At 37.4% G+C, this 72,089-nt stretch overlaps 1 long non-coding RNA gene across 3 annotated transcripts; it reads right to left on the bottom strand.

The window, feature by feature from the left end:
- Positions 1 to 24,566: 24,566 nt before the first annotated feature.
- LOC139080016 (uncharacterized) lies at positions 24,567 to 56,367 on the bottom strand. Of its 3 annotated transcripts, none has more exons than XR_011534127.1 (5): positions 55,348 to 56,367; positions 46,162 to 46,985; positions 44,557 to 44,876; positions 44,068 to 44,295; positions 24,567 to 25,009 (listed from the first exon to the last, which is right to left on the bottom strand). It is a non-coding gene; the product is annotated as an uncharacterized lncRNA (long non-coding RNA). The 3 variants fall into 3 exon arrangements; XR_011534125.1 differs by having other exon boundaries at positions 24,567 to 28,001; positions 55,348 to 56,366; XR_011534126.1 differs by having other exon boundaries at positions 24,567 to 28,001; positions 44,656 to 44,876; positions 55,348 to 56,365.
- Positions 56,368 to 72,089: the final 15,722 nt, after the last annotated feature.

Raw genomic sequence — 72,089 nt, 5'->3', positions numbered from 1 at the left:
TTTGATGAGTTTGGACATGTGCACATACCTGTGATACCATCACCACAGTCAAGGTAATAGACGTATTCAACACCTCACAGAGCTTCTTCATGTTCTGTCTCTGGCTTTTCTTCAGGATACTTATCATGATATCTACCCTCCTCACACGCTGTGAAGTGCACAATGCTTCATTGTTAACTACAGGCACTGCATTGTGGAGCAGACATCTGTTTATTCATCTAACAAAACTGAAACTTTATACCCTTTGAATAACAACCCCTCATTTCCCTCCCCCTCAGCCCCTGGCAGCTACTAATGCAATCTCTGCTTCCATAACTGACTATTTTAGATACCTTACATAAAGGGAATCATGCAATCTTTGTCCTTCTATGACTGGCTTATTTCAATTAGAGTAATTTCCTCCATGTTGGGGCAGGTGGCAGAATTTTCTTCTTTTTTGAGGCTGAAGTACATTCCATTATAAGGGTATACCACATTTTCTTTATCCATTTATCTGTTGATGGATACTTGGCTTGTTTCCATATTTTGGCTATTGTGAACAGTGCTACAATGAACATGTGAGGGCAAATATCTCTTTGAGATTCTGATTTCTATAGTTTTGGACACATACCCATAATTGGGATTGCTGGATCATATTTTAATTCTATTTTCAGTTTTTTGAGGCCTCTCCATACTGTTTTTCATAGTGGCTGCACCATTTTACATTCCCACCAACAGTGCATAAGGGCTCCAATATCTCCACAGCCTTGCCAACACTTGTTGTCTTTTGTGTTTTCAATAATAGCTATCCTAACAGGTGTAAGGTGTTATCTCATTGTGATTTTGATTTGCATTTCCCTGATAATTAATGATATTGAGCATCTTTTCATATACATGTTGGCCATTTATATATCTTCTTTGGAGAGATATCTGTTCAAGTCCTTTGCCCATTTTTAATTGTGTTATTTGGTTTATTTTGTTTGCCATTAAGAAAATGCAAATTAAAATTATAAGAACACAGACAGACATTGACTAAAATGGCTTTAATGCAAAAGATTGCCAACACCAAGTGTTGACAAGCGTGTAAGAAAGCTGGAAACCTCTTATATCACTCAGGGAATAGAAATTAGTAAAGTCATTTTGTAAAACATTTTGGAAGATTCTAAATAATGAAACATTTACTTTCAATACGAGCCAGCATTTTAATCTTATGTATGTATCCAAGAAAAATGAAAAATGTATTTCCACAAGAAAACCATCACCAAAATGTTTTGAGAAGCTTTGTTCACAGAAAGCAAATAACTGGAAATACTTCAAGTACATATCAAGCCATGAAATGATAAATCGTGACACAGCAATACAATAGACTATTACTCAGCAATAAGATAAATGAGCACTACCATAGGTGACAACATAAATGAACCTTAAAAACATAATACTCAGTAAAAGACGGAAAGACTACATATTCTATGGTTCTATTTATCAGCTGTATCTAGAAAAGCAAAATGACAGAGACAGAAAACAGGTAGGCACATGTCTGGACCTTGGCATGGAATTGGGGTCGACTACAAAAGGGCATGAGGACATTTTTGGGGTGATGGAAATGTTCCTAAACTGTATTGCTGTTATGGTTGCATAAGTTACACATTTTCTAATAATCTTTGAACTGCAAACCCACACCGAGTGGATTTTATGGTATGTAAATTATGTATTAATAAAGTTATTTAAAAGCACAGAGGAAAATCAGAAAACTGTTTAGAGAAATCTGAACTTTCCAATTTCCAAAGTCAACAGATTTATTCTCTTTGGTGTTGGCCATGCAATTTACATCTCTATTTATCTTTTACTATCATATTTTCATAAAACATTTTCATACGATAAGGTCAAAGCTATGATAAAAATTTGGTGGGACTATTTATTTATATATGAATCAAAAATGAAAGTGGTAAAGATGCTCTAAAATGTTACACAACTATATCAATTACATTATTGACTGCTGAGATAGAAATTGATTATGTTCTGTCACTCATTAAACATTTTAGTAGCTTTCAAAGGTTATTAGTATAAATCTCAATGTTTGTTATTTCTTCATAAAATAAAGAAATGAAAGCACCAATGAGATTAACACAACAAGCATAAATAATTGAGAATATCTAACTCAGACTGGATAGCCTAGGTTATATTGCTATAACAAACAAGCCCCAAATCATAGCAGGATAAGCTAATAAAAATGTGTTTTCACTCACACAATACCGTGAATCCAGGCAGCTTTTCAGGTTAACGTCCCACTTTGTACTGGCTCAGTGTTCCAGACGGTTTCAATCGCATGACAACTCTGTTTCAATGTGTGCTTTTCAGATCAGCCCAAGAAAAGGAGCTGTTTGAGAGTCGAGCTCTAACAATTAAATGCTTCTACGGGGAAATGACAAATGTTGCTTCTATTTGCATCTCACTGGCTAAAACAACTCATATGGTCTTTCCTAACCTGGGAAGTTGGAAAAGTGCGATCTTCCCGGATGCCTGGAACAGAAGAAAACCTTGTACTGGTAAGCAGTCAAAGAGGTCTCACCCGTGGAAAGAAGTTTTACAAAATCAGTCCCTGTCTATACAGTATTTTCCATTCACTTCCTTTAATAAATTGTCCTCAGTGCTAGAAAAAAACACAAACACGTCAACCAAAACTCAGCCGTGTGGAATATCATTGAGACTGTGAGAAGGAATACAAGGATGGAGGTCTTATTCTCCCCACAACTACTGATGGCTGGGCAGCCTTATTCAGGCGATTTGAACTCTTCATAGATCATTTCCCTCCATCCCGCTAGGAGGGATGTGTTTAGTATTAAATTAGCATGAAAATGTGGATGTTCTAGGCATAGTGTGTCATATATTGTCAGCTAATTGAATCTGAATCATTCTCTCTGGATCTTTGTTTATCTGTTCCTGCTGCCAGAACGAAATCAGCATTTATAGTGCTGAAGGGTTTGTAAGCTGTTACATTTTAATTTACTGTGCTTTATAAAAATAAACTGCATTCTCCAAACAGTAACAAAATTTGATAATATACTAAGTAACTTAGTTATGAGTTCGCTTCCATCAGTTGAACAATCATCTTTCCAATGCTCAGTGTCGTGAACTCATAAGAAAATCTTAATGCTCTAATGAAATGAAAAGTCACCCAGAGTCTGTCGTCAGAATAGGACAGTGTCACAATGTGTTATTGTAATGCGTATTTCCAAGAGTTTAATTTTGGACTCCATTCAGGAGTTGCCCTTGAGTTTTTCCTTACTTCTTAACATTAATATTTCACATTTTTTTATTTCAGCATCTACACCAAAAACAGCTTTCTGATCACAACACATTAGTCCAATCTTTTCTTCTAGATAAGTAAATAAAAAGTGAAAACTTAATGGGGCTGACCTGGGGGTAGAGTGGTTAAGTTTGCGTGCTCTACTTCGATGGCCTGGGGTTCACAGGTTTGGATTCTGGGCGTGGATCTAACACTGCTCATCAAACCTTGCTGAGGTGGCATCCCATATACAAAATAGGGGAAGAATGTTAGTTCAGGACTACTCTTCCTCAGCAAAAAGAGGAAGATTGACAATGGATGTTAACTCAGGGCCAATCTTGCTCCCCAAAAGAAAAGTGAAAACTTAAAAACCCGATATAGGTACATCACTCTATGTGGACACAGCAGAGCCTGCTCAAAAGTCCAACGTGCTGTGATCCAGACAGAGTCACAATATGGATATAGCAATTCAGGAAGGTCTACCCAGCTGTGGGAGATCTTAGAGGGTATTTGACTAAACAGATTTTAGATATCTTGATGAAAAATTCTATGGCTGTACCATAGATGATCAACACAAACAAACCGTAAGCAGACATGCATGGTTTTGCTGTGGCAGATTATTTTAGGCCAAGATCCCTAGGAAATGAAGCCTTGGGGAAGTCTTATCAACTAATGCTTTCTGGGGGGAATTCCCAGGGCCCTGAGATTTTAGGAAAAAGAAAAGTGAGTCAGGAAAGAAATAAAGCAGGTCACAGCATTGTGGCTGTCCCTCTCGGGGTGTATAGTGAGAGTGTAGTTCCTCATAAGTATCCATTGGTGGAAGAAAGGAGGAGCGATTTTCCTGCCTGATGCTTTGCTGTTCTATATTTCAAAAGTCAAAATTCAATTCAAGGGGCAATAAACCCCATTGCCCTTCAGGGTGTGTTACCCCGATCCTCCAGGCCATACTGGGGAGGCAGATACCGCATGTACCATGCAACTGGGTGTGAATTCAGGCAGTTTTACAAGAGCCTTCGTAGGTCCCATATGACCGGGCTTGATCACCAGAATTAAAGGTTGGTTACTAGCAGACCAATGAAAGCTTGGCAGGGTCCTCACCCAGAGGAAATCCGGCAGTGTTCAGAGGTGACATTCTGGTGTCCATATCTGAGAATCTTCCGGGGAGCAAGCAGCTGAGGGCTCAGTAGGCAGGTGGAGTTGAGTATCTCTTCAAAAACATCCAATATTTAGGTTTAATATTTAGATATTAATATTTAGATATTGGACTTTGACCCAATAGGAAAAGGAGGCATTCTGGGATGTGACATTCAGGCTGAAGGAGGCCCAGTGTCTGTGATTTTGTCTATTATCTTGAGGTGTTCACTGTGACAGAGATATGTGTCAGTTTAGTTAGGAAATGACTTCAAATATAGCTTCAAGCTCAGTTATTCCTTTAAAATATGTGACACAAATATGTCAACCACACCTGCAGCCTCAGCTCATTAGACTGATAAAATTGTGGAGATCTCCGTATTGAGCAGGAAGGATTTTTTTCTTTTTTATTTCAGTGATTCGTAGTTTTTGTGCTTCTATACTTTACAATACATGCCTTTGTGGTGATCCTCCTTCAAATTTAAAGCTTTCTTTTGGTTTACAAGAAGGAGGAGTAGTCAAACGAGGGAATCTGGCTGCTCATGTGAATTCTTTCTGGTTAGCCACCACCTTGGATACTCACCTGAGCTATCAGTCATAGAGAATTAAGGCGTCGACCTTGAACTTCTGGATCGTTTTCCCTTTTAAGCAAGCACCCAAGGGATTTTCCAAAGCAGGCATCAGCACAGCAGCTTCAACTGTAAGGAACCTGGAATTAGTGGTCTAGGGTTCATTGATGGTCTTGCTCGCTCAGACATGGAGGAGAAGAATCATGTCACGTGTTACTAAACAAGACTCCTGCCAAGTAGTATTTAATGTCTAACTCTGGGAACCAAATAACTATTTGAAAATGAATTAATTATTTTCTCCTGAAACACAATTATGCTTAACTATAGAGATCTTTCGGTTTAAATGTTACCATAGAAAATCCAGCGTTGGAGCTTACCATTATTGTCCTTGCTCTAACCATGCACTCCCAGACTGTATTAAATGCCTAAAAAGCTAAGCACAGAGAATCACAGATGTAGTTTCATTTGTCCTAAAACAAACAAACAAACAAAAACTATCACATCGTATTGTTATTATTCACAGATGTGAGAATCATGGTGACGATTGTTCTAATTTGTTCTTTTTATTAGTTTCCCAGAGACATCTATGCTTATATTATGAAGTGTTCTAATGGTTAATATGGGTGTTTAATATGATGTGACAAATGTGTTAACCTTGAGGAAAAAAATTATGACTAAAGCGAACTGTATAATTTTCATCTTTATCACTAAAATGCTGTTTGGGGGAAATAATTGCCTAATAATTTCACCACAGGAGCAAATATGTGGTAACCCGAGGATTACTACTGCTATGTTTAATATGGAACTCAAAATACCTTTGCTGCATGTTGGCCTCACATTTCTCACTACAGCCAATTATTTTCAACAAGTAGGCACTGATAATTAGCTAGGACACTTAACGGAAGATGGGATAGAGAAGGCTGAAGAAGCATAAAAACTGGCAGAAGACGTAATTCCAGTTTAGCATCTAATCAATGAACAAATGCTGAGATAAATGTCAGAAAACTTAAGAGGAAATCATGTATGCCTTGGGCAAGGCAGGAGAGCAATTGAATCAATTCTCTTTTATCTCTATGTGTCCCAATCCTACTCCACATTTAAGGACAGAAAATAGTCATGTGTTGGTTTTAAATACATATGCAAATCCTTTGACATTTCTCCCATTAAGAGGTGGAGTCTACACGGCTTCTTTTTGAACCTGGGAGAGCCTTTCTAACTGCCTCAGAGAATGTTATATAATAGAAATGCCTCTGTGCGAGTCCAAAGCTTGTTGAGAAAAGTCCGTGTAGCATCTGTGCTCCCTCTTAGGACGTTTGCTATTAGAACCCAGTCACCATGGCGTGAGGAAGCCCAGACCACAAGGCGAGGCCATGTAGGTATTACAGGCAACAGGCAACAGTTCCAGTTGTGATCCCAGTTGACAGCCAGTGAGGACTTCAAGATGACTGCAGCCCAGCCACTTCTCATTACAACCACATGAGAAACTCGAAGTGAGAACCACCTCACCCAGCCCAGTCAGCCTGCAGAACCACATGAGATCGGGGAAACACAGGATTGGTTTTGTTTTATGCCACTAACTTTTGGGTGGGTTCTTATGCAGCTATAGATAATTGATACAAGTCATTTTCACTTGCTTTAGTTACAGGAACAAAAGGAGAGCTCTGGATGGCTGGGTTGCATGAATTTCACCCGAATATTTATTTTTGTACTTGGATGAATGGTTTGTTCACTTATTGTTTGGGAGAACTGGTGGAAAATATATGACTCTGTAGCTCTCCAGGGGCAATCAAGGAAAGTAGTTAGCAGACATATCTAGTCAAGGGGTGGAAAATGGAGCTTTAGTATTTCTTAGAGATCATCCAGTTCAGCTCACTCAGATCGGTTAGAAAAGATGGATTTCAGTTAGAAACCAATTTAGAATTCATAAAAAAGCAGACGTATTTGGCAATATGTCACTCATCCTAGGTCCTTCATAAATTTGTGATAGATGGGAAAGAAATGAATACAACCAAGTTGGCATATTTGCCAGCACACACATATTCATCTTCACGATGTGCTGTGATTTGGATGGGTTCACACATACAACAAAATCCATAACAGGAGCCTTAAAACCCTAGGACCACATCCTATGGTGAGAAAGCAAGACCTCTGACCTCAAGAGAAGGTTGTGATTGTTGACACAGACCAATGAGACAGACAGGCTTTCGGCTTGAAGGGTCATTCCTAGGATATAGCAGACTGTAATTTTCTTCCAATTAAACAGATGCATTTAAGGTAGAGTTTGGACTTTAAGCCAGTTTTGTATGCACAGCACAGACTGAGTCATATTCTTATTTTTGTCCATTTGTTTTGTTTTTTCATTCTTTCCATTTTCCAAAATGGCTCAACAATATAGGCTGTTAATACAATGAGAAAATTCTTTATCTATAGTCTCTACAGTGAATCTGATTCAATCAACTTGTTTTCCAGAAATATACTGGGATTTTCCAATATCAACATCATAGTAAGACTCTAAAAAATATCAATTTTAGATGATCAGTATAGAAAAGCTTAGCATCTCTAATAGCACTCTAATCTCTGACTTCTTCATTTTGAAATCATTATTGGACCTTTCAAAAAGGATCAACATTGTAAACTTAATTATTGAAGATGATAGAGGAGAAGAGAAAATGAAGTTCATCAGAGAAAACTATACAAGGGTGAACTCTCTTGAAAGGTGTGAAGGACCAGAAATCCAACAAAATTGAACTATGTTAAGAATCCCGAATCCCATGCTACAAACTCTGAGGAAATAGTTGATGGATGGATGTAGGATGTTGCACTACTGGTTCAGTCATTCCTGTATTTACATCACTCCCATGTAAGGTATCAAGGCCCTCTCAATGTCCTTGGTGGGATATATAAATCCTCACCTATAGGCTTAACCGTGTGACTTATTTTAGCCAATGAGATGTTAACAAATGTGACACAATCTGAGTCTTGCAAAGCACTCGTCACTTGGAATTGCCCACTCTTGCATCTCTGCTATTCTCATGAGAAAGACATGTTTGGGCTAGCTTGGTGATCACAAGAGGATGATGAGAGAATCCTGGAGCAAAGCCATCCACACCAAATCCAGCATATATCATTCAACACAGATCCGTGAATGAACCCAGCTGAGACGGGCAGAAACATCTACATTAGAAGCTGACTGTCATCCAACACAGAGATCCGCGAAATTCAATGACTATTGTTTCAAGCCACTGAGTTTAGGGTAATTTGTTTAGAAACAATATCGTGTACATAGTGAACAGAAAATGTTTATTAATAAGTGAGTGAATGGTCACTAAGAGGTTCAACTACCATGACTGCTGGCTTTTTCCTTTACAGTTAATCTGCGCAAATGCCAAGGGAAATACCAAGAAAACAGTGGAAAATCTTGAGGTAAAGGGATCAGTTTGGAATTGATGTGCCATGATGGAGGGCGACTGCGGCACTGGGAAGGAGGTGGCCGGGCACAGCTATGGGAGAATACTTGCAGGAAATGAGTTGTTAGAGATCTACTTTCGCTTCCTTTCAAAGTGCTTGTATTTGCAGCAACAGAGAATTGGACCTCGGGTGCAGAAAGCTCAAGTGAAATCAGATTAGCTTAGAAGCCCTGCACGAATGATGAGCTCAGAAAGGAGATGAAGTCAGATCGGTTTGAGAGAGTCTCTTCCTCGAAGCTTTGCTCCCAATCTCCCCAGCTGATTCACGAGAATCTCAGGTGTGTCTCATTCTAAAATTGCTTCTCCTTAGGCAGCTGGTTTGAATCCCTGATCAGAGTACTTTTCTGGTGCCTGATGCTCCGTCACGCATCTCGTTAAGCACAGAAGCTTACTGGTTTCCTTCACACACATTACCTCCCAGAACAGCTGAAGAATAACTGACCTCAGAGACCAAAATAAATGTTAAATTGTGGAGCAGAGGAATTTCAAAGCAACAACATACAGGACTCAGATTCCATCAGCAGCAAAAGTATCAGAATGAACAAAGATCTTAATGTCTTTAATAAACATGTTAACAGATACAATAAAATATAATAAAATCTGAATCAAAAATAAAGGTCCATGCATAAATATTTAGATTAAAAAATGTAACAGCAGTTGTAAAGTACACAATATGAGATAAATGTTAATTCAGCCATCATAGTCATACAAAAATATCTAGAACCCAAAAGGTAAAATTTATATTGTTTACCATCCAATCAAAGATGTCCAGTCGTGTGAAACAGCGAGAAAATATCATCTGCGATGAGAAGCAAAATCAATCCATCCAAATGGACCCAGAAATGATGCAGATTTTATAAACAGCAGAAAAGTACACTGAAACAGTTACCACAACCTTACCATATAGTTAAAAAAGTAAAATAGAGACAAGGAGACAAGGAATATGTAAAAAAAAAAACCCAAAAAGACAAAAAGCTTCTGAACTTCTACAAGTGAAAAATACAAAGTTCAAAATAAAAAATACCTCAGATGAGATTAGTGGTCATTTATACAGAGCAGAAGAAAAGTATTAGTGAACTTCAAGGCATAGCAATAACAGGTATCGAAAATAAAACACACAAAGAAAAAAATAATAATTAAATAAAAGATTGGAAACTCAGTGAGGTTTGGAACAACATCACACAACCAAATCTACACATAATTTGAATTCCTTTGGCAGACTGGGGGCAGAAAAATATTTGAAGAAGTGATTGCTGAAAAATTTCCAAATTGGGTGAAAACCATATGTCTACAGATCCAAGAAGCTCTACAAGTATTAAGTAACAAAAACATTCAAAAAAATACCAAAGCATCTCAATGAAATTGCTCAAAATTGATAATAAAGAGAAATTCTTAGAAGAAGTCAGAGAAAAAAAAGACACAGTCCATACAGAGCAACAAACAAAAGGATTGCAGAAGATTTCTCTACTGAAACAACGACACAGTGTGGTCAGAAGACATCACGGGAACATCTTTAAAGTCCTGAACGGATGGCTCTGTCAACCTAGAACTCTGGACTTAGCAATGAATCCTCATAAAACGAGGTGGAGGATTTTGTCATCGGCAAACCCACACTATTAGACATGTTAAAAGAAACCCTCCATATAGAAAGAAAATGATACTAGAGGACACAGAGGAATGAAAAACTGTGGAAATATAACCACATGGGTCAACATAAAATCCCCTTATTTTTTAATTTTATTTAAATTCATTTAATTTAAATTTATTTAATTTATTTAATTTTTTTTTTAAATTGTGAACAGGGTCTCTTGTTTATTGATTTTTTTTAGTTTTTTTAATTTAATTTTTTAATTTAAATTTACTTTAAAGATATTGTTCAAGCAAAATAACAATTAGTGTGAGATTTATAACATATTTAAAGTAAAATATATGAAGAAAGAGCGCAAAGACTGGAAGAGGCAAGATAGGAGTATGCTGGTGCAAGGTCCTTCACTCATGTGTAAAGTGATATAATACCACTTGAAGACAGACCGTGGTGAGTCAAAGATGTGTGGAATCAATTCTAAAGAAAGCACTAATACACTCAACGGTGTGTTAGAGCTAATAAGCCAAAAAGACATAAAATGTGTTTGTAAAATATATTGAAGAAATTTAATAGAATGCATGCAAAAGAGGATCAAAGAACAGATGTGACAAATATACTAAATAAAACAAGATGATAAATAAAATCTAAGTGTATCAGTAGTAGCACTAAATGTAAATAGGATACATTTCCCAATTAAAACAAAGAGATTGTCAAATGGACAATACGAATCCAGCTACCTGCTGCCTAAAACAAACCCATTTCAATAGAAAGACAAAAATAAGTTTTTAACTAAAAATAAAATAATTTTTTAGTTTTTAAAAGTATTTGGTTTAAAATACTACTTTTAACTAAAAGTGAAATAGTTTATCAATAATCAGTTCCTTTTTATTGTTGAGTAGTATTCCATGGTACAATGCACCACAGTTTGTTGAAACATTCACCCACAGAAAGACATCTGAGTTGTTTCCAGTTTGGGGCTATTGGAAATACAGCTTCTATAAACATTTGTGTACAGGTTTTCTGTGGGAACATAAGTTTTCACTGATAACACAACCACTTGGAGGAGTCTCTAAGGAATCACGCTGAGGGGAAAAAAATAGTCTCTTAAAGTTACATATTGCATGAATCTACTTATATAAAATTATTGAAAGGACAAAATTATAGGAATAGAGAACACATTAGTGGTTGCCAGGGGTAAGGGCCAGGGGCGGAGGTGAGAGAGGGAGGTAGGTGCGACTTGAAGAAGAAGTGGAAGAGATTCTTGTGATATAATAATCCCCAATAAATTTTAAATTACTTTTTCTGCATTCACCGATTAGAAAAAAATGCCAATGCTTAAAAAGTGACATATCTTGGCTCATTTTTTTTAATTAAAGAGAACACAAAATGGGCTAGTTGATAAAGACTATTTAGAAACTGCATTTGAGATTTCTCTTCTAAAGCGAGATATATTTACACGTGCCGCTCAGTTTTTGAAACATGCAAAAGAAACGATCATTCACTTCATACTGCTACTGTTTGATCTTTTCACCCAATTGTTCAATGACTTAGTTTCTAATTTCTGAACTGAAAATAATGCAGTTTTACCTAGGCCATCACAGACCATCATTTCTGTCTTTCAAGCCAATTTTCTATTTCCTTTATCCATAAATGCTAGTTCTAAGGAAAAGATAAAATATTCTCTCAATTTTTCCACTTTTTACCTTCTCATCTATTTTATTTGTGTGCCTTCGTTCTTGTGCACATTGCCCCGTCTTCATCTTAGCAAACTCTGCTTGTTTTTCCAGAAAGAGACTGAGAATAAACCTCCTGAGGGCTGTCCATTGATCTCAGTCAATAATGACTTCTGTGCATCACTGACACGGCTCTTACTGCTGTACACCTCAGCACAGTGCTGACTAGTGCACTTATTTATCTACAGCGACATCTCGGAATGTCATAATGCCTAGAGGCGTTCTGCATGCATTAAGAATTCAAAACGCACCTGTTAAGTGAAAGGCTAAATAAACTAGTGAAGCCAAAGTGTAAAAAGTTATAATAAACATAAAGTTTCTTTTCTGTGAAATCCATGACCTAAAAAATATATTGGGCTCAGTGGATTTGGAATAGAAACATTACAAAGGATGACAACTTTGAACTGAAGTTTCTGTATCATAAAAGTATTGAATTTTCAGAGCTGTTTATTCTAACAAGAAACTGAATGTACAAAAAAAAAGATCAAACATGGCTTTTTATCTGAGTTAAAAAGCAAACAACAATAGGAAAATTGTGACTCTGGGTTTAAACTTTCAATAATGAGAAACACTGTGCTCCCTAATAAGAACCGAGAATTAATATGTTCCTAACCTTAATAAGTCAAAGCTGTTTGCAAAACTCAGTTTTGATGTTGACGTTTCAAAACCATCGTACTTATGAGAAGCAAACATTTATTTTTTATGAAGCAATGCTATATTAAGTCGGAATGTATCAGTATCTCTTATAGCAAATATCATCATGAAACACATTACAATTACAAAAGCAAAAATTATTTACTGCTTTTCAAGAGACTGAGCTAAAACTGTAAGTTGATTTCAAACTTGTGAGATTAGGAGAATGAAATAAGCTTATTTAATAAACATTGTAAAAACATTTCAAACAGTTCTTAGTCTAGAATAATACAATCAACTTGATAACTTTGAGGAATGCCTCTGAAATATTTGCCTTAAAATCTCTCTCCAGTATGACGGACTCTTCTGATTCTGTGAGGGTCTGGAGATGCAAAAGAGAAGTGCCAATTTCTTTGTTGTTTCTGCTATCATTCATTAATATTTGTTATTTATTTAAAATATCATTTTTTCCATTAAAAAGTTTCCAAAAAGATCCTCATGCTTATTCTCTAGCACACCACAAAACTCTAGGGTACAGATATCTGGTTTAAGAAGCCTGGTCAATGGTTTGTGACTGAAGATGGGCCTCCTGGACGAAGAGTGGACTCATGCAGGCATTCGGAGGTTGAAAGCCACTGCGTCTTGTGAATAGAAGGATGCCTATTAGCATAACTCCAGGGACCAACCCTGATAGGTGTTCCAGAGGCTCAGAAGAGCCTATGAAATGATCCTATGCCAGCAAATGCACGTAAATACTTGGAGAATATGCGGATATTTCTTGTCAGAGTTCAGTGCTTTTGTTCTGGTAAATTATCTGAAATTTAATTAAAGAAAATAGATTTGTCTAGAATGATCTAAAAGAGCCAAATTTTATTTTTGCCCTTGGAAATAATAGTTCAGATACTTAAACTTCCTTCAAAGGCAGTGAGTACCATCATCGCATTTGTTGCTATTTTCTTAAAGATCTAAAAACTAACATATCTAGGCTGTAGGAGTGGATGATAAAAGATACGCCATATTTAAATCGCACTTGTGTGAAGAACAATTTATGCACATACTTATGTAATGTGTTTACATCCCTATAAAACGAGCATTTACAACCCCATAAAAAGTTCCCTTAGGGTGACCAGAAATACTTACATTGGGATTATGAATCATAATTTGGAAGATAGCAAATTTTTACTCATCCCTAAAGTTTTACTCTTTTTGAATGGCAATAGCATAACATTTTCTAAAACATATTTTTTTGTAGGAAAATATTTTTTTAAATATGTACTTTCACATGGGTTTAAACCTTTGGTAGCTGGAAATGAAACTAAGTAGTTTTATTAATTCTACTTTCAGAATTTTGACTATGAAAAATTCCAAAAGTATTCAATGAATTTCCAGCAAAAATCCATTAAGATTCAGAAGCAAACTCAGAAAGAACTGAAGAAAGTTATCAAGGAGGAAAACAGAGAGGAAGTGGTCCTGAGCAGCAGCCAGCACTGAAGGTTGCTGTCTGAGAGGCACAGGGTACCTGTAACCCAGAGTCTTCACGCACAGCAGAGTGGAGAGTGGGTTACAATCTTAGAACTCTGTAAGGTGGGAAATTGAAATGGCGATGCTTGGAAAGTTCCAGGAAAGCTTAGAGGCAAAATTATAAGTAAAATAATGTGCTAGAAAAAAAAAACCCTTTATATAAGAATGCTACAAACCCATATGAGACCAAGTCTTGGGTATGCTTGATAACGAGAAGTACAAGATTAAATCCTGTACTAGGAAGAAAAATTCTCCCCACAAGAAAAAGCACTCAATATGTAGGAAACTGAAGACACTCATAGATATGATCTCTGTCTCTGTTTGTCTCTCTCTCTCTCACACAAAGACACACACAATGAGAAAACAAATGATGCAAAAGTTGGCATGGGACAGAATCACCAGAAATAACACCCAGGAGACTTAATCCCCCAAAAACTTTATGTTGAAATTTTCAGATGTAGAAAGTAAAATAAGTATGTTTCAGATACGTACATAAATAAAAGGGCAATTTAAATGTGTGAACATTGAAAAAGAGTTTATTAACTGAACTGACATTAAAAGAGAATTTTGTGTGTGTGTGTATGTGAGGAAGATTGGCCCTGAGCTAGCATCTGTGCCAATCTTCCTCTACTTTGTGTTTGGGACACCGCCACAGCATGGCTTGATGAGTGGTGTGTAGGCCCGCTCCCAGGATCCAAACCTGTCAACCATGGGCTGCCGAAGTGGAGCATTGCAAAGTTAACCACTATGCCACCAGTCCAGCCCCCAAAAAGAAATTTTTAAAAATTAAAATAAAGACAAAAAAAGTTGAATAGAATATGCATTAGCTATAGCTAGAAAAAGAATTAATGAACTGAAAAAAATAGAACAGAAGATATTTCAAATATTCATAAACCTAAAATATGAAAGATTAAAATGCATAGTATAAAACAGAAGAAAATAAATCTAATATATATGCAATGTGAAATTAAAAATAACTTTTGGTTATTGCACTTACATACTTTAAATCAGTCTGAATTGCTATAAAAACTGAGAAGGATCAAAATTGCATTGTGAAAAAGTAAAACATTTAAAAAACTATTTAAGAAAAGAGAAGATAATATCTTTATGAGCTGTGAATACAGGAGAATTTATTAGACAGAAATATCCAATTAAAAAGGGAAACATTTGCTTATTTTGACTACATTAAAATGTGTAACAGAAAAATGCAAAAAATGAAGTTATAATAGAAAGAAAACATGAAGAGTTAATATGAAGAACATATTCTTTAAATTCTGCAAATTAAAAGATAAGATTAACTCACAGAAGAGATCAGCTTTAGGGCCAGTAATCATATGAAAATATGCACCATCGGATAATTAATTCAACAAACATATATCAGAATAGTACTTATCAGATTGACAAAACTAACAAGACTGATAAAGCCGAGTGTTTTTGATGCTGCAGAGAAAAACAGTCTTACATTCTGCTGGTGGTAAAATAAATTTATACAACATTTTTATGGGAAGAATTTTGGTAACATCCAATAAAATGGAAAGATCATATAAAATTTGACCAGAAATTTCGCTTCTAGATTTATATGTCCTGATCAGACACCTTTACATATTCATGCAAGGAAACATATAGAGGATTATTTGTCAAAAATTTTTTAAAATTCTGTACGTTCTTCAGTTAAGATTTGGATAATTAAATTAAGATACAGACACACAACTAAAATGATTAGCATAGATACATACATTTCAACAATTAAAAATCTGATATGCACGTCTGGGTGCCAAGAAGGTTCATTTTGTTACTATTCTTTAAAAATTTTCAAGAAGAAACTCTACATATTGTTGTGACTATCAAGAGACATGGTAAAATAATAAAATTTGAAAAAGAGATGCACATAACATCAAGATAGAGATACAATTTGACGGAAGTAGGAGAGAAGGGAATGCAATGGTAGACGGTGATGGGCTTAACTGCATCTGTAAAGTTTTATTTCTTTAATAAAGAAAAGAAAGAGTAGAGATTAAACAAATATTTAACAAATATTTATTAAATATGGTTTTACAGGCATAGGTTTCTTTCTTTCTTTCTTTTTTTTGAGGAAAACTGGCCCTGAGCTAACATCCATGCCCATCTTCCTCTATTTTATATGTGGGACGCCTGCCACAGCATGGCTTGATAAACAGTGCATAGGTCTGCACCTGGGGTCTGAGCTGGTGACACAGGTCACTGAAGAAGAGCTCATGAACTTAACTGCTACACCACCAGGCAGGCCTCCAGGCAGAGGTTTCTATTATATCACTTTTCACATTGTTTTGTATGCTTAAAATGCTTTGTTTATTCTTTAGTTGCAGTTTTATTGGCAGCATTAACAGAGCCCTTCCCTCAAATAGCTACGTCATCTCATAAAGCCTACACTTCAGTTGCATATTGTATTAGTTTCATAGGGCTGCCATAGCAAAGTACTATACACTGGGCAATTTAAAATAGCAAAAACTTATTGTCTCATAGTTCTAGAGGACACAAATTGAAATCAAGATGTCAGCAGGACCATGCAGCCTCTGAAACCTGTAAGGGAATCCTTTCTTGCCCCTTCCTAGCTTCTGATGGTTTGCTGGCAATCTCTGGCTTTCCTTGGCCAGCAGCTGCATAGCCCCATTCTCTGTCTTTAGTGTCACATGGCATTTTGTCTGTGTTTCTCTGTGCATACACATGGCCATCTTCTAAGGACACCAGTCATCTTGGATTAGGGGGCCCTCTACTCCAGTATGAATACCTCTTAACTAATTACATCTGCAATGACCCTATTTCCAAGTAAGATCATATTCCAATATATTGGGGATTAAGACTTCAATATATCTTTTGGGGGGAGACACAATTTAACCCATGCGTGTGTAACATGTCTAAAGACAATGGATCACTCACATCAGAGTACAACTTGGCAGTCACAGAAGAATTCTTGAATCTTCATGAAGTTGCCCAATCTATGGGAAAGATATATTTTGTTTCTTCAGAAAAGTCTATTTCTCTCTAAATTGCCTGAGCTTTACATGTAGAGATTTATCCATGCAAAGAAAAATCTTGTTCAGTATTTTACCTCTATTTTTTACAGTTTTGTGTTTCAAATTTAGGTCTGTGATACATTTTAGGTTAATTTTTGTGAAGAGTGTGAGATCTGCGTCTAGGTTCATTTTTTTGCACATGGATGTCCGGTTGTTTCTACACCTTTTGTTGAAGAGACTATCTTTGTTCCATTGTATTGCCTTTGCTCCTTTCTCAAAGATCAGTTGACTATGTTTATGTGGGTCTATTTCTGGGCTCTCTGTTTTGATCTATTAGTCTGTGGTTTCACTAATACCACACTGTCTTGATTACTACAGCTTTATAGTAAGTGTTGAAGTCAAGTAGTGTCACCCTTCAACTTTATTTTTCCTTTTCAGGATTGTGTTGACTATTCTGGGCCTTTTGCCTCTCTGTTTTAACTTCAGAATTGGTTTGTCAATATCCACAATATAATTGTGGATATTTTGACTGGAATTGCATTTAACCTATAGATCAATTTGGGAAGAACTGACATCTTGATTGATTCTTCCTATCCATGAACATGGAATATCTTTCCATTTATTTAATTCTTTGAATTTGTTCATCAGAGTTTTGCAGTTTCCTCATATAGATATCATATTTATTTTGTTAGATTTATGTCCAAGTATTTAATTTTTGGGGGGTGATAATGTAAGTAGTATTGTATTTTTAAAATAAAATTCCAGTTATTCATTGTTAGTCTATAGAAAAACTAGTTACTTTTGTATATTAACCTTGTATCTTGCAAACTTGCTATAACTGCTTATTAATTTCAGGAGATTTTTGGTTGATTCTTTAGATTTTCTACTTAGGTGGTCATATCATCTTCCAAAAAAGACAATTTTATGTCTTCTTTCCTAATCTGTATACCTTCTTTTTCCTTTTCTTGCCTCATTCCACTATCAAGGGCTTCCAGTAAGATGTTGAAAAGGAGTGTTGACAGGGAATATCCTCACCTTGTTTTGGATCTTAGTGGAAAAACTTTGAGTTTCTCACCATTATGTATGATATTAGCTGTAGTTTTTTGTAGATAGTCTTAATCAAGTTGAGAAATTTCTTCTCTTTAACTTGTCTTTTGAAAGTTTTTATCATGAATGGGTGTTGGATTTTGTCAAATGCTCTTTCCACATCTTTTGATATAATCATGTGATTTTTCTTCCTTAGTCTGTGATAAGGTGGATTACACTAATTAATTTTCAAATGTTGAACAAGCCTTGCATACTTGAGATAAATCTCACATAGTCATGGTGTATAACTTTTTAAAATACTTTTTTGGATTCAATTTGCTAACATTTTGTTGAGGATTTTTGCATCTATGTTCACAAGAGATATTGATCTGTAGTTTTCTTTTCTTGTAGTGTCTTTTTCTGGTTTTGGTAGTAGGGTAAGGCTGACCTCAGAGAATGAGTTAAGAAGTATTCCCTCTGCTTCTATCCTCTGAAAGACAGTGTACAGACTTGACCTAATTTCTTCCTTAAATATTTGGTAAAATTTCAGACAAACCAGTGAACCCATTTGGGCCTGGTGTTTTCTGTTTTAGAAAATTATTAGTATTCGTTTAATTTCTTTAATAGATATAGCTTGGCCTGTGCAGTGTTTGTGGGTGTCATTGGTTTGTTTCTACCTGTTCTTTGAGGTTTTCATGGAACACCGTGTCATCTAGTTGATTTGAAATATTGTCTGTGGATTTTTATTTTTGGTAGCTAGCTCTTAGCTCTGATTTTCTGGGAGATCAAGAGGATTACAAAATTACTACCTGGATGCCATTTTCAAGATTCTTCCTCTCTATCTTCAATTAATTGACTAGGTAGCATTTAATTAAATGAGTATCTCTTAAAATATTTGGTTAATACTACATTTCTAAAAACAAATGGAATTTCTTACTAGAATGTAAGGTTAATGAGGACAATCTATTTTTTCCACTACTTTTCCAACTAGGTATAAAATAGCACCTGGCATCTATTTTTGAATGAAAAAAATACAGACATAAATTCTTTCTCAACTTCATTACTGCATACTGTGATAAAATAATTTTTTGGTTTAAACTTAATTTTTTCCTTATGTTAAATGTTTCCTTATGTTAAACCCACAGAAGTAGAATTTTATCACAAGAAATGAAAAAATTTAAGGTCTTTCATATGAATTATTAAATTGTTTTGTACTAATAACTGGAGAAATGAGCTGAAAGTGACAGGAGGAAGCTGGCATATGCAAAAAGCTGTAAGGAAATCAGTCAAATTGGATCAGATGGTATTTTGTGCCTGGCAGATTTGGTCTATGTTGTATTAAGCCTTAAAATTAAAGCACATGCTCGTACTGGGAATAGAAGGAAAAATCAGAGACATCATGAGTAGGGTAACAAAATAATAATAATGGTATGGATTTTATGTTCATTTAATAATGTTGTGGGTTGAGACTATTCGTCAGTAAGTGAGCTCATTATCCAGGGATCCAGGAGACTATACTACGTTACATGGAAGAAAGCCTTCACTGAATTCGAAGCCGACGTGTAGCATTCTTCTTTTTGTTTAAATAAGACAAAAAAACTTACCTCACAGTAAGGACTTTAATAACCATTCTTTACATGCTCAGCAGTAGATCCCTTGTTCAAAGTTTACTTTAATTAATAATCTAATGATGTAAAATTAAATTTCCCCTTCTCCGTTGTTAAGAACATTTTTATGAAATTAATATAGCAACTTCAGCTTTCTTTTGATTAGTGTCAGCGTGGTATTTCTTTCTCCATTGCCTTATTTTTACTCTACTTGTGTCTTTATATCTAAAATGTGTCTCTGTATTACATGTAGACAGCATGCATCTTGTTTTTGGTCTACTCCAATAGTCTCTATCTTTCAATTAGTATATTTAGCCATTGACACAATGATTACTAATATGGCTGGATTAATATCTACCATATTTATTACTGGTTTCTAGTCACTGTCCTTGTTCTTTCTTTATTTTTCCTTTTCTTTTCTTCTACTTTTGTCTATCTTCTCTGGCTTTAATAAAGCATTTTGTATGATTCCATTTTTCCTCCTCTCTTACAATATTAATTTTTAGTGTTTTTGTTGGTTGCCCTTGAGTTTGCAATTTACATTTAGGGCTAATCCAAGTTTTCTTTCAAATAATACTATATCACTTCACAGGTAATGTGAGTACCTAATAAGAGTTTCCCAATTCCTGCCTCCCATTCCTTACAATATTGCTGTTATTCATTTCACTTACTTGTAAGCTATAATCACCAATACAATGTTGCTGTTTTCATGTTGAACATACTGTTATCTGTTAGATCAATTAGGAATAAGATTTTATTTAACTTTCTTTAACACTCTTTCTTTCCTATGTAGATCTGAGTTCCAGACCAATTTCATTTTCCTTCTTTCTAAAGAATGTCTTTTAACATTTCATGCTAAGCAGGTCTCCTGGTGACAAATTTCCTCAATGTTTGTCTGACAAAGTCTTCATTTCCCTTTCTGCTGTAAAGGAGAACGTTGCTTGATACAGACTTCTAGGTTTGTTTTTTTTTCTTTTAACGCTGTATCTATTTCATTCCACTTTCTTTTTGCTTGCATGGTTTGTGAGAAGTCCAATGTCACTTTTATTCTTGTTCCTCTATGGATAAATAATTTTTTTTCCTCTGGCTTCTTTAAAATGTTTCTCTTTGTCTTTGATTTTACGAAGTTTAAATATGATGTGCCTATATATGTGCGCATTTTGTAATTGTCCCATAGTCTTAAGTGTTCTGTTCATTTTCATCCTTTCTTTTCTCTTTGCATTTCAGTTTTAGACATTTCTATTGACCTAGGCTCAAGTTCACTGATTGTTTCCTCAGCTGTGTCCCATCTGCCTATGAGCCCATCAAGGGCATTCTCTATTTCTGTTGCCTTTTCTTTTTAATTTCTAGAATTTCCTTTAGATTCCTTAGAGTTTCCATCCTTATACTTATATTACACATCTGTTCTTGTATGTTATCTACTCTTTTCCTTACAGCCCTTAGCATATACTTATTTTACATTCCCAGTCTGATTAATTCCAACATCTCTGTCCTATAGGAATCTGGTCCTGACACTTGCTCTGTCTCTTTAAACTACATTTTCTTTCAGTATGCCTTACAACATTCTTGTTGAAAGTCAGACATGACATACTGGGTTAAAGGAGCTGAGTTAAATAGACCTTATCATGAGATTGTATGTTTATATGCCTGGGAGTTAGGCTGTGGTTACTGTTTGCTCTACCTATAGGTGTTGGAGGCTAAAATTTCCTCTGCTCTCCTTATTTTGTCTTCTGTTGTCTTTGGGTTTTCTTGGAGAATTTTTCCTAAAGAGGATCTGAGATATGAAATTCTTTCAATTGTATTCCTCTTGTTTTGGGATCCAGCAGAGGTTTCTGCTCCTGGGCTTCTGTTTCAGTGAGATGTAATTCTCTCTTTCTGCCTGTCTCTCCCATTGTGGGGCGGGGGGCAGTGGTTTGCCCCTTGACCTCAATTATCTAAAGGCTGTAAGGAGAGTTGTTGATTATCACTTTGTCCATCTTTTTTGTTGTTGTGAGGATGGGAAAGACAACTTCAAAGTCCCTTACATGCCAGGCTTGAGACTGGAAGTTCAAGAATCATTGTACGTGTCTTTCTGAGTAAGTTTAAGACCATGTTAAAACCAAGAACTACATAATCGTGTAGCAATTAAGAGCTCAGCCTCTTTGGAGTCGAGAGTTTTAGAGAAAAAGTTCCTTTCAGTTTATCTGACCTAATTTCTTCATTATAAAGATGATTAAGGCCCATTGCAGATTAACTGACTAGTTCAAATAAGACAGCATGTTTTCTGTGGCAGAACTGGGGTGTAAGTTAAGTTTCCCAACTCTTTACTCATGGCTTTTCAACTGAAATACCTCATTTCAGCATGGGTCTCTGAAAGGACTTCTTGTATCTGTAGGAAAAGTGTGACCATAGTGATTATACGGTCAGAAAGACAAAGGAGAAAAACAGGAGAAGTAACTAGAATGTGAAAGTGGGTAATCCCGAAATCTAAGTATCTTGAGTACGATTTGAGGAATTAGTTTATTTTTTCTTGTCATAAGCCTGACAAGGAGGTCTTTGAATTTAACTCTATCTCAATCCCCAAGTAACATGAAGTAATTAGATCTCAGGCTAAAAATCACTAGTATGAAGAGAAATAATCAGCAGAGTCAAATCCCTTGAAAACACACGGCTTTGACTGCAGTTTGACACACTGAGAAATGTTATATTCACAACGGTAATTGTATTAAATAAAAATAAATAAACCAGTTGTGTTCAATCAACTGCCAATCAGTAACTTTTCAGAGCATCAATTTTTATCAATGTGAAAATGTTCAAGCATTTACAATCATGATCAGATTGGCCAAGAATACCAGAAACTAATTGACTGATGGTCCCTAACATGGGTAAAAAAACACATCACTTGACCGGATCATAAGCAATTTTAAATTCCTCTGGTAACAAAGAGAACTCAAGTGCTGAGCTCTTCAATTGTAGCAGAAACTAGGTCAAACTTTGTTCTAAGAACTTTAGATATTTTTACAGCAGTGCTTTCTTCTCATAGCTCCTCCACGGCCTTAACTGTGCTTTCCTATTATCTACTCACTGAATTTGACTTACCAACTCTGTCCTTAATTCCCTAAGGGCAGGAGGAGGAATCTGTCTGCTTTGACTTTTTGTATCTTCTGTGCCTAGAACAGTGTCGGGCAAATAATGTCTGGTCAATAAAGTTTTAGCTATTATGACTAGTGTGAAAAATTTGTCTGTTGTGTTGGTTCTTTTTATGCAAGCATATCACTGACTCAGTTTGCAAACAAGTAGACTTATTATTTGCATAATCTCATTTAATTATCACAACTCTGAAAAGAACATGTTATTCCTAAAGTCCCAATGAAGCAATTTTGGCCTAAATAAATTGCTCAAGAGACAGCCTGAATGGACAGCAGTGTTTCCCAGCGCGTTCTGTGAAAATATCAGTGTTGCTTGTTGGCAATCTGTCCACTTCACATGAGAGCAAGGTCCCAATGTGGAAAACACCTGCATTATGTTTGGCTGGCTTCACTGCAATCTCTGTCTGAGTCTTTGGGATGCTAATGCATGCTATGGACCAGGAATGTAGAGGGTTCAAACCTAGGTTTTGGTACACCTGTCTGACATCTACCACCCTCCATTTTTTGGAATGCTTTTGGGAACTGTTGCTCCAAAGAACACACTTTGGAAAACACTCTTGTGGAGAAAAGAACATGGGCTTTTAAATCAACTTTGAATTCAAATCCAGCATCTAACAGTTACTAAGTAATGGAAGTAGAACAAATTATTTAACCCCTCCATATATTAGTCACTTCATCTGGAAAATGGGCACAATGCCATGTTTATTGAGTTGTGGTGAAGATTAATTATAATAAAGTATAAAAATGCAAATTACAGTGCCAGGCACATTTTACTTTATCAGAGAGATGATTGCAATGCTCCCAGCTTCATCCATGCCCCTAATATTATACCCACATTTAATGACAAAGTATTATTCAAACTCAAATCAATCTAATTCCAGTGTTGATGCTTTTTTTTCAGTTCTGTACATAAATGAGTTTTTAGACAAAATGAAAAATAAAGGAAAACAGTAAGCATTTATACTGATGAGGTTTACATACACCAATAAGTGATACAGTATGTATGTGTGTGTCCATAGTGTATATATATATATAAAGGTAGTGAAAGCAGACACTGGACCCAGAGACAAAAGTGGTGTGGGTCCACGCTCGCCCATCCCAGAACACATGATTTTCTTTGGTAAAATGTGGTGATAATATGAGTTTTGCCTCTTCACAGCTTCATTCAATAAGTTCTGTAAGGACTAATAACTGGTAAAAGTTAATTATTGTTTGGAAAATGTAGAGAGAAAAAATATCTTTTTCCTCTACCCTTCTAAGTTCTCGGCTGGGCCTCTTGGAACAAACAACAGACTGACAGGAGAAAAGCATACAAATTGACTGAATATAAATTTTACGTGACACAGGAGCCTTCACAAGGAAATGAGGACCAAAAGAAGTGGTTAAGCTTGAGCATTTTTACGCTAGGTTTGATGAAGGGTGCAGCCATGGAAAGACGTGACAGCACAAAGGTGAGCCAGTTAGTGAACTGGGGAACGACACAGCAAAGCCTGCTCCTCCAGATTCCTCTCTGCATCCCTTCTTCAGAAATAAGGATGCTCTGTGCCTCCAGGTCCGGGGGCCACACCTCTCACGTGAGGGTTTTATGATTTGCTTCATGGGAACAGCAGCAAATCCTTCCTGTACCTGCCGTTTCTCAAATTCTTTCAGCTTAAAATACCCAATATGGCAGGTGCCACATTTTGGGGTAGCATGTTCTAAATCCTGTCAAAAATAAACCTGGTACAAGATTATTTACAACCACGTGTTACGTCTAAACTAATTCTTGATGATATTGAGTCTAAGGCTAATATGCCACACTTATTTTAGCCCATATAGTTGTTACTTTTTTATTCATTCTTACAATATTTGACTGTAATTAGAGCATTTCAACTTATATTTTACATTTATTGTAATTACTGCTATATCTGGCTTTAAATCTTCCAACTTTTTATTTGTTTTCTATTTCATCACCTGTTCTATATTTTTATTTTTCTTTCCTCACTTTGGATTGTTATATTTTTATTTTATTCTGTCCATCCATTATCTTTGAAATTATACATTTTATTTGTTTATAATTCTTAGAGGTTACCCTAGAGATTAAAATATGCATTCTCCATTTATCAGAATCTGATGTAAAGTCATTATTTTATCTCTTCCTGGAACACTGAAAGATCTTGAAACTCCTGAGCACCAGAAGAGAATGCATTTTAAATTCTATTTGGAGTTATATGACCATATATCCGAAGACAGCCATAATCTCGCTGGTGCTGAGGATACAAATTGCTCATAATGATGCCAATTTTCCATCTGGTGTCAGAAGAGGGTTTTAGCATTTTGCCCCATTCCATTTATCTTCAAGGGCATTCCATCTGAAAATAAAATTCTCCTATTAGTCACAAGTGTCATGCTTATCACTGCCTTCTCACAGGACCACAATCCCACCACCATGCTTCTTATGCCTTTTGAAGACCATACCAAAGGCCTAAATGCAGAGACTTCATGGTACAAAATGCTCCTCTACTGTTTTTTTCTTTGCTTCCTCATTTTTGAGCAACTTGCACAGTAAGCCCAGCAGAGGGAGGGGAGTTAACCAGCACATAATAAAAATTCCGTTATTGCATTAACATCTCTAATCTGATCCTGAAGTTCAATCAATAAGGAGGAATCTGGCCCTTGCTCTCACATGGCTTCTGATGTCTTGTTATTATCATTATAACATGGTATCTTTTGAGGAATGTATGCTCGTGTGAAGCATTTTCCGCAGATTCCTCCCCACCCCATATCTAAACTAGTGAGCACAATGTATAAATACAGAATAACTTGTTCAATATATAAACAAGTTTGCCCTCACCCTTGTCGTTGCTCAAATCCTTAGTTTATTGCAGGAAAGGAAAAATGAGTTGATGTTAAAGAAGAAATCAAAGCACCTGCCTCCAGCTAACACAGAGTGGGTCATAGACTGTGGGTTGTTTTTCCTCTCTTATTCTTATTTTCAAAAGACATAAACACAACTGCTAATCCCCTGAAAACATCAAATGGAGAAGAGAAACACCCACCTCTGATTTCTGCCCTGGAGGGGGAGGCAAGCGGGAGATGGCGCTAGCTGCTCCATGCCCACTTCTCCTGTCTTCTTTTTCGTACCGGGACAAAGCTCTCCCTATGCTGTTGTCACTACAAAATGCTGCCAAGGACCCATCACTTCCAAAATGTGAAGGACACAGTGTACATCGAATACACAAAATGTGAATATTCAAATGAAAATTTAAAATGTGAGTAGGAGCCTTTCTTTATACTTAACTTCATTTTTCGCATACAAGTAAAGCATTGACGATATGCTTTTCCAGTTTGTTACTCTGTGCCTTTCCTTCCTGGGCTGCACCCATGTCTTTCATCCTCACACTGCGATGCGTGAGGAGCTGCTGTGCGACCTCTGTGAATTGGACCCACAGGACAATTAACAGGACAAAAATAACATGAGGATGCTGGATTCCTTTACCCTCCAAATGGCAAGACTTTTAGATTCTGATTAAAAATCATTTCTCTGAAAGGACTTCAGAAAATAACACCATGAAAATAACATCCCCCCCCCCAGCCACAGCCCCCAAAACTGATGGCCTGGTTAACACGAGTACAGGAGGAGGGCAACTGACACCCTTGTTGAAGAGAAAGAGTCAGAGAAGGGAGACTCTCAATGACCACGCCAGAGAATAGGAGTGGACACGTCTCTACCCAGGAGTGCCCTCCTAGTGGAAGGCCAGGACTGACAATGCACATCAACTATGGCCAACCTCTGAGCCAGGGAAATCCCATCATCTAGAATAAGCTTGCTCAATCCTAAGTGTTTGATGTCAAGCACTTTACGGATGAGAAAGACATAGTCTTGGCCATATAACTAGAGTCATCCTTGAGGAAGATGCAAAGTTTGATTGCTGTACAATAATAAATTGGGGGAGTGACCTTATGATAATTGATGATTTTGAGATTGCACTATATTTTCCTTAGATTCAAATTGCTGCAAATTCCAGGAGACATTTTCAGGCCACTCATAGTGACGCATGAAGGACACTAATCTCATCCCGGTCAGAAATGTCTGGACAGGAAAGATGGTCTGTTCACCACATAACTGTCCCCACTCCTGTGGAGACCTTCTCTCCCGAAGAAACACAGGAAAATGGTTCTGAAAAGAAATGTCCATATGTCTGTTAGAGAAAGCTGTTTGCATAAAATTGTGTCTTGGAACTGCATCATTTAAGGAGTCTGTCAACCTATACCATTTTTGTAACTTTAGAGCTTCCATTGATGTTCTGCTTTGTAATAACCCAATTGTTAACTTTCTATTATTGCTGTTTATTTTCATTAGTTTCAAGCTTAGATCTTTATAGTAGGTGTATTTTTTTCCTCCAAAACACTAGCTCTTAAAGGACTATAGAAGGATTTCAGTAAATGTTTGATGAATGAACAGAAAAAGGAATGAATAAAATACATTATTGTTTGTTCATAGCACGTTTTTATCCTAATTTTTATTAGCTCTGCGATGATGCTTTCAGGATCTAACATAGTCTTTGAGTAGCCACACAGTATCATTTTCCATTAGAGTATTTATTGTTACATTGTACAGATTTTTCTGTATGTAGGCTGGATTTTGGAAATTATTTAAGAGAGAATTCTTGAAACCTAAAATAGGTAGGTAGAAAGAGAAATTTACCAATTGTAGTTTCATTTTTTATTCTATTATTTAAATAACATTTTCTGATTCATCTGTTTGCGTTTATCCCAATCTGATACTAAATCACTGACCATCCTACAAAGCAATGGGTAAATTAAAAGTTGGGATAACCCATGCACAGCAAAGAGATTTATAGTCTGAAAGCTCCCAGGAACCTCGTCTCTCACAGAGTCCACTGGCAAATACGTAGACGGACAGGGATCAGAATTCAGCTTTGACTGACACCGAGCTCCAGATTGTCCACTCGGACCCGCCGCCACATCTTACGATGTCAATACGGACTCAGCCTACCTTGTGAGGCTTGTTTCTTCATCTCCAGCTGCCAATCATCTATGCCACTGTGCATTTTGCACAGATGGTGGCACTGACCCTGGATGAAAGAAGAGATTCTTTCCAAGCTCGTTTCCATAACATGGTTTTGACGTTGTGTGGTGGGTTTGTATTTCTCCTTGGGGGCTGTCATAGTTCCACCTTTGCATAGCTTTCCCATATGGTTTTTGTTCTGTTTGTTTTATTTTTATAACATGATTCTCCTTTTGCATTGTGGAAGGCAACTCAAATTCTCAGGTGTTTTCTTGCCTTCTCTCATCTGCACAGAGAGGTTTGGAAAAGCCTGCCATTAACATGAGAAGTCTCTGTAATGAGAGATTTTAGATATTTGAAGGTCATAAATTGAGCTAAATTTGATTGGCACTATAACTTGTATTTGATAGTATTATTTTAAATGTTGATATTAAAAAAGGAGTAACAGTTTTAATTTGGGGCTTGCAAACAATTTTTTTTAATTACTAGAAGAGAGAGAAAAAAAATTTTGAAACAGCAAATATTCTCAGGGTCGGCGTCTTGAATACACTCCCTTGTAAGCCTCTTCCTTTGGAGATGAAGACATAAAACTTCAATGTTTCTATAATCCCGTGGACAATCCACGTGAATATGTATAACATAACTCATTGAAGCCTCTGAATACCGAGCTCTTCTATAGAGTCCTTCATTAATTCAGCACACATTCTCTGAAAACAAAGATTGCAGTCTGAGCTGGAGTCTTACAGGAAAATAAATCAGTTAAGACAAATTCTTTATTCTTGAGGAACACACAGCTTAATGAAGAAGGTGGTTTTATAAACAGATAATTTTAAACAAACTCTGATACCAAGAAAATTTGATATAAACACAACAGGTCAACTGAGAGAGACTGTTCTTCCGGAGATGTGGTTGGGGCGAACTCTGAAAAAGATTCAAAAAGCATAAGCAGTGCTATTTCTTTTAAAATTATTTTTTCTCTCCTTTGTATGACTAAAACATCTCATGCCTTGCTCATCAATCATGAATCTTTACATAGAGATAAAGTACAGATGTTTTTATGCTTTCGTTTGCCAATTTGTACATACATAAAAATCCCTTAGCCTCCTAAGGACACCTAAGATTAATGTGGTGTCCTTTTATATATGTGTCCTACACACTAAATATCAAGCATGGAACCAAATTATGGGAGTTTCTATACATTGGCTTTCTATACAGCAAAACTAGAAAAGAATTGGATGGAACCAGAAAAAAAATAAACACATATAGTTCTAGTTTTAAGACCAGATTTTATAAACAATGTGCAATATGTTGGGAAAAAGATCACACTAAAACCGAAGATGGACTTTTCCTTTGAAGAAACACCGCAGACGAGATGATTTTAACGAAATTCTTCTAAGGCCCATCACAATGAAATGAAACATTTTATTACCAGGCATTGCATTTTGTTATTGATGTTTTCCTCTTTCGCAATGGAGTTTTAGAAAGCATACAAAACCTTGAGTGAGTAATATCACTTAAGTAATGACTTTAAGGTCAACAATAAATATCACTTTCCAAGTTCAGCAGAGGAGGCCGTCACGTCAAAGCCGCAACAGCAGGGTGAGGTCCCTATGCTTGGGAAGTCCAGTCTTAATACAATAATAAGTGATTGAACTGTGATTAAACCAAACACGGATTAAACACCCATCTTTAGCTTCAATCATTTACTCGAGAAATATTAATATCAGTTGAACAAGTGCACTGTAAATTTGCTGTCACCTCTGCCCCAGGACACTAGGGTGCTTTATGGTGTTGTTACTGTTGCTATTAACAAACAAGAGAGCTTCACGGTTGCAATTATTGTCGTCTTCCATAAAAATGAGATGAAAAAGGGAATCTGAACTGGAGTTTGGAGCAGCACATCAGCCTCAGGCCCTGTTTCAGGTCACGGTGCTTTGGGAGAATCATCCCACTGAGTCTCAATTATCAGCTTTGACAAGAAAAGAATGAAGTATTTAAGTGTTTAGGTAGCTCCTAAATGTCAGTTAGTCGCAACGAACCATGCAGTCTGCATTGCTGCTCTCCTCGCTCTGCTCTTCCAACAGCTGAGATAAAACACAGCCTCTCCAGTTACTCTGCTCTGATGACCACTTACTGAGAATGGTTTGCCCAGCTTTCTGCTCTTTAATTGCATAGGTTTTCACAGTTTCCATTCAGTGAGCACTTCCATCATGCCAATAACGCAGATACTCAAACGGACCTGCCTCACCAACCTACCAGGCGCTTCCATGTCAGATTCTGGAGGGATCCAGTCAATAAATAAATGCATTTGCCTTATTATGGATCCAAATTTTGTTTTATAGCTTGTTATATACCTGAGATAAAAGACTCAAACTAATCTAATAAATTATCCATTGACTCTTTCTATACTGACGGCATTCGAATCCTTCTCCTCCCGCTCCTGGAACAAACCTAAGAAAACATCATGATCCTCTTCCGAGGTGGTTCTAATATCTGAGGGACAGTGCAGAAAAAAACCCAACCTGGGGATAGATTGATTACAATTTCAACTGCATAGCAAAGGATGATTCCTTGTTTTCAGTTTGGGAATTCAGGGTGTAAATTTATCTTATCTTTTATTAAGAATTGTGAGAGTTCTGAGATGTTTTTCCCCGCTTGCAAGCTAACAGTTCAAATGGTCGCACTTTTATAGATGCTGGCAGGAGACACAGGACGCCTGGCTCAGAGTCAAGGACTTTATTACTCATGGCACGGTCGTCAACAAAGGCTTCAAGTCTGCAAAGGTGCCTCTTGTTCCCCAAGGGCCGTGGGGGTGATGTGAAGGTGGGCCCAGGGGGATGCAAATGAAGAAGCCCGAGTGTAGAGAACTCCCGTATTTTAAATCAGGCTGCTAACATGTCTGCCCAGACTTCGCCTTGGAGACGTAATCTTTATTATCCTGGTCATGAAACAAACCTACCCTCTTCCTGGGAGGGAGATGCTATGGCTATCTTCCAAGAATGTTTGCTGTACAGATAACCTTACAAGATAGACTGGAATAAAAACCTGTCACCCACAGAAAAGTGAACACTTGAAAAAAGAAAGCAAACATTTTAAAATCATGAATAATTTTGAATAGCAATTAAGTTTGTTTCCCTTGAAAGAACTTCCTTCGCTAAGAGAATTAATGGAATGCTATTCACTTCACAGAATTTTCTAAAATAACCTCTGGTGTGAAGAGGAACTCTGTTGTAATGCAAGAAGAATTAATTAAGAGCTGAAATTCTCCTTTGAGAAACTGCAAAGGACACAGAAAACTAGGAATGAGAGAAAGGCAGGTCTGTGCTACTATGAAATATGATAAAAAGTATTACATCCACATTATGCATAGCTCCACCGCCTTCATTTGCAAGTGGACTAGGAAACTGGGGGAAAAATAAAACACTTGGCTCCGCCAGGTGACAAAATTAATGTCCGTCTTTGACACGAGATCCACAAAAAAGGAAGATATTTATGATTGACTTCTTGCAAGTGTTGAACATGACTTGTCTTATTTTCTTATGTATCTCAAGGATGAATATGAGATTCACAGTGGCTCAAAGGAATTACTGGAATCTACAAGTTTAAACTAATGAGAATGCCAGTGCTGCATGCTGTATTTCAGTGAATACATATTTTGTTTTCAACTGAATGGATACACTAAGCAGACTTGGGTCATGGTTTCCTTTTGGCAGTTCAAGTACCTTATGACACTTAGATATTGGCCAAGAATATGCTAGTATAGCAGCAGTAATTCTCTTCATTAAGAGGCTTAGCTGGCTATTGGGAGACTTGCGTAATGAAAATTAGCTCTTCTAATGCAAAAAAAACCACTCAGCTTCCTTACTGAAATCTATAAGCAACATTTGCTGACTTCAGACATCATCCTTTTTCACCCGCAACAAGTCCATGGTCAACTTCTATGCTGAGCGAACCATCAAAGTCAATTTCTTGATGTGAAAATTCTAAAATAGAAATTTTTAAAGTGTGATTTTTAAGCAAATTATTACTATTTTTCTACTCTTGTTTTTATTTCGTTCTGAGTTAAGTAACAAATATTCACAATTGCTTAACATTGATTCCCTCCTCCCCACCCTGAGTAAATCAAAGCTGTTGCTTTCCAGCACTCAGAAGTTATGTGGAAACTCCTTCTAATTAGGTGAGTACATAGGCGCTTTATCTGGAAAAGGACTCCTCCAATATCAATTACAGATTCTTCCACAAAAATACTGTACAGAATATTCTGTATACTTCACGTATAATTCTCACTCCTCCCACACACACATAAAGAGGAGCAGGAGATTTTTCCCTCAAGTTTTATATTATTGTTTGTTAAACTCTTTCTAGACTTCTGCCTAAATTATAAAAACTGAAAAAAATAACGTCTAATGTTAACAAAATCCACTCTGCATACTCTAGAAATTGGGGATTTGGGACAGGCAGTTGGAAAATATGCTATTTTAGATAATAAATTTTTCTTTGGTAATTTTTATTAAATATCATTGAATACCATAGTGATATTCGGCAGTTATAGGCAGTAAATATTTTTCCTTTTTCTTATCCAAGATTGTTAAGTTTTCAGTATTAGAGCTAACATTTTGTTACATCCTGGTCTGCATGCATCTATATCTTACATACCTCTAACTTATCATAATGTAAACATTTAAGAAAAATTATTTGCTGAATAACTTCATGTTAAATGAACAAAGCATCAAAGAAGGTAAAGGAATACAGCTTACTGCTCCCTAGTGAATTCGAGTTTTCCGCTAAAATGAAAATAAGGACAAAAGTATCCACACTTTATCGCATTTCCAGGGTAACTGGGAAATGTCATATTCAGCGATGTGTAATGAAAATAATCATGTGTGTCCATATTAGTAATTTAATTCTGCAAATTTCCATTTAAAATATCTTCTCTCTATCATGTCTATCTGACTTATCTATTGATATCTGTCTTCTATCTATTGCCTCTATCATCTATCGTACCTATTTACCTATCTGTGTCTATTATCTATCAGTCATCTAAATCTATCAATCATCTACATCTATCATCTATATCTATATATCTATCCTCTATGGATAGCAATCATCTACTGTCTATTGTCTACCTATCCATCATCAATCATCTATCTATCTATCCCTGGCCTTTTCCTCAAAGACATTTAATGAAAGGCAATGAATTTAAAGGCCCTCTTTGACATACAAGAGCAGATAACTCACAGATTTAAGCGACATTTTTAATGGTTAAGGAGTGCCAGAGCCGATACTGTCTAGGCTTTACAACACCTGTGCTTTATCTGTTACCATTCACTGACTCTAAAGATTTATTTTAAGTAAATCTATGTTTTTCTTCTATTGTCGAAATTTTATTAATACGAAAAAGATAATATATATTCCATGGGCATTTGAGAATGTGTTGCCCTCCATCTACTCCCACTTATTTGGTGACATAAGTTGAATTGTCCTGCTGCCATCTGCCCACTTCCCACCCTGGTCCGTGGGGTTTCCGTAGGGCTGCGCACACCAGGGCTCCACAGGAGGAGTAGCACACCGAGATAAGGCCACCAGCTGTCCTCACGGAACTGCCTCGAGCGATCATTTCTGATATGATGGTGTGGTCAGCTCAGGCCCACCGCCAAGGAGATTCACGCCTCCAATCTCTCTTCAGCCTGTGGGGTAGAAGCTTGTTCACACAACCCTCTCACTACCTGTAGCTCTCTCTACAATCTAGACCATCACGGCCCCCAGGAGCCCTGCACCCAGCCATCACTGAAACCACAGGTGACTTCGGAACATGGATTTGTTTTTTAAGAAGCAAAAAGTTTCCCTTTGGAAATAAATACTGGTGAATGCCTGAAAAGAATTTAGATTCTAGAGCACTCAACACACGTTTACGGAGGGATGAACTCAAGCTCAGACATCGCCAAGAAACTTAAAGGTACACTCAACAAACACAAAACTCAGGATAAAGTGAGTAAGTGGAGTGTTAGAGTGAACTTTACGGTACAGTTTGAAAACGTTTTCCAATATTCTTAGAACATATTTCAACGTTAATACCGTTATAGAAGAATTGTCTTAAACACTGAAGAATTTCCTTTGATCATAAAGCAATTATTTCTAATGTTTGCAAAATGATGTTGTTTTTACTCTTCTCCTTAAAGATGGCATTACTCATATCGGTTAATTAGGAGATGCTTTATGGTTCTGTGAAGATTTCCATTTTGGTCCTCTAGGTATCTGAGCACAGACTATGAGTGTATCAAAATGACTGATATCTCTTAACATCTAATCACATTTATTCATGAGCGTTAGACTTGCCTGGGAAGCCAATATGCCTTTTACTCTATGTAACTGTCACTGAGCAACTCCTGGTCTTGTTGAGACATTATTAAGTGGAACTGAGACATTATCAAGTGGAATTCATTCATTTGTGCACGCAGTCATTTAGTAAACACTGGCATAATATTTTATCTGTGCCAAGTACTTTTCAAAGCATTTTGCAATCTCAATACGTTTTTAAAAATTACATAGGTATAAATATATACACATAATATGAAATACGGATTCATTAAAAATCTTGGTGCATCTGCTCTAAGAAAGGCCTGAGCCAGTTGCTTCAAGTTCTCTGCCAGGTGTAGTAATTTTGCATAGCAATCTGAAAATTTCTGATTTTAACCTGCCTATAGGCAGCTTGTTATTTGGCCAGTCAGCAGCTTTTCCTTCCTACCATCTATTTTAATTAAGACTGGTATTACCACACTGTACAAGTCTCTTTGTATCTATTAAGCATCCAATTGTTGTATTCAATAATAACCTAAAAATATCTTCAGCAACTCAATTCAACATCTCAAAGCTCAACAAACAAAACGTCAGCTTTCATTTCCCTAATATAAGAATATTTGATGTTACAAAAACAATTGCTATTTTTCAAATCATAAATGATCTTAGAGATATAACATTAGTTCTACCAAATGTTTTGAGTGAAGCTTAGATTTAGACACATGTAATTCCAGATAGTTATGCAATGAAAGAATTGAGCTAAAGTAAATAGTGTTTTATGTCATTGTACCCATCTTCACTACAATATTCCTGAATATAGTGAAAACATTTCAGGTTATTACATAAAAATTATTTCTTTAGATTAACTTTTTATTTTTTTGAGGAAGTTTAGCCCTGAGCTAACATCCACAGTCATTCTTCCTGTTTTTGCTGAGGAAGAGTTGCCCTGAGCTAACATCTTTGTCCATCTTCCTCTACTTTATATGTGGGATGCCTGCCACAAAATGGCTTAATGAGTGGTGCATAGGTCTGTGCCCAGGAACCAAGCCCATGAACCCTGGGCCACCAAAGTGGAGTGCGTGAACTTAACCACTATGCCACTGGGCAGGCCCGTAAATTTTTTTCCTCAATATTTGTAGGTATACACTTTTCCACTTATACATTCAGGGAAAAAACCTTGCATTGTATTTTACTAGTTTAAAAATATGAAGAGTTGGGGTTGGGGGCCGGCCCCGAGGTGCAGAGGTTAAGTGCGCACGTTCTGCTTCTCGGCGCCTGGGGTTTGCTGGTTCAGATCCCGGGTGCGGACATGGCACTGCTTGGCACGCCATGCTGTGGTAGGCGTCCCAAGTATAAAGCAGAGGAAGATGGGCATGGATGTTAGCTCAGGACCAGGCTTCCTCAGCAAAAAAGAGGAGGACTGGCAGTAGTTAACTCAGGGCTAATCTTCCTCAAAAAAAAAAGTTGGGTTTATGTATTCACAATCTTAAATTTTCCTAAAACAAACCTCTGAATGTTGTTTTAATTCCCAAGAGATTTATGATGAATGTGGCGGAGAATGAAGCTAAACATTTATTGGTTTGTATATTTACTCAGCATAAGTAAGCTTTCTTACCATAAAAAACTTTTATCTTACGAAATTGCCAGAATCTTGTTTTTTATTTGTCCTGAAATTTTACTGTTCCTAGATAAGATTTCAAGTAAGATTAGAGAAACTAATGATCATTTCCCATCTTTAATCTTCATTGGTTTCCAAAACCATATTATTATTTATCACAATGGCACACACTCAATAGATGTTTGCAAACTAGTGCTTTAATATTTCAAATTAATTAATAAGTGAAAGTATCAAAAAACATATACACAGCGAGTTATGACATAGTTGTTTTTTATATGTTATTATCTTCTCAAGTTTGTGTAAATTATACCTTCAGTGACAGTAAGTATCCTCCTTGCCTAAGATCGGAACAATTTGACCTGGAATTGTACGCCACATTGTTCTGAATCTGTTGCCTTTCTTCTCCCCACTATATTATCTACCGTTCAAATCATAAACTATCTTAGAGATGTAACATTAGTTCTACCCAGTGGTGTGGGTGAAGCTTAAATTTAGACCCCCCCCGCCCATGTAAGTCCAGATATTTATGGAATGAAAGATTTGAGCTAAAATAAATTAAGCTTTATGACATGGTACCCATCTTCATCACTATATTCTTGAATATAGTGAAAGTATATCAGGAGTGATAAAATCATTTCTTTCCATTAACTTTTCTAAATATTTGTATGTATAGTTTTTCTTTCTACTTAGGTACTCAAAAGTTACAATAAAACTCTTGTGTGCATACTAGAATCTACATTTTAATCCATGTACAGTTACTTTTCCCATGTCCAAACCCCAGCTAACTTCAAGGCAAACAAGAAGACAAGTACATGTCTAAAGACTTTCCCTCATGCAGGCGGGATGCACAGTGAGAGGACCATGTGCATCAAAAACATTGCCTAGAAGAATCACATGAGAAAAAAAGACTATGCAAGTGGAGGACCGTCAGCATTGGGGATGAAAGAAAGCGACGCGCATCTCCTTTGTCAGAAATACGGAGACGTCTCCACAGCATAGTGATAACAGGACCGGAATATGCTCAGCATCGTCTACTTTCTCCTGAGCTCCCACCTTGAGAAGGCACCGATGACAAATGTGTGGAGGATGCCATGGAGCTGATGACCATACTCTGCAAGCCCCTTTGCTACTGTGGTCACAGAAATCGACAGAGAGGCACTGGGAGTCATTAGGGTGAGGACCTCAGCTAGGTCTTCTCTGTCTCTTTGATATACCAGCACCATTGCATGTGGAGTGTTTTGTTTGTTTAGCACTTTCTTACTTTCTAGCACTACAAGATACTCTGGGCTCATCTTGTATACCTCCTGCCACCGTCCTGGAAACAGCCATTTCTCCAAGAATCCATGGTTTCTCTTACTAGAGAATGGGATTAGAAACCAAGAAAAGGGTTCTAGGTGTGCTTATTGATACTGGTATTCCATCGCTTGTTGGACTTCTAACCTGATGGAACAAAATATGTGCGTGTATACTAACCTGGTATATACTCATACCTATAAATATTTCTACGTGTAACCATCTGTATCAATATTGAGCTAAACATGAGTGTGTACTGATGATTGCAACTCTAATCCATTACCACACGGATCATTGCCATCACTGCCCTTTGCTTATCTGTAAACTCCTACTCCAACAGTGATGAACTTGGCTCTCTACATCCACCAACCATGTACTTAACTGTTCATTTCCACTATATATATATCCACCTGTATACACATTTAGACATACATTTCCAGTATTCATATATGTGATATAGTGGCTTTAGAATTATTCACCTGTAACCCCATGGGAAACAACTTTATCAACCAAATCACAGTGCCTGTGTACAGTTCTTTTTCCTTTTAGTCTTACAGACTCCACTCATTTCCCAAATTTCTTAGATCAGCACTTTATTACCTCACTCTGTTAAGTGAAGTCATTTCAAACATTTTGTAACATTTTTAGATTCTTTTGTCATGTTCAGCATTTCATTTTGGAATTCCCTGACTTCCTAAATTATTTTTTAAACATGTTGCATATGTTAAGGCTCACTCTTCTTCTGTAGAGTTTTATGTTGTATAGTTTTTGAGAAATGCTTAACATGTTGGATCATAATTACGCTATCACACAGAAATTTTCACCACCATAAAAAACTCCCCTCTGCCTCACCTAAGCCCCACTGCCTGTCTCATCAAACCGTTGGTGACCACTGATCTATTTACCATCTCTACAGTTCTGCATTTTCCAGAATGTTCTGTAATGGAAATAATATAGCAAATTTATACAGCTGGCTTATTTCACTTATCAATATGTAGTTAAGATTCATCACTGTCTTTTCATGGATTGCTAATACATTTATTTTTATTGCAGTATAATATTGCGTTCTATAAATATAGGACACATGGTTTATCCATTCACTTACTGAAGGACATCTCACTTGCTTCCAGTTTGGGGCAAATATGAATAAAGCGAGCATGTACATCTTTGTGCAGTTTTTTATGGACAAAGTTTTAAAATCAGTTAATTTAATATCTAAGGCTTTGACTGCTGAATTTTATGGTAAGATAATGCTTAGTTTTGTAAGAAACTGGCAAACTAACCTCCAAAGTGGCTGTACCATTTCGCATTGTCACCAGCAATGAACGAGATTCTCTTGGTACACATCTTCATGAGCATGTGGTGTTGTCAGTGTTCTGGATTTTGGCCATTCTAATAAGAGTGCAGGAATATCCCATTATTATAATTTGCATTTCCCTGATGACATATGATGTGGAGCATCTTTTCATATGTTTATTTGCCATGCATATATCTCTTTCATGAGGTGTCTGTTAAGGTCTTTGGCCCATTTTTTAATTGGGTTGTTTGTTTTCTTTCTGCTGAGTTTAAATAGCTTCTTTCTATTTTGTATAACAGTCCATTATCAGATGTGTCTTCTGCAAATGTTTTCTCCCAGTGCCTGGCTTTTCTTCTCATTCTCTTGACATTGTCTTTCACAGAGCAGAAGTTTTTAATTTTAGTGAAGTCCAGCTGATCAATTTTTTCTTTCTTGGATCACGTGTTTGGTATTGCATCTAAAAAATCGTCTCCATAGCCAAAGCCATCCAGGTTTTCTCCTATGTTATCTTCCAGGGGTTTTACACTTTTGATTTGACATTTAAGTCTGTGATCCACTTCGAGTAAATTTTTGTAAAGGGTATAAGGTATGTATCTAGATTCTTTTCTTTTAACATGTGGATGTCCGGTTCTTCCAGCACCATTTCTTGAAAAGACGATCTTTGCTCCATTGTCTTGCCTTTGCTTCTTTGTCAAAGATCAGTTGACTATGTTTACATGGGTCTATTTCTGGGCTCTCTATTCTGTTTCATTAATCTTTTTGTCTTTTCTTTCACCAATACCTCACTGTCTTGTTTACTGTAGCTTTATGGCAAGTTTTGAAGTCAGGTAGCATGGATCTATCAAATTTGTTCTTCTCCTTCAATATTGGGTTGCCTATTCTGAGTCTTTTGCTTCTCCATAAAAATCTTCTAATTAACTTGATAGCCACAAAATAACTTACTGGAATTTTGATTGAGATTACATTGAATATATAGATGAAAATGGGAAGAACTGACATCTTGACAATATTGAGCCTTCCTATCCATGAACATGGAATATCTTTCCATTTACTTGGTTTTTCTTTTATTTCCTTCATCAGAGTTTTATAGTTTCCCTCGTATAAACCTTATATTCATTGTGTTAGATTTGTACCTAAACATTTCAAAGTTGGAGGTGGTAATATAAATGATAGTACATTTAAAACTTTGAATTCCACTTTTTTTTCCTAATATATAGAAAAGTGACTGGCTTCTGTATATTAACCTTGTATCTTGCAACTTTGCTATAATCACTTATTAGTTCCAGGAGGTTCTAGATGTTTTTGTAGAAGTTCCTTATCAAATTGAGGGTGTTTCCTATCTATCCCTAGTTTACATCTCTACCTTTTCAAAATACCTTTCAGATAGTTGTTTAAGGATAGTCAGTTTCTGGTTTCTATTTATAGATTTTATTTTTAAGATCATTTTAGTAATAATTGTAACAATATTATAACAAAATCCAAACATTTGAGGGTTTACTGTAGCCCAAATCCTGTACTATCTTTCAAAGATAATCTGTTAATTCCCAAAACAACCCTATGAGGCAATAGAGATAATAATGGCATCAGCTGCAAATATTTTTGAAGATTAAATGAGCTAACAAAAGACTGATATTCTGAGGAGTGTGTGGGATGCATCAAATACCCGGTAAATATTAGCTCTGATTAACGATGAACTGAGACCATTCTGTGGCCAATTTTGCTTTACATGATTGAAAGGTGAACAATCAGATTTAGAATTCTAATATGCTTGTAAGAGTGAGATTAACAGGCACTTTCAAATACAAGTACAAAGGCAGCAATGTTCAGTAGGATCTCTCCTGCTGCCATGTTCACCTTGCCCATTAATGAACTGTGGAGTCCAAAGCACAGTGCAAATGGCCTCAGATCTTTTGTGCATCAACAACGTCGGACATAACATGGTTTTACTCTAACAATTCTCACTTCTCTATTGCTTACTCGTGAGTATGTGTTATGGTTTTGTTCAGATCATAAATACATTTTCTATTTCTTAGTCCAAGTAAACAGTCTTTCCCAAAGGCTTAACCCCACAGAAGATACTAGAAGAGTCTTCTGAGGTTAAGAAGACAGGAAATTCCAAGAATCCACAGCCACAGACAGCATTTTGCATATCAGAAGGAAACACAATGCTTCCGTAGAAATAAATTGCTTAAAGTTTTCTAAACTATTTATAGAATGCAGGATAGGGACTGAAAATAAGTACTCTGAAATTGAAAACAGATAGGTTTGCACAGGCCAGACCAAATGAGCGGAACATGGTGAGACACACCATGGGAAGATGTCTGGGGCCACAACAGACAGCAGTCCTTCAGCCGTACTGATAAAGAGAGAAGGCCAGGCGCGTGAAGACGTAAATCTGGGGACAGCTACTTTGATATAACTTATAAGCTTTAGATGGATAATTTTTTGATAAACTTTAGATGGATAACTTTTTGATATACATACAGGTAAAATAAACTATATATAATCCTAATTATAGAAGATATAAGTTCAGTCTTTCTTGATAACTTCTTTTTCTTTCATGAAGTCCAATTTAACACATTCTAGGTATTATATCTCTATGCAAGTCAGAAAACTCTCTCAAACTCCACTTCTACTAGAGTCAAAATTCTGGCATAGTCAGTAAAACTAGGTTAAAATAGAAGAATATTTCCTTTATTCTTCTCATTCTTCATCCAAATGTTATTTCTGTAGAGACTTTCAAAATCTGTCTACTGCAAATTATAGAGTATCAACCCAAGAGCAAGTCTTATTCACACAAGCACACACACTCCCATGGAGGCCCTCAAAGTGGGCCCTGACCAGCACTCTGACACATTTAATTTCTAAGACTTTCACAGGAGGGGATCTCAGGAGTTGACCTAGAAGATGAGCTCAAATTAGAGAAAGTGATGAGCAGCCGTTACCAAATAAATAAGGAAAATATCAGTTTCTGGAGTTTGAAATGAAGGGAGAATTCCTTACTCTGGATTTCTTGTGCCCCGGGGACAGCCTTAGAGACAGGACGGGTCTGGATCCTGAGAAGTGACTCCCTCTAATGGAGAGAAAACAGTGTGAGGACTGAAGCAGAATCTGGTTTGAGTTAATTATGTCAAGAATCTAGGCAAGTTATTTTCCTCTCTCCTAAGGACGTCGTTTTTGCTTATTGTCATATTTAGTTCTCATGGCCTCTAGCAAACAACGTTAGGCCTTAGGCGAACAGGGTAGAGCTTGCTTCTGTGATTTTATGAAAGGGCTGGAAAATGAACATTGTGAGAATAGGGGAAGAGATGCGAAAATCAGAGGTATGCAGGTTTGAGTGCAACAGAGCAGAGAGCTTCTACTCATTTCAAATATCACATAGTCTATGATGTAACACAAGCTTACCAACTGTTCACTGTCCCACACTGAACTGAATAATAGGAGAGAAAGTATGAGACTTGCATTAAGAATAAGGAAAAATATCTTTAAAGTATGGGCTATTCAAATAGGAAAAAGGTTATCAAAAGAACTCATAAATGGCTTCTCAAGGGGTATTTTGTAATTAAAGAGTGTTTTATTTCTCTATTGTTTCCGTAAATGACTCAGAGTTGTGTCACATGCGTGAGCATATACTATACAACATGGTTTATTTAACAACCTCGGGCAATAAAATGAAGGAGTCAGGAGTTTGAAAGCTCACCCCCATTTGCATAATTTGCCTTTGTCACAGCAAAATAAGTATGGATGTGCTGCTCTCCACAATCTCTGTAATCTCAATTTCCTGCAATGCCATTTCTTCCTATTTGATTTAACACCCTGTATTAACAATTTTTGACAAATACAAACACTTTTTTCATTATATGTGTTTGCATTTGGATACACTATTTAAATTATGCCACATTAGCATCTTATCCTGAATTATAAGCAATGCCATGAATACATCACTGTTCTTAAATTAAACAAAGCCATCTTGGTCTGTTCTTTAGTTTGCTCGTCAGCTAATCAAAAGTGAATACATGTAGCAGACAGCTTTATAAATTTGTTGTACTTATTCTCTGCAACTGGAAACAGACATGTAATTTATACATGCTTTTCTGACTTTCATTAGCAAAAAACCCTGTGAGAGACTAACTGGTTGGCATTCCATTCACCACTACCTCCATTTTTTAAAACTCAGTTCTCTGCTTCCCCTGCAAGAGGACCAGTGAAGGCTTCGTCCTGAATCCAGAGAGCAGATATTTCAGACAACCCTCCACCTGCATTTACAAGCAGCTATTGCCATCGGTGGACAAAAATCTCTATTTTTTGAGTAGATTTAACAGATAACCCAGAATATGTTTGAACAGCATTCTTACTAATCAATACAAGTTTTTTGTATAAAAATGATCAGGCTGTAATCCATCATATAAATATGTAGTACAATAAATACATTGGTTTGCAATTATTATTCAAATTACTTTAGGGAAGGTTGGCATCAACAAGGAGACTAAGACAGTAAGTAAGACCTATTGGGATTTCACTCAGTTACCAGAAAGGAAAAAGAAGCTAGTGTCCCTGTCAGGAACCTACAAAAGGTATGTTTTACTATAAAAGATGGCATGAGGTCAAAAAAAATAAATAAATAAACCAAGTATTATTTCTCTGCTCAAAGATGATCCTTCTCTGGATTTCAGTTTCTGTAAATTGTAACCTGACCGGCCACTCATCCGCACTCCTGCCTTCCTCCATCCTCCACGAAACTCCCACCCCACTCACACGCACCCCCTCGGGGAGCACAGCCTCCACCCTTCCAGTCCCTTCTCCCCTTATGTTCCTGCCACCACATCTGACTCAGGCCACTCCAGACCTGGGAAAGCTCAGCAGCCATGGAACGGCTTTCCCTCCAGCTCTCAGGACTTAAGTCTGTCGTAGCATACTACTTCCAAGTCAATTTTCCTAAAACACATTTATTCCAACTTAATCTCTTGTGAATCCATTAACAGTTCTTTCCAAAACTTTGCCATGAGATCACTGTCCGTGATATTCCTACAATTCTTACTTTCAACCGTTATCTACCACTGGCAATAGTCACCAAAGATAAACCATGCCCATTTGCATTTTACTCAATACCATCCTAATCTAAAAAAATGAAGGGACTATGCAGTTGGCCTATGAAACCGAGCATGAAAATTACCTGGGTGATTCGTGTCTGTATCCAAAACCCAGTGAATTACCTGAGCCACCGAAGCCTTCACTGAACTACACACATCTGCAGACAAAATTAATTATTCACTTCTGTGTGCTCCCATGAGGACTTTTTTGCACTCTTGTCCAAACTCAGTAGTCCATAAATTGTGTATGTTTCCTAATTTACTACATTAAAAAAAATTGAACAGTAGCTCCAAAATAAATATTATTTGATCAAATGTGCTATTTACCTGTAATCACACCATGTCCAAAAGCACATTTTGTGATATATTTATAATTGTTTTGAGAAAAATCTAACACCTATAGCTTTTGATAATCCGCTTCTAAGGGATCCTAGTTTTACAGTCCCAATCAGGTTCCTGATTCTAAGCAAATAGTAAGAAGAGACACATTTAGTGTTTGGAAAATTTTCTTTCAAATATTTAATACTTCTAAATGAGGAAAAGCTATCTCAAATTCATTTACTCATAGCAGAATTTCTCAGCCTGCGGGCTGCTTTTCCAGACGCACCTTCTGTGTTGCCTAATTCATATCGTATAAGCACACAGTGATGAATATGCATTGTTTTCTAATGAGCACAGGATGGCCCCACAGAGTAACACTCCCGTACTCCAAAGGCTGGTGTGCACTTAATATATTCCAAACTTTGGATTTTAGTCTCTTCCGAAAATAGCTTTAAAAATCCCTTCTGCTGAGTGCATCTTACCTTCTGCATGTGGGGGTGTCAGAGCTGAGCCCTCTGGTGCACACGGCATTTTGACGTGGAAGTTGGGACTGCTCTCGTAGAATACTCGGAGAGCGGGAAAGATTCCCACCTGGACCCCGCTGCCTCCATGGCCACTGGGGAAAGGGTCTTTGCCATAAATCAATCTGTGACCAGATGACATACATGTGTACTTTCCCCTCAGTTCAAGAAGTAACATTCCTCCGTGGTCTGCAGCAATGGGAGAACAGAGGAGAGAAAAATGAGAGAAGGCAAACCCGGGGAAGAACAGAGACACAGCAACAAGGAGGCGGCTTCGGCAGGAGAGTTCTTGACGCTGTGATGGAAGGACATGCTTTGTCTTTGAGGCTGGAGTCCCCTGGAGAGGAGAACTTTGTGGGGGTTTAGCGTTGTCATCGGACTTCTTTAGCCCTGTGGGGGAATTAAATAATTTAGGGGGCAATTCTCCTGCAGTTTCTGGTTTGGTGTTACCTTTTTAGGTGGGTTTTCCACAGGTTTCGTGCTCCTATTTTTCTAGTAAAGGCATTAAGATTCCTTTTTGGGGTATTCCGAGTTGGAACTGGAGCTTACGTGACTCTCTCTCCTTCAGCAAGTCGGGGTCACTTCAGGTCCTGCCTCCAAGTCTTTACTCGTCCAAGTGGATTTTTCAACAGCTTCACCTCCGTCTGGCCACCACGAAGCCCTAAATAGGGCGGGATATTTCATCCTCCCTGTCCACTCCATGCAGCCCTAATAAAGACCACTTTTTAGCTTCATGAAGTCTGTTCAGCTGAGGTATTTCAAAGGAACCCCTTTTAAAAGAAAACCATTTTGGGGTTAAAATCATATCTTGCATAACGAGAAAAATAAACAATAACTCTCCCTAAATTTTATTGCTATTGACTTTAAAATTCAGACATGTTTTTCTTTACTTTGTCATTCTTCGATTTGAATATGACACTATTTGGGTCTTCAAAGTTTTACTTTCTTTGCTGGCTGGGAGGTATATAAAGTGTGGCCGTAAAGTTTTTGAATACCATTAAAATATTAAATGTAGTTAAAATGTAAGGATCTTAGATTGGGCGACTTATAGAATAAGGAATAAAACATGAACTCAACTTCCTTTTCACGGGTGACAGATACTTCAATTCGTCAGCCGCGAGGAGAGGTTATTTTTTCCTTTGCAGCAGGCAGTCGGTTTGTAGCAGGTGTAGGTTATCACATGAAGAATGCTCCACACAAATATGTAAGCTAACGTTTTCCCAAATTTATTCTGAGCATCTAAGTGCCATTTATAGGTTGTTTCTACCATGCCAGGCCCGCTCCTTCACCTCTAATCTTTACTGTCGGTTACATGGGGTATTGATCAAATGGTGAAGGTCACTACAATCATGCAGATGCTTTAGCTGTGTCATTTAGCTCCCTCCTAAAGGTATCACATCTAGACATCAATTAGAAATTTATACATTGATTTCACACCCACTTCCATTATAATAACTCTGGAAAGTTGAAGAAAGAGGGGTACCTCTCTTGTGATGCACACCAGTTGAATTTACCTGAGGTGTCAATGAGCTATCCTGACAATGCATGGCCCTCATGTCTCACTCGCTGAAAAAATATTTTTTTAAAAAAGACACATTTTGGGGCCAGGGCAGTGGTGTAGAGGTTAAGTTTGTGTGCTCCGCTTCAGTGGCCTGGGATTCTCAGGTTTGGATCCTGGGTGCAGAGCTTACACACCACTTGCTCATCAAGCCATGCTGTAGCAGCATCCCACATACAAAATAGAGGACGATTGGCACAGATGTTAGCTCAGGGCCAATCTTCCTCACCAAAAAAAAGAAGGAAAAAAGGACACATTTTTAGACCGGAAGTCTCAACACCATATGTAGGAACTGATTCCTAAATCCATGTGTATCTGTAACAGAAACCCATAAAACAGCAACATTTATATTAAAAATATAAAAGAAGAGATCTGTTTCCAGTCATGATGGACTGAGTAATTTGGATGAAATCTTCCACTGAAAAAACTAGAAGGATTAGATAGATTGTGTTTTAAAAATCTGTTTGAAGATAACTCAGAAGGTAGTAAAGTCTTACCTGACCAACCTGAACGACAAGCTTGAATTCCAGAAAACCGAACCTGCAGCGAGGTTTCCCTTAGTCCTGAAAATGCCCACCTCTGGGAAAGGTGGCTAGAGCGCTGAGAAGTGGAGGCATCTGCCGTCATACTCAGGGGGCTAGGGCTGAAACACTGAGGTCAGGGGCCGCCGAGGGTTGGAGGGAGGGATGTTGACAAAATTCAAAACGCACCACCAATTCATAAACATCCTAGAGTTACACATGCACGCAGGAGACAAGGCTCTCAGGAGAACACCAGTCCCAGACAGACAGACTGACAAAGCTGGACCATCTACAAAACCCTTCACTGCTCTGGAGCCCATCAGAGAGCTGAGATTTCAAGACCAAATGCATGGAATTCCAGGCAGGGACGAGCGCTTTCGAACACACAGCGCACGAATTGCTCCACCTTTGTTGCAGGCTTCTCGCCCTCTCTTCACCCTCCCGCGTCCCTGAGGGGACTGTGTGGGAAGTTCTGTAATCCTGCTTCATGAATCTTCTGTACCTCAGGTCCTAGGAGCCATTGTGGGGGCTTTCCCAAGACAGTCTGTGAAGCTGTTTCCACTCTCCCATTGCCACACCACTTCTGAGCTTCCTGTTTCCCAGAACGCACCCTGAGAAGGACACTCTTCTGCCCTTGGTCCCTTCTGAGGTCTCCGCTGTTACCACCGGGACTCCGTCATTTAACCTCTGAGATCCCCTCCTCTGGTCTATTTACTTTGAGCACAGCACGGTCTAAGGCGGCGTTTCAGCTTTTCCTCTTTCCTTGTTCATGGCCAATTTTCAGGGGCCGGGCTTTTGACCTTCAAAAAACAGGACACTTGAAGATTAAAAAGACTGTTCAAGATGACTGTCTCGCCTAAGAATTTCAAGATCCTGTTTTTCAACTCAAAAGACGAGAAAGTGCTGTCTTCTGCAGTTCATTTGTAAAGTAGAGTTAATATCTTCTTCAAAGGGTTTTTATAATATTACCCTTTTACAAATATTAATAGAATAAATGAAATAATTTATGCAAAGCACTTAGCATATACATCTTGGCACCTAATAAGCACTAAATAAATTCCCTACAGTTGTTGATGTTTTGTTATTGTAATTAATATTAGATTTTTATTTTGTTACAGTTAGTAGAGCAAGATTAAGGATGACTTTTTGTTCATTATTTAGATAGAAAAAATAATGGCATAACTATATCAGACATTTAAAAATAGTTTTACAAGATAACCAAATATTAGTTTTTAAAAATTCTAATTAAAAGTAAAGACATAAAGTAACGATACATCACTGTGAACTCAAGCAAGAATAGACACTTTCTTTCTGCCTGTTTACCATAGCCATTTAGAAAGGTTCAGGAGAGTAAACAGTGGATACAGTGTTAAAGCAGAAGCTCGACTTAAATACAACACTTCAGACAACAGTCCAAAGGAGAAGTAACATTTTCTTCTTTTTACTTCGGGCAGGCCATTGCCTCTGCTCTAGCTCAATCCTTTTGAAGTATTTTATGGATCATAGCTTTAAAATTTTGTCATTATTTATAGTCCACTGTCATTCTGTTGTTTTTAAGTCTTGGAATTCTCAGAATGATTCTTTTAAGAGGACATGCTTCCTGAAAAATGGTGAAAAGCAGTATATAATATTACACTGTATGTCTTTGCTTTTTGCATTGCAAAATGAAAAATAGCAATTACCTTGGCCAATTCTTTGGAGAGACAATGCATGGAATTATAAATGAAATAAATATTGTAGTGTTAATGAAGACATACAGTTTGTTTGCTACATACTTTTAATAATGCACACATCAATAATTTTGGCCCGATTGTGGATGTATAAATATACCTATGTTTTATGTATCCATGTATGCAGGTACATTTAAATTTACAAGTGAGCTATTAAATTTATAAGTGAGTTATCAGTCTGATTATCTGTTAATATGAAAAATTAAAGTTTCAACATAACAGTCAAAATAGCCATTTGTTCCTTCTAAAGAAAAGAAAACAGTGCAAATTAATTCCTAGTATAAGTTTCTCTAATTACTTGTTTGCAGAAAAATAGAATTCATTTAAGATTCAAAAATAGCATTGATCACCTTATCCCTCACTTTGACTGCCTCTGTTAGAAAAAGAAAGAGGGGAGAATTAGACAAGCGTTTTACTACTGAAAATTTCTAGAATCCAGGCACATGTTGTGGGTTGACTTGTGTCCCCTAAAAAGATAGGCTGAAGCCCTAACCCTGGTGCTTGTGAATGCGACCTTATTTGGAAATGTGGTCTTTGCAGATGTCATCAAGTTAAAAAAAGTCATTCTGGAGATGAGTGGACCTGGAATCCAGTCACAGCTGTCTTTGTGAAAAAAGATGCAGAGACACACAGGGAAACCCTCAGGCAGGCAGAGATTGAAGTAATTAATGCAGCTGCAATTCAGGGAACACGGAGGATTGTCGGCAAGGACCGGAAAAGAGGAGGGAGGCAGGGAACAGACTCTCCCGCGGGGCCTCCACAAGGAACCAACGTTGGTTTGGGGTGTATAGCCTCCAGAACTGGAGAAAGTACATTCCTGTGGTTCTCAGCCACCCAGTTTGTGATAGTTTATTATGGCAGCCCTGGGAAACTAACACACACACTTAGAATCAGAGAGGCAGAATTCTTAGATTCACTAACCAAAGAGAACAGAGGTCAGCCTGGCTCCAGAAGCAACCCGGTTCAGAGACCACGATGATCCATCAGCGTGTTTGCATCTGTTAGGCTAAAATTTAACATGGGTTTTATTCACTTGTTGGGGTGAAGGCCAGTGACAGCTTCAAACCCAGCCTCCCGGCCAAGCAACATCAGGGAGAGAGCATCATCTCTGACAATTTGGTAGACAAGCCCAGGGAGAAGCCACTATTTTATCAGACATGTGAGGAATCCTGAACCAATCATTGAATACGGCCCTGGGGTGCTGCCTCCTTCACTGTGGCTTCAGGGACGAGTGGGGATCTCCCTCCTCTATTGATGGTACTAAAAGGGCTCAAGTGCTTCTGTTAAAACTGGTGGTGGCCCAAAAATGCAAAATTTCAAAACAATAACATTTTTTTGTTCTTTTGCTTTTTCTACTCCAATCTCCCCAGGAGATAGATGTATATTTTAGTTGTGAGTCCTTCTAGTTGTGGCACGTGGGACACCACCTCAATGTCCCCATGATCCGAACCAGTGAAACCCTGGGCCGCTGGAGCGGAGTGTGTGAACCTAACCATTCGGCCACGGGGCCAGCCCCTCAAAACAATAATTGAACATCAGGTCATGGGTCCTGTCTATGAGACTCTACGACGGCACAGAACTTTACCAAGGACATGAATCTATATTGTCGTGCTTGCTTCCCATGACAGTTTTGTAAAAGAGAAAAATTATTACAATCCCTGTTTTACAATAAAGTTGAGTCATAGGTTAAGAAGCTAACACAAGGATTCACAGCTATCGTAGTGGCAATTAGGACTTCTAACAACTATTTCAGTTTTATTCATACAATAACATGCTGACCTCTCAGTGTTCTGCATTTTCCCAAAGCCTGCTGCAACCTTTAAAAATGTAATCAACTTCGCTGAATTATTTTCCTTATATAAAATTAATATATATATATGAGCAATTGTGAAGGAACTATGTGAAGTGTGTTCAATGTTATTATCATATATATTTATCTTGACTCTCGGCTTCAAAGTAAAATCTGAATATGCTATTACTGAATATGCTATTTCTTACATTACTTTCTATTGTCATTTCTCTGGGGGCTACACAATATTTTCCTTTGGCTTCTATTTACACACCTAACAAGTAGTAGTGTGTTCATGTATTCAGCATTCTACTGACAATTTCATTTTCATTGGTACTTTCCTGGTATTAGAGATTAGCAGTCTCCTTTTGCACATAGTTTAATATGAAGTGCACAGCGAAGCCTGGGACTTTTTCAACATTGAGCGGCTTCGTCATTAGGTGAGTCCCCACAGCATCCTTCATTTGCTTTGACTATGCAGCTGGCAGTTGGCTGATATTTTGTTCCTGCTGCCTTCATTACTGCTCCAGACCCACCACTCGTGGTCAGCACGGCGCAGGACTCAATGTAGGACTTCACGCTGCTTTCAAATATTGCAGATGCCTCTCAAAGAATATGTTTCCAGAAAGTTTTATTCATTCATTTATTTATTTTTTGAGGAAGATTAGCCCTGAGCTAACATCTGCAACCATTCCTCCTCTTTCTGTTGAGGAAGACTGGCCCTGAGCTAACAACTGTGCTCACTTTCCTCTATTTTATATGTGGGACACCTGCCACAACATGGTTTGATAAGCGGTGGGTAGGTCTGTGCCTGGGATCTGAACCGGCAAACCCTGGGCCGCTGAAACGGAGTGTGCAAACTTAACCTCTGTGCCACCAGGCTGGCCCCTAGAAAGTTTTATTTTTAATCCCACACATTTCCATCTTCAGTTATTAATATTTTTCTCATGGCTAAACCCAGATGATGCTAGAAGCTTGAATTTCTATTTGTAAGCCATTTTTAAAGCGATCTTGGAAATTCGACTAGGATATCCAAAGTTTCCTAAAACATCAGAAAACATATTGCAATATTTTTCATATATATATATATATATGAATCCTACCATACATTCAAAGAAAAATGAATGCCAATCCTTCTCCAACCATTGCAAAAAATGGAAGAAGAGGGGCCAGCCCCGTGGCACAGCAGTTAAGTTCACCTGTTCCACTTTGGTGGCCTGCGGTTGACTGGTTCAGATCCTGGGCATGGACCTATGCACTGCATGTCAAGCCATGCTGTGGCAGGTGTCCCATATATAAAGTAGAAGAAGATGGGCACGGATGTTAGCTCAGGGCCAGTCTTCCTTGGCAAAATGAGGAGGAATGGCAGCAGATGTTAACTCAGGGCTAATCTTCCTCAAAAAAAAAAAAAAAAAGGAAAAGAGGAGAGACTTCCAAACTCATTTTATGAGACCAATCCTCCTCTGATACAAAAAACAGACAAAGACACCACAAGAAAAGAAAACTACAGGCCAATATCTTTGATGAACATCGATGCAAAAGTCCTCAAATAAATGCTAGCAAACCTAATTCAAAATTAAAAGCATCATATACTATGACCAAGTGGCTTTTATCCCTAGGTTGCCAGGATGGTTTAACATGAAATCAATTAATGTGATGCACCACATCAGCAGAATGGAAGAAAAAGTCATATGATCATCTCAATAGATGCAGAAAAAGCATTTGATAAAATTCAACACCTTTCATGATAACTCTAAAGAATGTCAGAATAGAAGGTAATTACTTCAACATAATACAGGCCAGAGATGAGAAGCCTCCAGCTAAGACCACGTTCGACAATGAATATGGAATGAAAAACTGAAAGTTTTTCCACTCAGATCACGAAAAAGGCAGGTGTGTCCACTCTTGCCATTTCTGTTGAAAATACTACTGGTATGAGTATTGATTGCCAGAGCAATCAGGCAAGAAAGAGAAATAGAAAGCATCCAAATAGGAAAAGAAGTAAAATTGTCTCTGTTTACCGAGGACATGGTGTTATACACAGAAAATCCTAAAAACTCCACAGAACAACTATGAGGACTAATACGTCCAGTAAGGTTACAGTGTGCAACATGGACGGACCTTGAGGGCATTATGCCAAGCGAAATTTCTCAGGAGGAGAAAGCCAAATACCATGTGACTTCACTCATATTCAGAAGATAAACAAACACATAGATAAGGAGAACAGATTAGTGGTTACCAGAGGCGAAGAACAAAAGGAGAAAAAGGGGCACATATGTATGGTGACAGATAAAAGTAGACTATTAGGGGCTGGCCCAGTGGCAGAGTGGTTAAGTTCACATGCTCTGCTTTGGCGGCCCATGGTCCATGGGTTCAGATCTTGGGCGAAGACCTACACATCACTCATCAAGCCATGTTGTTGTGGCATCCCACATACAAAATGGAGGAAGATTGGCATAGATGTTAGCTCAGAGCCAATCTTCCTCATCAAAAAGAAAAAAAAATCTAGATTATTGGCAGTGAACACAATGCAGTGTATATAGAAACTCAAATATAATAATGTACACCTGAAATTTATACAATGTTATAAGACAGTATAACCTCAAAAATAACTAAAAAAATTATGCCTAAAGGAAGAATCCAGGCATAAAAGAGTAAAAAACAACCAAAACAAGTAAGTATACAAAAATCAGTTCCATTTCTGTATACTAACAAAATATCTGAAAGGAAAATTAAGAAAACAATCCATTTATAATAGGACCCAAAAGAATAAACTACTTAGGTATAAAGTTAACTAAGGAAATGAAAGACATGTACACTGAAATCCACAAGACATTGATGAAAAAAATTAAAGACAACACAAAAAAATAGAAAGATATCTTTCGTACATGGATTGGAGGATTTATTATTATTAAGAAGTCTGTACCCTAAGTGATCAACGCATTCAATACAATCCCTATCAAAATCCTGATGGCATTTCTTATAGAGATAGAAAAACATTCTAAAACTCATATGGAACCACAAAAGACCCTGAATAGCCAAAATGATCTTCAGAAAGAAGAATAAGCTGGAGGCGTCACACTGCCTGATTTCAAAGTGTATTACAAAGCTACAGTAATTAAATCTATATGATACTGGCATAGAGACAGGCATATAGACCCGATGAGACAGAATAAAGAACTCAGAAATAAGCCCATGAATGTATGCTCAACTGATCTTTGACAAAGGTGCCAAGAACACACTATGAGGAAAGGATAGTCTTTCAACAAATGTTGTTGGGAAACTGGATGTCCACACACAGAAGAATGAGTTTGTACTCTTTACCTACACCATACACAACAATCAACTCAGAATGGCTTGAAAATTTAAACGTAAGACCTGAAACTATAAAATTTCTGCAAGAAAACATGGGAAAAGTCTTACAATATTGGTCTTGGCAGTGATTTCATGGGTATGACATAAGCACAGGCAACAAAAGCAAAAATAGACAAGTGGGACTACAGCAGACTAAAAGGCTTCTTTCTGCACAGCAGGGGAAAAAACCCACATTGTGAAAAGCCAACCTATGGAATAGGAGAAAATATGTACAAACCATATATCTGATAAAGGGTCAATTTCCAAAATATGTAAAGACCTTCTGCAACTCAATAGCAAAAAACTCATAACCTGATTTAAAAATGGGCTGAAGACTAGAATCGGCATTTCTCCAAATAATACATACAAACAGCTAACAGATATATGAAAAGGTGCTCAATGTCACTAATCAGGGAAACGCATATCAAAACCACAGTGGGATATCAATTTACAACTGTTATGATGGTTATTACAAAAAAATGAAAAGGCAGTAAGTATTGGCCAGGATGTGGAGAAATTGGAATTCTTATGCATTGTTAGTGGGAATGCAAGATGGTGCAGTCACTATGAAAATAAATATGGAAATTCCTCAAAAAATTCAAAATAGAAATACTATATGGGGGCCGGCCCGGTGGCTCAGCAGTTAAGTTCGCATGGTCTGCTTCAGGGGCCTGGGGTTCACCCGTTCGGATCCCAGGTGTGGACACGGCACCACTGGGCAAGCCATGCTGTGGTAGGTGTCCCATGTATAAAGTAGAGGAAGATGGGCATGGATGTTAGCTCAGGGCCAGTCTTCCTCAGCAAAAAGAGGAGGATTGGCAGCAGTTAGCGCAGGGTCAATCTTCCTCAAAAAAAAAAAACAAAAGAAAAGAAATACTATATGATTCAGTAATCCCATTTTGGGGTATTTATTCAAAAGAATCAAAATCAAGATCTCAAAGAAATATTCACACTCCCGTGTTCATGGCAGCAATATTTACAATAGCCAGGATATGGTAACAACCTAAATGTCCATCAACAGATAAATGAATAAGGAAATGTGATATACACATGCAATGGAATATTATTCAGTCTTTAAAAAGAAAAGATCCTTCAGTATGCAGCCACATGGATGAAACTTGAGGGCATTATGCTAAGTGAAATATACCAGTCTGAGAGGAACAAATATTGCATCACTCCGTTTATATGAAATATCAAAAAAAAAAAAAAATAGCCAGACTCACAGAAGCCAAGAGTAGAATTGTAATTGCCAGGGACCAAGAGGAAGAGGAAATAGTTGCTAATCAAGGGTATACATTTTTTGGATTTTTAAAATTTTAGTCATTTTATTGTCAAGTGATTCTTCTTTTCTTTTTTTTTTTTAAAGATTGTCACCTGAGCTAACATCTGCTCCCAATCTTCTTCTCCTCAAAGCCCCCAGTACATTGTTGTATATTCTAGTTTAAGATCCTTCTGGTTCTGCTATGTGGGACACTGCCTTAGCATGGCCTTATGAGGGGTTCTAGCTCTACGCCCAGGATCTGAGCTGGCAAACCCCTGGGCCGCCAAAGCAGAGCACACCAAGGGTATACATTTTCAGTTATGCAAGATGAATAAATCTAGAGATACGATGCATGACATAGTGTCTACAGATAACAATACTGTATTGCACACTTAAAAATCTGTTAGGAGGGTAGATCTCATGTTGAGTATTCTTACCATGATAAAAAAACATTTAAAAATAACTTAAAAATTATAACATTTTATTTACATTCTTTATTGCATTCCAGAAAATATTTTCGTTGCCTATCAAAATGGAACGAGGCAAAGAAAAGACATTTAAGTGCCACTCTTAGGAGATGTTTTCCCCTCTGTTTTGTCCATCACTATAAATTGCTGGCAGGGCGTCAAAATCCCCTCCAAGCTTCAAGGATATTTTTTAATGCGCCAGAGCAATAAAGCATTTACGGCTCCTGTGTCAAAGACTGCTCGCTTGAACAATGGAAATTTCGAAATGGCTGGATCGGATACTTGGAATCAGTGTCATGATACAAATTTTACAAGAGGAATGATAGATTGAGAGTCTAAACCATCAACACACAGCAAGTTTCCAAAAAAGGAAAAAAGAAAGAAAAATTGTTTCAACTCATTTTCCCAGCTACCCAAAAGGAAGTCCCAAAGATGCGTGAAAAATAAGCATGGCACAGAGGCAATGCTGCTAACAATAACAATGTGTTTTTATTTGAAAGGTTAATGTCAAGGTCCCAAGGAGAGAATTCCATTTTACGATGGACATAAAACTTCACTCACCTATTGGCGTTATTTTAGGATGTTCTGCAAGAGAACTCTATTCAGAGACCTTGATCTCCTGAGTTTATCAACATCTGATACTGAGTCCTCGTTCTTCCCCAGCCTCAGCTCCAAGGTTGTGCTTTCCAATTTCTCCTTCCCCACGTTGTAGCAGAACTTTCCTTGCACGTCCTCCCCAAGATACTGATGTCTAGGTCCTCTTTATTTCATGTGTGCCAGCATTTCTCCTTTTCCTTATTCTTGAAGAAATATGTCTCCTAAACTATCCACCTGACTCTTCCATCAACTCCCTTTAGACCCAAATCATTCCTGCTCTCAGTATTTACCGAGGTCTCTGAGGGGATCCCTGGTAGAGAGACTGTTCTTCACGGACCTTTGACAGACAAGCTATAAAATAAAACAAACAAACACAGAAGCCCATATGTCGCCTTCATTACTAATTGTGGCTGAGTTTCTTCTGTTAGAAAGATGGCGGAGCTAACACTGAAAACCAAGAGTATGCAGATTTATCACTACTTACAGCCGTGCTGGACCAGGGCAAGCTTCCTCCAAAAGGAGGAGAATCTGTCTGTAATTTACAGCTTTGGGTTGAGAAGAAAGCATGAGCTTTCTGTGGACAAGTCAGTTCCCAATGGAGGAAGGATGAAGCTGAGAAAGGACCAGCCTAATGAGACAGGGCCACCTGCAAAGCCCCTGGCCTAACAAGATAAAGCCCCTAACCAATCCGCAAGCTAGGAGAATCAGACAGAGGCCACCAAGACCCACATTCCACAGTTTTTGGACTATCCCAGGCTTAGGCATGTGCCCTAGCACCCAGGGGACCACTGAAGTTGACCCTAGCCCCATTAGTAAAAATCACACCCAGGGCTGGAGAGCTAGCATACTAATGACAAGTGCCTCCCGTGTAGTAGTATGCTATGTGACAGCTCAGGCGCAAGCACAACCCCACCTCTACACATGATGACAAGGCCCTCCTCCCCAGCTTTTGCCTAGTAAAAGCCCCACAATCCTGCTCCCTAATGAGCCGGGCACCTGCCCCTTTCGTTTTGCACCAGCTCCCTGTGCCTGTCCTGTGCACAAGCTAATAAAATTTTATTTTTCTACTCTCGTTTGTTGTCTCTTTTGATTTCTCTCCTGGAGGACAATAAGAACCCAATGTGTCCCTCAAAAAGCTAAGCTGTACCTGTTCAGTGATTTGTGCCGTAAGTATCCAGTTATCTCAGGCCATCTTCCAGAGGCCGGAGTAGAGGACAGAGAGAGGTCGGTGTATGCCTAAGGACACACACACACACCGCTTGTTCTTTTACGTTGGCTTGCAAATGGCTAACATTACCTCCATCACCCACTATCTATTTCTACGCTAATGCCATGATTGCTGTTAAGTGTTAGTGGAAAGGAGAAAAAACCTTGCTTCTAAACTCATTTCGGAACTATGGACCTAAGAAAAGCTACTATTACTCACTATTGCTTCTTGACTGTTTCAAATCCATATCTGATTATGAAGATTATTGATCTGTAATTTTCTTTTCTTAAAAAGTTTCTTTTCACATTTCAATACAGATTAGGCGAAGGTCTTTAAATGAGTTTATAAGTATTCCCTTATCTTCTATTTTTGGGAAGAATTTGTGTAGGACTGGTAGCATTATTCCATCCTTAAACGTCAGGTAGAATTCAATAGTATAACTCTCTCTGCCTGGCATAGTTTTTGTGGGAAGTTTTTGTTGTTGTTGTTGTTGTTTTTTGGGGGGGAAGATTAGACCTCAGCTAACTACTGCCAGTCCTCCTCTTTTTGCTGAGGAAGCCTGGCTCTGAGCTAACATCCGTGCCCATCTTCCTCTAGTTTATACGTGGGACGCCTACCACAGCATGGCTGCCAAGCAGTGCCATGTCCGCACCAGGGATCCGAACCAGCGAACCCAGGGCCGCCGAGAAGCGGAACGTGCGAACTTAACCGCTGCGCCACCGGGCCGGCCCCTGTGGGAAGTTTTTTTAAATACAAAATCTGTCTTCAATAGACGGAATTATTCAGGTCAACTATTTATTTTTCTTGATTGACTTGGGTAATTTTTCAGGATTATTTTTCCGTTTACCTGACTTTCTGGCATAACATTCTTTATTATATCTTTTTAAAATCTGTACAATCATTAGTGATATAGTATCTTTCATTCTTGTTTTTGGTAATTTGTGACTTCTCTCTTTTATTCCTGATCATTCTGATTAGAAGTTTGTCATTTTTATTGATCTTTTCAGAAAATAAGATTTTAGCATCATTGATCATCTCAGATGATCTTCTGTTTTCATTTTCATTGATTTCTGATATGTCTTTAACGGTTACTTTCTTCTGCTAGGTTTTGATTTAGTGTGCTATTCTTTCTGATAAAAGGACTTAAAGCTATACATTTCTTTCTAGGAACTGCTTTAAATGCATCACACAAATTTTGATATATTCACAATGTTCGATTCAAAATATGTTCTAATTTACCTCATGATTTCTTCGAACCAGGTATTATTGGGGACTTTATTGTTTAATTTCAAAATTTGGTGTATGTTACAGATTACTGGATATCTAATTTAATTCTGCTGTGATCAGAAAACATCATTAGTGTGACTTAAACCCTTTAAATTTATTGAAATTTACTGTATAGCCCAAAATACGACCTACTCTAGTGAATTTTCCAGGCTCACTTGAAAAGCATGTGTATGTGTTGGTTGTAGTGTTCCATAGCATAAGGCACAATCCCCTTCACAAAACAAAAACTAGATGGCAAAGTGGCATGTCAGAAAATTAGCAATAAGAATAATAATAAAAATCCATAGAGAAACAGAACATATTTGAAAGTCAAATCATGAATACACACTTTCAAGAACAAAAGGAAGGACCAGATGTGGGGTGGAGACAGTCTTTGCAAGCAGTATTGTTGGGGCAGCTGCGGGGCTGCCAGGGCCTTCCAGGGCTCCTTGCTGACAGCATAAGTAAAGAGTGGTTATGCACAAAGCTCTGTAAAAAGTCAAAGTAAAAACTGCAGTTCTGATCCTTGTATTTTATTAAATCATGAAATGAGAAATAGGAGCTTCTTCCTATATTTTTCCTCCCTGCGCTGACTTTTAGATTTGGAAGCCCTGGCAGACATCTGTTACGTGGAATACCAAGTGTGAACCAAGAATGGTGGTAAGAAATATAAACAAAAAGAAACTTTTATTGTTCCCAGTTTGAGCAGCATAGAAACTCAATATTGCTTTGACTTTCAGCAAAGCAGATGTGGATCTGAGCGTGTGCTGGCCTTTGAAACTGGCTCTGTTGATGTAACCGCTGTTGTTTATTTTGAAGGGACATAGGAATCTATGTTGAAGTGAAAATGCTAATGTACTCGAGTGGACAAATGTCCTTGAGTGCTATGCCATCCTTGGCCCTTCAGTCAATACTGTACACTAAGGAAAGCTGGTACCTGTGGAAACAGATGAGAGCTTGTGCAAGTTGGGTTTCATACACAAAGAGTAGGTCAGAGCAGTCCAACCAAACACCAAGATTCATGGATGGGAGACAAGAGCAACGAGATGAGATGAGAAGAAGAAAAATAACGAGGCCAGTCAGAGGGGTGTCAACCTTGTCCCATAAGTAACTTAAATAGAATCAGAATATACTAATTTATTCTTCCATTAATTCCTATTATTTCATAATATTCTTATAATTTTCCTGAGTAGAGTATATGAAACCATCCAAATTCAAGCATTAAAATATCCAAACATGAATTATATAAAAGTGAAAGTCTCCCAAATTGTTACAGCACCCACGAAATTACTATTATCTAACATTTTGAATACTTCTTTAATTTTTCCTTCTATACTTAAAAATCTATATTTTTTTTACGAAAAGTGAATTTTAACATATACAAAATGTTATTTCCTTTTAGCTATTCCAAAATATTTGCTTCATGTGTGGCAAATGTCATTTTCTTTTGGCTGTTCTGCTTACACTGTTCCGTGTTTGCAAATATAGCTGTGCATCTTTCTTTTTTAAGCATAGCATAATAGTTTCTTAAAAGAGTATGCTGTAATTGGTTATATTTTATTGAAGTCTTTCTGATGAACATTTGAGTTATTTCTAACATGCCACTAATATAAACAATGCTGCCTTCCTGTATTTTATAAGGATGAAGATATGTTAATAATTAGGCCACGTTCTTTTCTAGTGAATTGCCCATTCATATATTTAGCAATTTACTACAATATTCCTGCCAAAGTTGTAAATGTGATTTGTTAATAGGACTCCATAGACAGTAAAATGAATCTTCTGTGTGTCCCCAAAATATGTACATACAATATTTGACCTACAAAAATTATACTCGATAATTGTTGGTAGATTTAATATAAATGAAACATAAATAACTTTCTAATATTCCTTCTACTTTCCCTTGCATTAACAATATTTTCAAAAGCATAAACTAGGAGAATTTTGCCAGTATTCATTTTCAGAATAAACTCTTTAGTTCTATCAAAACTCTTCTCCCAGTCGACACCACTAGCATGCCCAACCGTACATACATTTATATATACTACTCATTGGCTTCACCTAACACAATTGTCTGAAGTTTACAGAGTGCTACATATATATGTTCTTAGCAATCTGCAAATTATTCCAAAGATGAATCAAAGTTGATTATTACCTAGCACAATTCTCACCCTCGTGCCAAGAAAAATATTTTCTAAAGCGTAAAATCTAGCATAGTTCCAGTAGTTGCATTTCCCTATGAGCCATCCTTGTATTGTAGGATAAGCTGCTCTTTATGTTTCTTTGCATGCCTCTTAATGTATTTGCATTATTCTCAAAGTGTATGTTTGACAGAAAAAAAATTATATCTTTAATAAACTGATTCTCTTGCATTATATACAAAAGTATAGCAATTGAACTGACCGCTTGTCAACAGGATTTCCGTGTCCCCCCATATGTGTTGCCCATTGTAAAGAATTCTCTCTTCCAAGGGCTCAGGATCTGCCACTCCACACCAAGGCACATGCTTAAGGATTGGGCTACACTCTGAAGACCCTGCAGGATTCAAACACTTTCGGCAGCGGAACCCAACCTGACTGGGAATTAATTTCGTTTATAGCATACAAGACTCCTTAAAGCATAAAAATGTTAGGTGTTTCTTTTCAATTTCCACAATATATTTATTAGTTATAGAGTTTAAAGGGCTTTCTAAATGTTAAAAGCAATGTTAAATCTTTCTAGAAATCAACGCATGTATTGCTTCCACATATTTTTTAAAGCTGCATTTCCTCCATTTCTAGGGCTTCAGTTTTGTGCAGGAATTTTGCGGGGGAAATCGTTGATTGTTATGTGTGCACTGCTTGGTCTCTCCACCGTGTCTGAATTTTGCAATGGACGTTACACATTCTGAGGAGAACAGCAATAGCAAAGTCTGCACACTGAGAGAAGAGCAGAGGGGAGTCGAGTCTTGCAAGAATTCATATTCGTAAGACATAATACACGAAATGAAGAAAAGGTAACTCTAAAACGTAAGATAGCATTTTCAAATATTTGAAGGATGATTGTATTGGAGAGGGATTTCACACATTCGTAATCACTCAGTCAGTTGGAACCAGAACAAGTGAGAGTTACTAAGGGATGATTTGAGCTTAATATTAGGAAGAATTTGACAGCAGCTCTCTGAGAGGGTGCCTCGCTTGCTTCAGGAGGTTCCGTATCCCATCTCTCTGACGATTTCAAGCTGAATGGCCATTATGAAGTCAGGCTGTTGGGGAGCGTTGAGTGTCAGATAAGGTGGATTCGATGAATTGCTTAATAAGTGAGTGTTAGCCTTTTGAAGGGAAGGACGGGCAGTGAAAATGGATTGGGGATCAGACCTGCGATCGTTAATCTCACATGTCAACTTGATGAGTCGGTGGTGCCGAGATTAAATATCATTTCTAGGTATGTCTGAGGGTGTTTCTGGACAAGGTTTTCTCCATGTTAGTGGCCTGGCAAGGCCATAAACACTGCAACACAATGATCAGTTACCCTATACAACCATACCCTTAGGTCCATGTCTTCTTCAGAGACGGCCTCATCTTTCGTGTTCTCTCAAATCAAAACGTGCTAAGAGAGTTATCTTTGGTCTCTGTTTTTCTTACTAGACATTCTCTCCTCAACCCACCCCAATCTGGCTTCACTTCTCACCATTCCAGAGAGACTGAAACTCTCAAGGTCCCAAGCATCCCTTCTACTTCTTCAAATCTAACGACTCCATCTCTGCTTTTGCGCAGACGTCACAGCGGCATTCCACAAAGTAACAGTGGCATTCCACAAGAGTAACCGCTCTGCTTTATGAATGCTTTTCTTTTCCTGGGCCTCCTTTTTCCTTCCCCAACTCCTTTAAGAGTTCCTGCCTGGAAGCTCAATAATTAAATGTTATAGTCCTCCCAGGGACCTTTTTGGGATCCTTTCCCTTCTAACTTATATGTTATCTGCAGTTGATCTGCACAGTTCAATAAGTTTAAATACCATATATGTGTTAATGACTCCCTTAAGTTCAGATATGACATCTCTGCTCCTCGGATGGGAATCTCAACACTGTGACCTTGAAACGAAGTCTTAATTCCAACCCATCCTGAATCTGACACCATTTGCATTCTTCCCCAGATCTATAAATGTCACCATTAGCAATTCAATTGCTTAAGCCAAAAATTTTTAGAGTTATTTTTTATTTCTCTCTCTATTTCCTCGTATTCAATCCATTGATTGTTGTCCATTCGATCTACAAAATGCATCCAGATGTATCTGCTTCCTTGAACTGCGCACTCCTCCAATCCTGTAATCCTTGAATTAGTGGAACAGTCACCTAAGCCTTCTCTTTAGGCTCACTATATCTTCTTTGAATCCTTTCTCCACACAAGGAGCAAGAGCGATCTTCCAAATAGCATTTAACAGTGATAGTGTCCCTATCCTGTTTGAAATACTCCAAAGGCTTAAAATAAAATCAACTTTCTTGGCCTGGATTACAAAAATGAAAACAGTAAAAATAGATAAAATCTGACTTTATCTGAAAATACTCTCCTCTTCTACCCACTGCACTTCTGGAAGAGTAAGCTGGTTCTTACTCTGTGAACATAATAAGCATGTCTCCATCATAGGATTTTTACATTAGCTCCTCCATGCGCCTGGAATGCTTGTCTTTCTCAAGTGTAACGCACTCTGTCCATCCCTCAGGTATGTCTGAATGATATTCTCTGACTATCCAACCTGGAGAAATCACTCAACCCTTCTTTATTATATTACCTCTCTCATCTATTTTAATCCCTGGTATAACAGGAGTTTCCTTTATAAGTTATCCTTTCCTTTCCTTCTTTTATCCCTGGAAAATTCTCTCCCAATGGGTCTCCTTTAAACCACTAACAACAATGAATAACTTGAGAAGGAAATTGTTACATATTCAAAGAAATAATTTAGTCTACCTGAGAAAGAAAGGATTCAACACATTTTCTTTCCTTTACATGCTACAGGGATATTCACTATCAAATATTCTATTTAACTTTTCAGGTGAAAACCTTCATTCATTTAAAAGTTTTAAAATAAATTTTGATTGCATATTTATAATGTAACAAGCAATGTTTAAGCAAACAAAGCAGACAAGCGTCGTGGCCTCACAGGTCTTACATACTAGTCAGAGAGGCAGACAGTGAAAAATAAATGTTCAATTTGTGTGACAAAAGATACCTTGAAGGATCTCTCATTCTCTGACCTATGCAAGTACTGTCATCGACAAGCTGAAGGCAGGATATATTTAATCTGCTCTGGTAAAATAGGAAAATCCTTATTCTCAGTTTGAAACTAAAAAGAGCCACATTTTTCTTTTTATTATCCTGGTTTAAATCAGTGGCCCAATTAAATATCTAACCCCCAAAGCACACTTCTCATCACCTGTGCATTAAACAGCAAGGACCAGAACACATTTTACATACAGTTTCTTCCATGCCTGGAGCACTTTTTTATCACACTTTAACAAGGTGGTCTACTCCTTTTCTAAACAATTACATGCTCTCAGGCATTGAATTGATAAACTACTTTTGGTCTAATAATTCACAGTTGAATTTGGTCATGGTTTTTCGAAGAAATTAAAAGACTTAGGTACTTCAAGGAATTTTACTTCAAGCAAAGCATGGGTTCAGGGCCGCCCACCTTGGTAATGGGACCTGACGCAGAAGGGACATGAGCATATTTGTGCATCCATCTCCTCGATCAGCTTACATCTGCCAAGCACTGTACTTTGTAGGCATAGTTGTGTGAAACTTTGTAACTGTAAAGCTGGTGGTAATCTCTCAATTTAGCAGATGAACACGAGAAGAGAGACTGCTCGACTTCCTCAAGACTATTTCTAGTAAGTTGTGACGCTGGTCAGCCTGAGGCTAAAATGTGCCGTCCTAAACCTTCATTCATTTATTCATCGAATATTCCTCAAGTACCTAGTTGATGCTGGACTGTTCCTGGTGCCGCTGACACGGCAACAGGCAAATCAGAACAGTCCCTACCTTTGTAGTAGTTGCACAGTGTGGGGATGGGGATGACATGCAAAACAATGGAAACAAAAAAGTCAGTTTACCCGACGATGATAAATGCTTTGCAGAAATCTGAAACAAGGCAAGGGAGACTGAGGGGGGTGTGGTGGAACAGCTCTGTTAAAAGTAGCTGCACAATGAGGCAACATGTGATCCAGGATCTGCAGGAAAGAGAGGACTGAGCCACACACTACCTAGGTAAGAACGTTTCTGGCAGAAGGATTGAATGTACGCTGGATCGTAGGTGAGTACACCGCTCTCAGGTAAAGAAGGAGCAGAATGGGCATGGAAGCAGAGCAGGTGCATGTGGAGGTAAAGCTAACAACAGACTTACAGGGGCCAGGTCCATTAAATTCCTGTAGTCCAAGGTAAGACATTGTCTCTGAGTGAGAAATGCAGCAAATGAAAAAATGTAAGAAGAGTGACATTGCGTAACGTAGGGTGGAAAAAGAAATTTTATAGGTTTAGAGAAAGAACTGTGGAGGAACAAAACTGAAAGAAGACATAGTTAAGACAATGTTGTAATTGTTAATAGAAGAAATAAATAACAGAAATAAATAACGTGGAGAGTCGTGGGTTGGATTGCGTCCCACCACGAAAGATATGAGTACCATCATCCATCAGAGCTTTCTTCTCACTGTCTCTCTCTCTTTCTTTCTTTCTTTCTTTCCAGCATATCAGACTCCAGATTGGTATCAGGGTTATGCAAATGCAATGTGAATATGATTTATCAACTTTAGTGTGCTCTATTTAAAATATGTTAATGTATTTCATGAGTTGGTGTTTGTGGAACACAGAGAGTAGTGTGCAGAATTACATGATCTATAAAAGTATTTCCACTTGGCCTTTTCAGGTAGAGGATAGAAGACTGGTAAACTGCTGTCATTGGCCTGATTGCATCTTCTGACATTCTTAAGAGCCTTTTGGAAAGTGGTACTCCACATTATAGAGGTAATGAAAGTGTTTATTTATCTAAAATGTTTAGAAATTGGCGTTCAAAAGTAAATCTCTCTTAGTAGAAGACGAATAATATAATTTGTGCTCAATGTAAAGACAAGTTAAAAGGTAATTTTAGAAATAAAGAAAAACGAAAGCTTCTACTAATCTGCATTCTCCTTTAGTAGCTGCTGTCTTCTAATTGCTTGGGCTTCAATCTGACGAACGTATCCTGTTTTTCGTGTTCCATGTTCTTTTTAATCGTGTGCCTAAAAGGAACGAGCATCTTTTTTCTATCCAGATGGTTGATTCCAGTGATTCTGATGAAATGTGTTGTTTAAACATGCAAAATTTTGAAATAATTTAAGATGCTTGAGCTGAGGGCTAAAAATAGAAAAATCATAGAGGCTCCTAACTTAATGGGAAATATGGAATTAAAAAATAACTGTGACACACAAGCCATATACAGAAGAGTGCATACATGTGGAGCATAATGAATACTTATAAACACTTGTGTGGACAAGAAATAATGCAAATACCCTAAATCTTCCAGTGGGTGTACTTTCTGATGTCACATTTCTCTCCCCCTAAAAGTGACTATTTTCCTGAATTTTAAATCAGTTCTTTGCTTTTTAAGGAAAATATGTTTCCCACCTATATGTTAAACCCTAAAATACGGAGCTTACTTTTGTCCATTTAGACCTCGATATAAACGAGTTCATACCGTATGAATTATGATGGCACAGTTTTTCCTCAAAATTTTGTGTAGTCCTTTTTCATTCTGTTGTGTGTAGTAGTGTTTCTTCTGTTTGTATGGCTGTGTATAATTCCTTTACATGAATGTACCACAATAAATCCTTTGTGATTACCCTTCATAGGGCATTGGGATTGTTTGTAACATAGAGTTGTCAAATGATTCAGCAATTCCACTCCTAGGTATATACTCAAGATTAAGTGAATGATGTTCACACAAAAATGTGTACATGAATGTTTGTAGTAGTAAAATTCATAATAGCCAAAGAGTGAAAACAACCCAAATGTCTATGAACTGACACATGGATAAACAAAATGTTTATCCATCAAAGGAATGCTTATCCATAAAAAGAAATATTATTCAATCACAAAAACAAACGAAGTGCTGATGCTTCTGACAGCATGGATAGACCTTGAAAACATTATGCTAAGTGAAAAAAGCCAGACACAAAAAGACACATGTTATATGCTTCTGTTCTTATGAAATGCCCAGAATAGAGTTATCTATAGAGGCAGAGAGTAGATCAGTGATAGTCAGCACCTGGGGGTGGGGGCATGGGGAGGAGAACGGAGAGTGACTGCTGGTGCACAAGGGGTTCTTTTGGGAATGATGAAAATATTCTGGAATAATATAATGATAATGGCTGTATAGCTTTGTGAATATATACTAAAAACCACTGAATTAAAAAAAAATAAATAGAAAGAAAATAACAGAAGCCAGCCATGTTACATTAAAATGCCATAAATTACAAAGGGCCTGTCACTCTAGCAAGTGAGAACGAATCTTTTATTCCCTAATTGCTGGTTCATAAAAATTCAGATAGAGAACATGCAAGAAAAATAAAACCAGGTGTTTATGATAAATATACTTCTAGGGAAAAATCAGATTAGTTATCAAAAATTTAAGAAGCCAAATTTACAGCCAAAGAAAGACAAAAAAGAATAAAATAATAAATGATCAAACATAATAGATATATAAGAAAAGCAAAGTCAAATCAACATATGTGCGATTGAAGTTCCTTAGAAGGAAATCAAAACTATAAATGAAACTATTATTCAAGAAAATTTTCCGTAATGTATCATCAGATTCTAAATATTGAGAGAATCCACTGCATCCCTTGAAATTTTTCTGGAATGATTTTCTCAAAAATACATTCAAATAAAACTATTAAACTTTAAGGGGGAAAAAATGCTGAATACCCCTTCTTCCCTAAAAAAAATAAACAAAACTAGTAAGAAATATCAAGAGGTTGACATAAATCTTTTATTTATTTATTTATTTTATTGGCATAAATCTCTCAAAAAAGTGCAAGAAAGCAAGGGGTGCAGGAAAAAGGAAAAATAAACCATCAAACAAATTTGATGAGCATCAATGTTTAGCTAAGCTATCCTTCAAGTATCAACACTACAGAAAAAACATTTTGAATATAAAAGAGCTCAGGACAAATTGTGGAAAACAGCCCTCCTTGGGAAATCTACTATAGGACAAATTTGAACAACCTAGAGATGATTGGGGAAAATACAACAAAATAATTGAATAAAAAATTCTGGACCTAATTCCTAAACAAATGAATGAAAGATGAATGAAACATGAATGGAAGAATGAAACATGAATGTTTTGTGTTCCAACCAAACACATATTACAAATTAATTTTAATTTATTTAATGGGAAAAGGGAAAGGAAAGAGAAAACCTATGGGAAGCTGCCTTATTACTCACAGGCAAGAGGTAGCAGTCAAGATATCATTTCAGACTGAGAAACCACGTGGTTACCAGCTCCCCAAGATGTCTAAGAGCATAAAACAAGTACACAGAAAAACAACAAACTTACTAGAATTGAGTGCTGGAGAAATGAAAGGGAAAGAAATGAGGTGTCATAAAGTATTTTGGCGTTTCTTTTAACAGGAACCCAGTTCGTATGCTGTATAAAAGAAAGAGAGGATTAAGAACGGTGTATAATGCTATCAGCAGAAAGTAACCTCTCAGACAAAAATACAAAGCTTCCTAAATATCAAAGAACACAAAAAGAAAGAGAAACTAAACAGACCATATCAAGGAAGTTAAAAACACACAAACACAAAGTTACAGAAAATTCAGATGAAATGTGAGGCAAATCAATAAATGTAAATTTATAACAGAAAAAAGACTTTTAGTTTGAATCATCAGTAAGGCTCCTCTCAATGTTCTCTACACATGCGAACTTAAAGCAAAGTGACTCAGAAAGGACAGAAATGAAAAGGTAGAAAAGGCAAATGCAAACCAAGGCAAGAATGTGGTTTTGATATGAGACAAGGCAAACCCAGACCAGAGAGAGAATTTAAACATCTAACGTATGCAAAGTACATGCAGATAAAAGGTTAATGCTATCTATGCCAAGGAGAGAAGCCGCAACTTTCTTAAAGCTAAAGCTACAGAAAATATGAAGATTTGTAGACAGTCAAAATAACAGAAGGAAACATAGTATCTATCAGTGCAGACAGATCAAGTAAATAAAGAAAGTGGGACATACAAGACCTAATGACATAATCAATAAGGTTGAAAATGACTGCTAAATTACTTTCTTACGCTGAAATCTTAACATATTATACTGGAGAAGTAAGCAAAGGGAAAAGTTAATTTCTTATCCTGCTTTTCAATAGGAATAGTATGTCAAAAACAAATAACTCCATTTTCTGGTTAAAAAAACTCTTTCTTAGATAAGAGGGCCAGATAATAAATGCGGGGGAAAAACTGATAAAATTTGACTATCACCACTTGCATCACTTTATAAAACAATTGATTCAGAGCCTTGTCTGTGACTAATAAGCTATTCTGTGAAATGATAATAGAGAAATGAATAGTCAAACAATACTGAATTATCACTCCACAATATTACAAGCTTCAAATTACATTTACATAGGAAAATACATATTTTGAAATGAGAAAACTCAGAACTGATATCTGTTACTGAACCAAAATGTGAGCTAAATCACTGGTGAGCTAAATCAGACTCTAAACCACGAGTAGTTGTCTCACAAAGTAAAGTATCTTGAGGTAAATAGAAGACCATGAGGAATCATTTCCAGAGTCATGGCGTCCCCCAACAATGGGAAACAGGGACTTTTATTTCAGATGGGGAATGAATATTCAAAAGGGAGATATGGGTATCCTCTTGGGCAGGCTCTGTTGGAAAACGTGCTTCCACAGACACTGCAGCTGGTGGTAATAAGGCCTAAGCTCCTCCTGGAGCGATCTTAGCATTAAAATTAAGGCAAAGGTCACAGGTGTAGCTCTCCTGGTGAAGCCTGGTCTAGTTCAGGGTCCTTGGTGACGGCATCTCCTCAACACAGCGAAAGGAAAAAGAACAATTTGGAAAAACAATTAAAATACCCAAACCCACTCTTGAGTTCCTTGGGGTAACTAGTCAGTGACACATGGACATGATAGTAGACAATGTGTAGAGAGGCTAATTAGGGAATGAGTGGGTGGTCCTAGCAGTGATGGAACATAGACAAAATTCCCCAGAAAGAGAGCACACTAAGAAAGGGAAAAATACAATACACACCCCTAATGAGTGACAAATGAGATCATCAGATACTGAGGAAACTAAAGGACACATTAGATCAAAAGAAGAAAAAAGTGACCCTTGAATCTCATATTTTTAAGGCATGACAGAGTAGAGGTTATTTTCTTACCAAAATAGACGGTACATACTGTGTTTATTATGCAATGACACCAGACTTGTGCTAAAGTCATACAATATAGACCAACATTACGAAATTAAGCATTCAACTGACTCTTCCCAAGTTACAGGGAGGCAGCAGTCAGAAAAATCATAAAATTTATAATGTAATATATCATTGGAGCAGAATTTCTTCACAAAAATAAACAAATAAATTGAGGCTGCCACAAAGTAATTTTCTGGGGGATTCTTTTGCTAGCCCAGCAAAGAAAGCAGGTCTGCCATGTTGAATTCATTATGTTACTTTTGACTGTAGCCGCTGAAGAAACGTGTTCCAATAAAGTGGGCTTTTTAAAGACCATTCGTCTTTCAGTGAGAACAGTTCTTTGATGAGTTGAGAACATTGGGAGGATTGTCGTTAGTCAATAACAAACAAGACAAATGGTTTCAAGTGATCGTTCTTGGCCCTTTGTGAGGTCATGGATGTTACCCATACTGCTGAGTTGTTTATTCCAGGAGTCAAGGCCAAGGCTGAAGTAACTGAAAAGTAGTGTCTATGAGGAGTCTGCATCTACAGCTACAACCGACAGTATTTTTAAAGAAGATGAGAAAACATGAATCCAGTACAATGTGAAGTGGAATCTGCTAAAATGTGTTACCAATGACGGTGGTGAAAATATACGTAGAACAGAAAAAGGCTTAGAAAAAAATGCATAATGTTTGTGAAAGTGCAAGTTGTGCAACACCTGTGGTTATTCACTGTACGACTCATCATCAGGTATTCTGCAAAAAATATTTGAATTTCTCACATGCTGTTGAATCGGTAGTGTTAAGGATATCTGTGAATTTCTGTCAGGAAGAGAATCTGAATGACTTGTGTCCCTCACGGCAAGGAGGGGTAGGACTGGGTGAAAACCATTCCAGTAAAACAACTTAAATATATTTACATGAAAATATGACAGAAGGAAAGTGAAATAAGGGTAGGAAAAAAGGATGACAATCTTAGATGCCCTTACAATTTAGAAATAATACAAATGTTAAATGAAAAGAAGTGTTGGAGAGAAAGGGCAGGGAAGAAATAGAGTATTTTTTTAGGGATAATAATAGGTGGGAGTTAAGATATTAAATTTAATAAATAACTTAGGAGGAAACTAAGGAAGGGAAAATAAGACTAAGGACATCATAGACACATAAAGGTACACTTAAAAACAAAATGGAAGTATACCCCACTCTTTTGGTTATGTATTGCTGTGTAAACTTCCATCACAAATCACTGAGTTTAAAACAGCATCCATTTTATTTGGGCAAAGTGTTACAGTCTCAGCCACTCTTCCAGGGGAAGGAACACAAACTCCAATTACTGATGGGAGGAGTGGTCTTTGTACAAGGCGGGGCAGAATTGCATGGATGGTACCGAGAAATGGGCTGCTCAACCAAATTAATCACAATGAGTTAGAGATCAAGAAAGGAAGCTTAATTAGATTAGCCGGCTAATCAGAAGATGGGTGACTAGTGTCTCAAAGACCTATCTTCAAGGATTACAGAATCCTGAGGCAATTATATAGGGAAAATGGGCAGTAAGGAGGGGAGTCCAGGGATGTTGGTCTCCAGGTATGATGGGCTCCAGGCATCGCATTGTTCCATTCTTCTGTCAGCTGTGATGTATCTATACCTTGCAGGTGTGTTCCCACCTGTGGTCAGCCTCTTCCTGGAGAGAAACTCATAGAACAAAGTTTTAACTCATCAGGGTATTGGGGAGTACATGTGTAAGCTGAGGTCATAAATTAGGAAAGCATGTGAATTTTTTAGAGTGCGTGCATTGCAGCAAGTAGTCACACAGAGGAGGGGCTGGGGCTGCTTAACAAAACAAGATGGCCTCACTTATGCTCACTTACATGGAGGCTGTATTCACTGACACAGTTTCATGGACTGGCACTAGTAAAAGAGAGGAGACTCCAGAGTCAGAGATATCAGCTTCATGGTCGCATCGTTTCTCCTCTGCCCTCACATCCCTGCGGGCAGTGATGAGTGGCCCATGTAGGTGAGCCCTCCACTCCAGAATATGCAAAATTTCATGACAAGATTATAAAATGTTTAGGTCCTTTTCATTAATAAGTATCCTTCAAAGAGTAGGAAGCCTTTTCTTGGGGTTACCCCAGACTAACTTCATTAGAATCTCCAAAGGGAAGTCCTGGAGGCTGCTGTTAATTAGCCACCAGTTGGTTCTTAAACACAGTAAAATTTCCAGATTACCACCTACAGAATCTAATAGAAACTTGAAAAACCTGACATATAAAGCCCTTCACGCATTTACTGCTCCTGACCTTTCTCTTAGCCTTTCTTATTCTCTTACCATGTTATCGCACTTCATCAAAATACAGACAACTACCAATACTCGCCATGTTTTCACATGGCTATGCCCTTGACAGTAAATGGGAATTAGTCCCAGTTTGGAAATGATTGCTTTGATTCTAAAGTGTTCATGAGCTGAAGTATGCATCCTACATATGAGTTTTCCTGCTCATCAGTGAGAAATTAAGCCCCAGTTCTGGAGTGCAATTTAATTCTTTTTCTTATAGAAACACAGGACTTCACATTTTAAGCATAGTGAATAAAGTTTTGAATCCTAGCTACGTATCTGATAGGTCACTTATTCTGAGCCAATGCAACTACCTTGTCTTTGATGATAAAAATAAAATTTAGAAACCTTGTCATTTTTAAGAAAGAAAGCAAAAGTTATTTATAAACTAGAAAGAACAGAGTTGGAAACGTAATGGCTTTCTCTACTCTGATAACACGATCTAGTTCAATTCAAATACCCCTTTGCTCAAAGTTTCCC

The sequence above is a fragment of the Equus przewalskii genome, chromosome 28 (genome assembly GCF_037783145.1).
Source record: "Equus przewalskii isolate Varuska chromosome 28, EquPr2, whole genome shotgun sequence".
NCBI lineage: Eukaryota > Metazoa > Chordata > Mammalia > Perissodactyla > Equidae > Equus > Equus przewalskii.
Note: the sequence above shows the minus strand (reverse complement) of the source record. Positions and strands in the feature narration are given on the sequence as shown.